The sequence below is a fragment of the Hylobates moloch genome, unplaced genomic scaffold (assembly GCF_009828535.3).
Source record: "Hylobates moloch isolate HMO894 unplaced genomic scaffold, HMol_V3 SCAFFOLD_1, whole genome shotgun sequence".
NCBI lineage: Eukaryota > Metazoa > Chordata > Mammalia > Primates > Hylobatidae > Hylobates > Hylobates moloch.
This window is the reverse complement of record NW_026652276.1, coordinates 224,685,829-224,757,917: the sequence shown is the minus strand read 5'-3', so window position 1 is coordinate 224,757,917 and position 72,089 is coordinate 224,685,829. Positions and strand designations below refer to the sequence as shown.

General features: G+C 40.0%; 2 protein-coding genes, 1 non-coding gene and 2 pseudogenes across 5 annotated transcripts in view; all 5 read left to right on the top strand.

Moving 5' to 3' along the window:
- The window catches only part of TCAF2 (TRPM8 channel associated factor 2), a 39,810-nt gene extending 35,667 nt beyond the window's left edge, over positions 1-4,143 (top strand). For 2 of the 3 annotated variants that reach the window (XM_058427575.1, XM_058427574.1), the window contains exon 8: positions 1,175-4,112. In XM_058427575.1, the coding sequence (XP_058283558.1) occupies positions 1,175-1,429 (255 nt within the window). In that variant the 3' untranslated portion in view covers positions 1,430-4,112. Of the gene's footprint in view, positions 1-1,174 lie in introns of all 3 variants that reach the window. The other variant, XM_032762032.2, reaches the window with a different exon arrangement.
- An 18,787-nt stretch (positions 4,144-22,930) lies between these two features.
- LOC116814474 (cTAGE family member 9) lies at positions 22,931-25,533 on the top strand. The gene has a single exon (XM_032762029.2). The coding sequence runs from the start codon at positions 22,969-22,971 to the stop codon at positions 25,294-25,296; it is 2,328 nt and encodes a 775-aa protein (XP_032617920.1). The 5' UTR covers positions 22,931-22,968; the 3' UTR covers positions 25,297-25,533.
- A 360-nt stretch (positions 25,534-25,893) lies between these two features.
- On the top strand, positions 25,894-25,996 carry LOC116809853 (U6 spliceosomal RNA). Its single transcript, XR_004370025.1, has one exon. It is a non-coding gene; the product is annotated as a U6 spliceosomal RNA (small nuclear RNA).
- Positions 25,997-34,206: 8,210 nt separating this feature from the next.
- On the top strand, positions 34,207-59,677 carry LOC116812916 (bifunctional phosphoribosylaminoimidazole carboxylase/phosphoribosylaminoimidazole succinocarboxamide synthetase-like; annotated as a pseudogene).
- A 6,270-nt stretch (positions 59,678-65,947) lies between these two features.
- Positions 65,948-66,680, top strand: LOC116812861 (large ribosomal subunit protein uL24-like; annotated as a pseudogene).
- Positions 66,681-72,089: the final 5,409 nt, after the last annotated feature.

Genomic DNA, 72,089 nt, shown 5'->3' with positions numbered 1-72,089 from the left:
CTGCTTATGGTTATGGACACATCTTGCTGTTTTGGCTTCTGTGCCTCCCCTTGTTTGCTTCCTGCTGCTGAATCATGCTGGAACATCTTGTCCATTGGCTGTCAAGTCACTTGTCCAAATTCAGCTCTGTTGTCCCCTTCTCTCCTGGACATCGCCTCCTTGATAAACCAACAGTTTTAGCAATGTGTTTATTTACGTGTGTTTCTCCCTTTGGCCAGTGTTCTCTAGAAGGACAAGAGCTCTTAATGATGTTTGCCTAGCACAGTAGCTGGCAGTGTGTGGATGTCTAATACATGTTAAATGTTTAATAAATGCTTAACTTATTGATGTATTGATTAATAAGTGTCAAAGAGCAAGTCAGTGAGAACAGATGAGCAATAATAAGGGTACAACAGTGAGACTCTGAGGGAGGCCTGGTTTCGGTGGTGTTATCTGTCCTTGGGCTTTTACGAGCTAGAGTCAGAGAATGCCCATCTATTAAAGGGAGAGTGGGGATGTGAAACCCCAGATCCCGGCTAACTGGAAATTTGTATAATCTTAGTGAACAAGGGCCTTCTGCCAAGGACTTTCCGGAGGGCTGCCCCTTATGAAGTATGAGCCACTCTCATTTTTAGCCCCTCAAGACAGGCTGGATTTTTTTCTTTTTCTGCCCTAAATGCAGTGTTCTACGCAACAATTTTGTATCATTGCAGATAGTCACAGGTCTGAGATGGCTATTAAAAAATAAGGATTATTATGATGTCTGGAAAGTATAGTATTGGAGGTTCGCAGCTTTTAGAATCTCAATAGGCCAAATATGTAGGAAGTGAGGGTTTCTCATCTCAGTCAGGCCCAAACCTGTCCTGATGCTGAGGAAAACACTTGAGATCTGGGAAGACAATTTTTTGAAGATACGAATAGTGGACATTTATTATTTACCTCTATTCAGACATTAGGTTTCCCCTGAGCACCCCCACTAGATTCAGGGGGTGTTGTTTTGTGGCCAAGAGGTGGAATGAGCCAATGAGATTGCATTATTATGCAGGGGCAGAGTGGGGAGATAGGGGCACATACCCAGGATGAAGGTAACGATTGAGGGGAGGTGATCATGTGAATGAAATGTATTTAAGAATGCATATGTCACGTCACTTTTGCAAACTTGACACCTCATTCTGTTCCTTCTTTCCCTTTTCAGCTCCAAGAGGCCTTCGGGTGGGAGCCATTCACCCAGCTCTTTGCTGAGTACCAGACCCTCTCTCACCTCCCCAAAGACAACACCGGCAGGATGAATCTATGGGTGAAGAAGTTCTCTGAAAAAGTGAAGAAGAATCTGGTTCCCTTTTTTGAGGCCTGGGGCTGGCCTATCCAGAAGGAGGTGGCTGACAGCCTGGCCTCCCTACCAGAGTGGCAGGAAAACCCCATGCAAGTGTACCTCCGTGCCAGGGAGTAAAGGATGCCCCGCAAGGCGGGAGAGAAAAGGCAGCGTCATGCCGGCAACTCCACCACGGGGCCTTGGCCATGTGTGCTCAGTATCTGGAGCCTGACTAGATGGTGGCCAAGGTCATAAGAAAAAATGGAACCCCTTTCTGAAAAAGGTGCCTTGTGCTTCTTTTTATTGTTTTTCTGCTTACACTATTGCTTTCCCCAAGAGACTTCACCTCTTAGTCTCCCAGAGAGGATCTTTCATCCCGCCATCCTGAGGCTTTTATTTTTGACCAATAGCTCTAAAGACCACGGGCTCCTATAACAACCTGATATCCCTTTCTCATCCCTGCCATCCCTGAACAAGGCTTCTAATTTATTATGCTTTAAGAAGTTTTCAAATAGCAAGCGAGACACGCTGGAATAGTGGAGAGAGCCCCAGGCCAGCTTTGGTTCTATGGAAAATCACTTCACCTCTCTGTGTTTCTGTCTTCACATCCATGACATGAGGATACAAATCTTTTCCTCGAAAAGCTGTTGTTTGATTTCTCCTGGTCCCATAGTGGACTGTTACGGTGTCCAGTCTAGCATGCACATCCTGGGCGCTGAATCTCACTTCAGTGTTGACCCCCTTGGCGTTAGCATTCAGTCCTTGTATATTTAGAGAATGTCAATGTTTTCCCAGACATGGTATCAATAATGGTAGTTGTCAGCAGTATCCTAGCCCTTTCTACATTTTCTCTCCGACTTCTGGAAGGATTCTTGGGTATAACCTAACCCAAAGAAAAATGGCATGTTCTCAAACTGAGTGTCACAGAGCTGTGAGGTTGGGTCTTTGGGGTTAGCTCCATCTTCCAGGGTTTGCCCTTTGCCCTTCAACCAAAGGACAAAGTCACGTTAACAGCTGCTACTAAGTCTATATGCCCATTCGTTCATACCACAAAACAGGCATCTGACTCCTCTGGTCACCATGGAATAAAGGCACTGTCAGTGGTGGGGGGTCCACAGGCACAGTGGGCTTCACTCTGGAATCACAGGACTACTGGGTGCAGGAGACGCAATCCTCACTTAATCAACCCACACCCCAGCATCCCCTGAGCTTTCTCTTAATCTCATTCTAGCCCATCTTGACTCTTCGGTTAGGGGGAGTTCTCATTGGAAATTTGTCTCTGGGATTAACGAGTGTATGCCTAGCTACTTTCTCTGTTTACTTTTAGACCATATTGTTGTTTGTTTTGAATATCATTCCTTAGGCTTCGTTGAGAGTAGAGTGGCTTCCCATTAGGAGAACTAATTTAGGGCATGTCTTTTGCTAAATCCTGTCAGCATATCCTTCCCAATTCTAGATAATTTCCTTTTATTTCTCTAGTACCCTTTTCCAGGGGCTTTACACATGAAAGGTGTTCATGAAATATTTGTCAAAGGAAAGAACAGTAATGACACCTAACACATAATGAGTGATTAGTATGTTCCAGGCATTGTGTGAGCTATTTACTGTGAGTGATTTAATGTTATCTTCCCAGCAGACCTCTGAGGTAGGTACTAGTATCATCCCCATTTCATAGATGAGGAAACTGACACTAAGGGACATAAAATAAGTTTTTTGAAGTCATGAAGTGAGTAAGAGGAAGAGCCAGGGCTTAACTGAAGCCCACAGCAATGAAAACATTGTGGAACTTATTCTTCCTGAATGGCTTACAATTTAAACAAAATGTCACCTAGAAAATAGATGAAAATATGTTCAACAGAGTCTGGATTTTTCCAATGTTTACTACTGAATTTTCATTCAATAACAAATTTAACTTCCAAAAAGGTGTTGGTATCTGATTTTCTGCCTGCCTCAGAATGTGATTTGTCTGCCTTTGGGTAATCCAGCCTTGGGTAGAAAAGGAATTTGAACCCAAGAAATTTGACTCCAGAGCTGGTGTTCTTTTTTAAACCCCCCTTTAAGTTCTGGGATACATGTGCAGAACGTGCAGGTTTGTTACATAGGTATACTTGTGCCATGGTGGTTTGCTGCACCGATCAATCCGTCATCTAGATTTTAAGCTCTGCATGCATTAGATATTTGTCCTAATGCTCTCCTTCCCATTGCCCCCAACCTGCAACAGGCCCCAGTGTGATGTTTCCCTCCCTGTGTCCATGTGTTCTCATTTTTCATCTCCCACTTATGAGTGAGAACATGTGGTGTTTGGTTTTTTGTTCATGTGTTAGTTTGCTGAGAATTATGGCTTCCAGCTTCATTCATGTCCCTGCAAAGGACATGAACTCATTCTTTTTCGTGGCTGCATAGTATTCAATGGTATATATGTGCCATATTTTCTTTATCCAGTCTATCATTGGTGGGCATTTGGGTTGGTTCCAAGTCTTTGCTATTGTAAATAATGCTGCAATAAATGTATGTGTGCATATGTCTTTATAGTAGAATGGTTTATAGTCCTTTGGGTATATACCCAGTAATGGGATTGCTGGGTCAAATGGTATTTCTGGTTCTAGATCCCTGAAGAATCACCACGTTGTCTTCCACAATGGTTGAACTAATTTACACTCCCAACAACAGTGTAAAAGCATTCCTGTTTCTCCACAGCCTCACCAACATCTGTTGTTTCCTAACTTTTTAATGATCGCCATTCTAACTGGCATGAGATGGTACCTCATTGTGGTTTTGATTTACATTTCCCTAATGACCAGTAATGATGAGCTTTTTTTCATGTTTGTTCGCCACATAAATGTCTTCTTTTGCCCACTTTTTGATTTTTTTTGTTGTTGTTGTAAATTTGTTTAAGTTCCTTGCAGATTCTGGATATTAGACCTTGTCAGATGGTAGCTTGCAAAAATTTTCTCCCATTCTGTAGGTTGCAGAACCGGTGTTCTTAACAGTGATGTTAGGGTAAAATGATGGATATCACTGGGTTTAATAGATTGCCCTAGAGACAGAGACAATGTCTGGCTTCTTACACACACACACACACACACACACACACACACACACACACACACTGGTAGCAGTTGGCCGGAGCCTGTAGCTCCTTGTCTCTCATACAGAGAGACTGTGACTTTGCCTCTTGTTTTTAAGTTTATAGTTAATTGTAACTGCAATACTCTCAGATCATTTTGTCTATTCATAGAAACTAATTTGCTGCCAGTGATAGGGATAATCCATGATTTCTGAGACATTTACTTCCATAGTTTCACAGTTCTAAGTCTAGAAAAATTATTAGAAGAAAATTATTGGATGGTCTTGGAACCAACCCAAAGAAAACAACATGTCCTGTGAACAGTAGGATAGAGACTGAATCTAGCTTGTCTCACTTTGGAACTAGTTCTTATAATTTCCCTTGGACTGTATATTTTTGTCCAATCACTACTGTACAGGACATGGGTTTGGTTTGCTTTTCCCTCCCATGAGCCACTCAATTGCTTTGCTAAAAGCCTCATCAGTTTTCCTTTGGTTTCCTTTGGTACACCAACCTCAACACAGAGTCCACTTGGTTTGGAAGGGGTTGGCCCACACTGGTGGCAGGAGTGGGCACAGAATCCATGCCTGGCTCCTCTAATTGTCCATACCTTCCAACAAGGATTGGTTCAAGTGATGGGAAGGTGGCCCTTGCCAAGGTGATGAAGTGCATACCACAGACTTTTACTGGCTGTACTGGGAAGCATACATTTTCTTTGGTACTGGAGAATTGGTAATGACAGTGCCAAATGTTGTTTGTTATGAAGCTAAGTGAAGGGGCTCTTGAAGGATCCTTATTCAACTTTTGCATATGTTTAGAAATTTTGTAGTAAAATTGTAATGGTGTAAGTCTACTATTTATACCTATAGAAGTAAAAGACTTCCGCCAGGTGCAGTAGTTCACGCCTGTAATCCCAGCACTTTGGCAGGCTGAGGCAGATAGATCATGAGGTCAGGAGTTCGAGACCAGCCTGGCCAATATGGTGAAACCACATCTCTACTAGAAAAATGCAAAATTAACCGGGTGCAGTGGCTCGTGCCTGTAGTCCCAGCTACTCGGGAGGCTGAGGCAGGAGAATCGCTGGAATCCTGCAGACAGAGGTTGCAGTGAGCTGAGATCACGTCACTGCACTGTAGCCTGGGCAATAGAGTGAGATTCCATCCAAAAAAAAAGAAAAACAAAAGAAAAAAAAAGAAAGAAAAGTAAAAGATTTGTTTTTGTTTTTTAAGTTTTGAAATAGTTTCTTAGGGAGAGTAGGATTGAAAGAGTAGAGAAACAGGGGAGATAAAGAGGGAGTAGGGTTTGGGCAGATTCCTGTTGTTTTTCTTATAAGCTCTTTGTTAGTAATTTAGTATTGTATTTCTACCACACATGTTTTCTACCCTATGCAAGCATGACACCTTTTAAACAAGATAGATATAAACTGTATTAAAATTTACAACACAGCTTGCATGCCAACATAGTCTTCCATGATTTGGTCTCTGCGAGTGTTTCCAGATTTGCCTCCCACCTCTATCCCTTGCTTTCTTTATTCCAGCTGTGATACACACATTTCAGCTGTGCAAACGCGGCCCTCCTTCTCGTCTCTACAGATTGTTCTGTGCTCCTGGGTCATTCCTTGCTTCCACCTGTCCTTCCCTCCACAACAGAGTAGAGAAGTTTCTGATGTTTGGGCTTCCTTTTGGGTGGAACAACAATAAAAGTCACTAGAAAATGTCCCTTTTAGAGTTATATTTTCAGAGTGAGGAATCATATATCATTTATATTTATCACAAGAAATGGAAACATTTTCACTTTTTCTTTTTTCCTGTTAAGTCTTTAATTATCTTTAACCAGGACTTAATTAAACTTGAATGGTCTGCAATCTTTTTGAAATGTGAATAATTTCAACCTATGTTTTCTCCATTAGCTAAATTCGGTAAAATAGTGCTTAGTGTTGTATTTTTAATAAAACAAAACCTGCCCTGTGGAGAAGTGACACACTTTGTGGATGTGCCATTTGGGTCACACACAAAGGTCGGCCACTGGGGTGCGTTACTGAGCCAGCCAGGATAGCAAGAGCGACATTCCCTAATTCACACAGCGGCATTTTATGAGCTAGTGGTGGCCTCGGAGAAGAGATGGCACTTCTCTATATTACTTCGGATTGGGGTATCAGCATTTTTTAAGGTTTTCTTTTTTTCTTCAGCTCTTAACCCAGAGGTCATTTCCTCGAGCCATGCCTCTAAGCCTCATGCTCCCATAAAACCTGTAACTTCCTTTATATATTGGTCATCACATCTGTAATTATTTGTTTAAAATCTCTCTTTCCCACTACATGGAAACCTCACAGGGGCAGGGACTAGACCTGCCCTATTCACAGCTGTATCGACAGCCCCAAGGGCAGGGCCTGTCACATATCAGTTTTGGTGTAGGGGTCTATTGTATTAATACATTACTAACAAGAATGTATGACAATGGGAGAAGACTAGATGAGGATTTCCACCTACTATATGTTTGCTATCTTTAGGCAGATCACCTGAGGTCTGGTGTTCGACACCAGCCTGGCCAACATGGCAAAACCCCGTCTCTACTGAAAATACAAAAATTAGCCGGGTGTGATGGCACATGCCTGTAATCCCAGCTACTTGGGAATCTGAGGCAGGAGAATCACTTGAACCCAGGAGGCGGAGGTTGCCCTGAGCTGAGATCGTGCCACTACACTCCATCCTGGGCAAAAGAGTGAGACTCCGTCTCAAAAAAAAAAAAAGAAGAAGGAAAAAAAAAAGACCTCTGTTATTTATCCCTATTCAAGAAAATGGTTTCACTATTCCAGAAAGAAGCTTTAGTGTGATTAGAACCATTCTCCTATTTTTAGCTTCTGAATACAGGCTGTATTGTGAGAGTGAATTTTCCATTAATTCTTATTTCTCCTTTTCCTAGGGACTTACGTCAGAGAATAGTATAAGCTCTTTTCAGGAGTTTCTGTATTTTGGGGAAACAATTATTTATCTGACATTTCTTGGGCCCTATTTCTACTATATTTCTATGTCAATTCCTCTCCTCTGCTAAGTAACTTTCTAGCCAAAGTTAACTACAGTGTAGATACTTTAATTTTGAATTAACATTTTTCCTATTCTGCCATGTTATTAGGTTCTGGAACAGGGATATATCCCACAATAACAATAATGAAAAGTTAAGAACCCCCCCAAAAAATTCAAATTATTTTATATGGCCTCCCAACTCCAAAACAAGACAGCTGAGATGCCTATACATGGCACCTTCATACAGGTACATCTCATCTGTTAGTGTCCATTTCTATAGAAGAAAACAAAAAGATGCTATTAGCTTACTTCAAATCGTTGTCCCACTTATTGAATCTAAGCTAGTTTCCTATGATAAGTTATTTCTTCAGCCCCCTAGGCTGTCTTCACCAGGAACTTTAAAATAGAAACTGGACCTTTCTGCGTATTGCTCAGATACATCTCTGATACACTGATTCATCTAAGATCAAAAGCGCCTCCCACTAATAGTTCCTCAGCAGCACGTAGCTAGCACATGAACAGCAGGTCAGCCAAGACGTTAGACGTGGTCAAAGTTTCCAAAGAAGGAGAGCTACTTTTCAGTTGATGCTATCTCCTTATAGGCATGGCATGATTGCACTTCTCAGGATATTATTTTCATGAACTTGTTCCTGCTACAAGGTCTTTAGTACCATGCCTGGCTTCCATTTTGAAAAGCCTTCTTGTGCAAGATTGGTGCACTTCCCAGTTCTGATAGGAGAATAGTTTGGTCCCGTACTCAGCTTGCAGAAGTTCCTACATTTTCTACACACAACTCTTTGTACTAATTCACTTTTCATTTGGGAAAGCCATGAGAAACTTTTTTCATAAAAAAAAAATAACCATCATCTCTATAAATTCTTCAAGCTGATAAAGGGAGAGAGCATCATTTTGAAATGTTAAGCATAGGTTGGGAAAAATAATGTTGAGAAAAAATTAAGATAGAAATTGTAAACTATCTCTCAAGCTGGAGATCTAGAGAACAAAGAAGTTGAATAACAGATGGAGAGAAAAAGTCCTCACCCTGAGGAGTAACCAAGAGCCTACCTGAGGAGCAGCTTCCCAGACACCACTTCAAATATCATATTACCTCATATCAAGGGGATAAACCCAAAGGCAGCCCAATGGAGCAGTTTGATGAACCATTTCTGTTTTAAAATTCAATAAGAACGATCCCTTTGTTTCTTTTTCCTAGGCTACCAACAAATTTATAAAATGTTCTTGAATGTATTGTCCCTTTCATCAAGAATAATCTGAAAAAAAGCCAATCATCTTTATTGTGCAGTACAGATGGAAAGGGAGAATTAACAACAGCAAAGCTACTGCTTTTTATTCCTAGGCCCTTAATAGCCCTAAAACAACTAACTCTCTGTATTAGTTCATTTTCACATTGCTATGAAGAAATACCCAAGACTGAGTAATTTATAAAGGAAAGACAGTTAATTGACTCACAATTTTGCAAGCCTAGGGCAGTCTCAGGAAACTTACAGTCATCGCGAAAGGGAAAGTAAGCATGTCTTACATGGTGGCAGGCGAGAGATGAGAGAGGAAGAGAGAAACTACCAAACACTTAATAAAACATCAGATCTCTTCAGATCTCACTCACTATCACAAGAACAGCATGGGGGGAACTGCCCCCATGATCCAATCACCTCCAACCAGCTCTCTCCATCAACACCTAGGTATTATGATTCAAGATGAGATTTGGGTGGGGACACAAAGCCTGGCCATATCACTTTCTGTTGCTAAAAAAGCAAAACTTAAGTGGAGATTTGGAAATTAAAGTCCAGTGTAATTGGCCTCACTACAGAGAACCATGCCATGCATGGACACTTACAATGATGAAAAACAAATTCTCAGCACTTAGGTAAGGCACTCAGTTGAAACAATGCCTTCCTGGGTCTGCAGACTGGAACCTAAGCAGCTGTGTGCTTCACTTAGATAAATACATATTCAATGCATGAGACTGATTCACCCTCACAAATGATACTTCTTTTAATAGGATCATGCAGTCTACTCCCAGCCACATAGTTTTTGTCTTAAATAACCAATCATTAGAACAGGTAGTTAGAATGTGTGGCCTTTGAGGACCACTCAGGTTTGAATTAGTAAAGTTACATATGGGAAGATTCAGTGAAATATTGTAGCAGACAGGGGAGTTATAACAAAAAATATATTGTGCATTTATATAATTATATAATCCCATTCAAGCAATGATCCTAAAAATCTATTTTCCAGACCACATTTACTCCCAAGGATATTAACGTAAGTTAGGTGAATCATCAATAAACCACTGCTTTTCAGAAACTGTTTTAAGTGCTTTTATATTTATTTATGCTCACAACATTCCTACAAAGTAAGCACAATTACTCTCTTCATTTTGCCAAGAACTAGTAAGCAGTGAAGCCACATTTCCAACCCTAGAAGTTGGAGCCCACACTCTCAGCCAACATACTGTCCTATACAGTTACTGGATCTGCCATCGCCTGTAACTCTGCCTGCATTAGACTATGCGTCTGAATACTGAATCACAGAGCAAGCAGAGTCCAACTGCCAAAACCAATCAGGTTATTCCTAGTTACACAAAAGGCAGTTACTTTACAGTAAAGGTCATTCATCCAAGGAACACTTCACTCAGGATATATAATTGATTTTTTTTCCAATACCAAGACCGTGTCCAACCTAGACTGGAGGGTTTTAAAGATTCTGTGCTTCACAGACAAACAGAGAGCCAAATCATGAGTGAACTCCCATTCACAATTGCTTCAAAGAGAATAAAATACCTAGGAATCCAACTTACAAGGGATGTGAAGGACCTCTTCAAGGAGAATTACAAACCACTGCTTAATGAAATAAAAGAGGATACAAACAAATGGAAGAACATTCCATGCTCATGGGTTGGAAGAATCAATATCGTGAAAATGGCCATACTGCCCAAGGTAATTTATAGATTCAATGCCATCCCCATCAAGCTACCAATGACTTTCTTCACAGAATTGGAAAAAACTACTTTAAAGTTCATATGGAACCAAAAAAGAGCCTGCATCGCCAAGTCAATCCTAAGCCAAAAGAACAAAGCTGGAGGCTTCACGCTACCTGACTTCAAACTATACTACAAAGCTACAGTAACCAAAACAGCATGGTACTGGTACCACAACAGAGACATAGATCAATGGAACAGAACAGAGCCCTCAGAAATGATGCCGCATAGCTACAACTATCTGATCTTTGACAAACCTGACAAAAACAAGAAATGGGGAAAGGATTCCCTATTTAATAAATGGTGCTGGGAAAACTGGCTAGCCATATGTAGAAAGCTGCAACTGGATCCCTTCCTTACACCTTATACAAAAATTAATTCAAGATGGATTAAAGACTTAAATGTTAGACCTAAAACCATTAAAATCCTACAAGAAAACCTAGGCAATACCATTCAGGACATAGGCGTGGGCAAGGACTTCATGTCTAAAACACCAAAAGCAATGGCAACAAAAGCCAAAATTGACAAATAGTATCTAATTAAACTAAAGAGCTTCTGCACAGCAAAAGAAACTACCATCAGAGTGAACAGGCAACCTACAGAATGGGAGAAAATTTTTGCAACCTACACATTCTGACAAAGGGCTAATATCCAGAATCTACAATGAACTCAAACAAATTTACAAGAAAAAAACAAACAACCCCATCAAAAAGTGGGCAAAGGACATGAACAGACACTTCTCAAAAGAAGACATTTATGCAGCCAAAAAACACATGAAGAAATGCTCATCATCACTGGCCATCAGAGAAATGCAAATCAAAACCACAGTGAGATACCATCTCACACCAGTTAGAATGGCCATCATTTAAAAAAGCAGGAAACAACAGGTGCTGGAGAGGATGTGGAGAAATAGGAACACTTTTACACTGTTGGTGGGACTGTAAACTAGTTCAACCATTGTGGAAGTCAGTGTGGCGATTCCTCAGGGATCTAGAACTAGAAATACCATTTGACCCAGCCATCCCATTACTGGGTATATACCCAAAGGACTATAAATCATGCTGCTATAAAGACACATGCACACGTATGTTTATTGTGGCACTATTCACAATAGCAAAGACTTGGAACCATCCCAAATGTCCAACAACGATAGACTGGATTAAGAAAATGTGGCACATATACCCCATGGAATACTATGCAGCCATAAAAAATGATGAGTTCATGTCCTTTGTAGGGACATGGATGAAACTGGAAAACATCATTCTCAGTAAACTATCGCAAGGACAAAAAACCAAACACCGCATGTTCTCACTCATAGGTGGGAATTGAACAATGAGAACTCATGGACACAGGAAGGGGAACATCACACTCCGGGGACTGTTGTGGGGTGGGGGGAGGGGGGAGGGACAGCATTAGGAGATATACCTAATGCTAAATGACGAGTTAATGGGTGCAGGAAATCAACATGGCACATGGATACATATGTAACAAACCTGCACATTGTGCACATGTACCCTAAAACCTAAAGTATAAAAAAAAAAAAAAAGATTCTGTGCTTCAAAATAAGAGCTTGATGGAGTCTTAGAGGAAGCGGGTCTTACACTCAAGGTTTTTATCATTTTTAAGGATGCCCCAACTCCCCTCATTATGTCTAAAAGCATTGGATAAGGGACCACATACGTTCCTATAGGTTATTAGCTCCAATAGCTGTAAAATCTAAATTCCCAACAAACTGGAGACATTTCAAGAGAAGAAATCACCCTAGAATACTTTAGGGAAGTAATAATGGTCACTTTTAAGTTTTAAAGAAGTGGGTTTTTATTGGTGGTGGGGGTGGTTTTGTTTGTTTTGAGATGGAGTCTCACTCTGTTGCCCAGATGCAATCTCAACGCACTGCAATCTCTGCCTTCTGCGTTCAAGTGATTCTCCTGCCTGAGCCTCCCAAATAGGTGGGTCTACAAGCGTTTGCCACCATGCCCAGCTAATTTTTGTATTTTTAGTAGAGACAGGGTTTGGCCATGATGGTCTGGAACTCCTGGCCTCATGTGATCCACCTGCCTCGACCTCCCAAAGTGCTGGGATTACAGGCATTAGCCACAGCGACCAGCCTTAAAGATGACCCTATCTTAAGCCAGGTGCAGTGGCTCACGCCTGTAATCCCAGCACTTTGGGAGGCCGAGGTGGGCAGATCAAGAGGTCAGGAGATCGAGACCATCCTGGCTAACACAGTGAAACCCCATCTCTACTAAAAAATACAAAAAATTAGCTGGGCGCGGTGGCGGGCGCCTGTAGCCCCAGCTACTCGGGAGGCTGAGGCAGCAGAATGGCGTGAACCCAGGAGGGGAGCTTGCAGTGAGCCGAGATCACACCACTGCATTCCAGCCTGGGCGACAGAGCGAGACTCTGTCTCAAAAAAAAAAAAAAAAAAAAAAAAAGATGACCCTATCTTTATTTAAAATGACCCTGCCTATATTTCCTCCCCTGAGTGCCTTAAAGTCCCTGACTTATTTCAAAAATTAGTATTTTGAAACAGTTTCAGAAAAAATTAAAGCCTTAGTTGGTCACACTAAACGGGACCATCAAAGCTCCTACTGCTCACAAATACTGTTAAAATGGAATAACAGCCACTGCTAAAGGGAATTAAAGTCACTCGTATCTTGAATGAACCCTAGACATTTTAAGTTCTGTGTCCTCTGCATAGAATCTTTGTTCTTTGTCTCTCCATTGTGGCCATTTAGAAAACCTTTCGGCTCCTGATCACCAACTGAAACAGTGAAATTGTTCTCATTGTGGCAAACACAGTCTCTTGCCCTGGTTTTAATTTAAAAGAGATATTTATGTTACCCTTCCCATGAAGCAATTGACTGGTCAATATACTCTCTACTTGTGTTATCCATAAAAATTTCCCAAACCAATTTACTTTTAGTGTCAGAAGATGCAACCCAACAATATTCTTTTTTTAATGAAATACATTGTGCTCACAAAAAATGTATCTAAAAGCATATGTACAATTTAAATAATAATTATAAAGGGAACAATCAGATCAGCAACAGATTAAGAAATAGAATGTTGCCAATAATTGAAGTCCTCCATATGCTCCTCCAAGTTCATTGTCTCTCTCCTACCACCAGGTGGAACACTAATCTGACTTCTGTGATCATTCCTTTTGCTCCTTTAGTTTTACTACCTATGTGCACAAACTTAAACTACATAGTTTAGTTTTAACTTGTTTTAAACTGTGTAAGAATGCAAGAAAGTTATATTTTTTGTGATCTTTTATGACTTGCTTCTTTAGTGCAATACTGTGACATCATCTGTGTTGATTTGTGTAGCTCTACTTCATTTTTCTTTCTGCCTAATACTCAATTATATAAATATAATACAATCAGTTAATCTATTTTGCTGCTGATCGGTATTTGATTGTTTTTATTTGGGGCCTATCTGATACTACAGACATCCTTTACATGTATATCTGTGCAAGAGTTTCTCTGGCATACCCTAGGAAAGGAATTGCTGTATCATAGAATGTGCATAGCTTCAACTTTGTTAGATAAAACCAAGCTGTAGATAAAGACAAGTCAAAGATATATCATATCACTTTGAGTACATGAGTTTCCATTGCTCTAGACCCTTAGGAACACTTGATATTATGAGATAACTTTTTTTTTCCAAAGTGATGAGTACATAGTAATATATTGTTGTGGTTTTAATTTGCGTTTTCCTCATTACTAATGATGTTAAGCAGCTTTGCATTGTATTAATTAAATATTTGATTTTTGCTTTTATTTTGAAGAGCTCATTTCATTTTCTTGTGCATTTTTCTATCGGATTTTCTGTATGTCACAATGTTTTAGATCTATAAACTTGGTCAGTTACATGTGTGGCCAACAGCTTTTCCCACTCTGTGAGCCACCTTTTCACCCTTCTTATGGTGTATTTTAATAAACACAACTTCTTAATTTTAAAGTAGTCAAAGTTATTAATCTTTTTTATGATTAATAGTATTTGTACCATGAGTAAAAAAAAAATTATTTACCCAAATTCCACAAAGAGATTTTTCTATATTATCTTCAAAGAACTGTATACATTTTTAAGTTTAAATGAGTTTTGGGCATAGTGAACTAGGAATACAACTTTAGTTTTTTAAAATATGGATTCCTAATTATAGCACTGTTCATTGAAAAGTTCACTCTTTCTACCTCATCTACAGGGCCAAAAGTGTGGATCTGTGTGGATCTCTTTGCAGGCTCTCTATTCTTTTCTATTTTTTTCCTCCATCTCTATGCCAATGCTATACTATTATAATAGCTTCATAATAAATCTTGCTAATTATTCTACCTTAGTTCTCTTCAAGAATACACAATTATTCTTTGTTGTTTGTGCTTCCATTTAAATTTTTAAACCAGCTTGTTGCATTCCACTAAAACAAGTGAGTAAACAACTACAATAATGACAAACCCTGTTGAGATTTTGATTCTAAGTAATTTTTAAAGAATATACATCAATTAGTGGAGACTTGAATTTTTTTTTTTTTTTTTTTTTTTTTTTTTTGAGGCAGAGTCTCACTCTGTAGCCCAGGCGGGAGTGCAGTGGCACGATCTTGGCTCACTGCAACCTCCACCTCCTGGGTTCAAGTGATTCACCTGCCTCAGCCTCCCGAGTAGCTGGGACTACAGCTACCCACCACCACGCCCGGCTAATTTTTGTATTTTTAGTATAGACAAGGTTTCACCATATTGGCCAGGCTGGTCTTCAACTCCTGACCTTGTGATCCACCCACCTCGGCCTCCCAAAGTGTTGGGATTACAGACATGAGCCACTGCGCCCGGCCGAGAATTTATTTTTTAAAAATTAGTTTTCCAGAGGGGAGGAGGCAAAGCAAGATAGCGGAATAGAAGGCTCCACTGATAGTCTGCCCCGCCACCACAAGGACACCAGGTTAACAACTATCTACACAGAAAAAATACCTTCATACGAACCAAAAATCCGGTGAGCCCTCATAGTACCTGGTTTTAACTTTACATGGCTGAAACAAGCACTGAAGAGATAGAAAAAAAACAGTCCTAAATCAAGTATGCCACCCCTCCTGCACCCTTCAGCAATCGTGGCATGGTGCAGAGAGCGTCTCTAGGTGCTGGGGAAGCAAGAACACAGCAATTGTGAGGCATTGAACTCAGTGCTATCTTGTTAGAGCAGAAAGGAAAACTGGACCAAACTCAGCTGACACCCACCCACAGAGGGAGCATTTAAACCAGCCCTAGCCAGAGGAGAATCACTGATCCCAACAGTTGGAACTTGAGTGCCTGCAAACTTCACCATCAAGGGCTATAATCACTCTGTTTCTCCAAGTAAACTTGAAAGGCAGTCTGGGCCATAAAGACTGAAACTCTTAGGAGAGTCCTGGTGCTGAACTAGGCCCAAAGACAGTGAACTGGGACTGCATGTGGCATACAGAAACACTAGCTGGGGCAGCTAACGGAGTGCTGGCTTCAACCCTCCCATAAACCCAGGCTGCACAACTTATGGCTCAAAAAGACCCCTCTTTCTTCCATTTGAGGAGAGGAAAAGGGAGAGTGGGAAAGACTTTGTGATGCATCTAGGATACCAGCTCAGCTATAACAAAACAGGGCAACGGTCAGAGTCATGAGGTCCCCATTGCAGGCCCTAGCTACCAGATGACATTTCTACACACACCCTGGGCCAGAAGGGAACCTGCTGCCTTGAAAGAAAGGACCCAGTCCTGGCAGCATTTATTGTCTGCTAACTGAAGAGCCCTTGGGCCCTGAATAACCAGCAGCAATACCCAAGTACTACATTGAGGGCCTTGGGTGGGCCTTTGAGGCTTGCTGGCTTCAGGTGAGACTCAGGATATTACCAGCTGTGGTGGCTCTGGGGCAAAACTCCTGCTTGAGAAAAGCAGAGGAAAAAGTAAAGGGAACTTTGTTTTGCACCTTAGGTACCAGCATGGCCACAGTAGGGTAAAGAACCAATCAGGCTCTTGGGGTCCCCAGTTCTAGGACTTGACTCTTGGACAGCATTTCTGGACCTGTCCTGGGCCAGAGGGTGCCCACTGCCCTGACATGGGAGTTCCAGGACAGGTAGCATTTATGACAAGCTGACTTAAGAGATCTTGGGCTTTAAGGGAACTTCGGTGGTAGTCTGACAGTACTCCTTGTGGCCTGGGTGGTGGTGGCTATGGGGTGGGGCTCCTCTGCCTTTGGAAAGGGAAGAGTGGGAAGGACTGCATCTAGTGGTTGGAGTGCCAGTTCAGCTGCAATACAATAGAGCACCAGGTAGACATCTAAGGGTTTTTACTCTAGTCCCTGACTCCCAGATGGCACTTCTGGACCCACTTCTGGGGCTTAGGGGAGCTTGCTGCCCTGAAGGGAAGGGCATAGGCCTGGTTGGCTTTGCCACTTACTGATTGTAGAGTCCCAAGGCCTTGAGGTAATGTAGGCAGTAGCCAGGGAGTGTTTACAGCAGGCCTTGGGTGAGACCCAGTAAGCACTGTGCTGGCTTCGGGTCTAACCCAGCACAGTCATAGTGGTAGTGGCCAAAAGGGTGCTGGTGTCATTCCACTCTCAGCTTTAGGTGGCACAGAACAGAGAGAGAGAAATTCTGTACGTTTGGGAGAAAGTAAAAAAAGAGAATAAGAATTTCTGCCTGGTAATCCGGAGAATTCTCCAGGGTCTTTGATGTTGGGACCTTCGGATGAGGTCTCTGAGTGGACATCCTTTTGTTGATGTTGATTCTATTTTTTTCAGTCTGTTAGTTTTCCTTCTAACAATCAGGCCTCTCTGCTGCAGGTCTGCTGGAGTTTGCTGGAGGACCCTGTTTGCCTGGGTATCACCAGCGGAGGCTGCAGAACAGCAAAGATTGCCGCCTGTTCCTTCCTCTGGAAGCTTTGTCACAGAAAGGCACCTGCCAGATGCCAGCCAGAGCTCTCTTGTATGAGGTATTTGTTGGCCCCTACTGTAAGGTGTCTCCCAATCAGGAGACATAGAGGTCAGGGACCCACTTGAGAAGGCAGTTTCATCCTTAGCAGAGCGTGAATGCTGTGCTGGGAGGTCTGCTGCTCTCTTCAGAGCCATCAAGCAGGGATGTTTAAGTCTGCTGATGCTGCGCCCACAGCCGCCCCTCCTTCCAGGTGCTCTATCCCAGGGAGATGGGGGTTTTATCTATAAGCCCCTGGCTGGGACTGCTGCCTTTTATTTTATTTTATTTTATTTTATTTTCAGAGATGCCCTGCCCAGAAAGGAGGCAGTCTGGCCACAGTCGCGTTGTTGAGCTGTGGCAGTCTGGCCACAGTGGCGTTACTGAGCTGTGATGGGCTCCACCCGGTTCAATCTTCAGAGTGGCTCTGTTTACACTGTGAGGGTAAAACCACCTACTCAAGCCTCAGCAATGGCGGATGACCCTCCTGCGACTAAGCTTGAGCGTCCCAGGTAGAGCTCAGGCTGCTGTGCTGGCAGCGAGAATTTCAAGCCAGTGGATCTTAGCTTGCTGGGCTCTGTGGGGGTGAGACCCACTGAGCCAGACCACTTGACTCCCTGGCTTCAGCTCCCTTTCCAGGGGAGTGAACGGTTCTGTCTCACTGGTGTTCTAGATTCCACTGAGTTATGGGAAAAAAAAAAATTCCTGCAGCGAGTTTGGTGTCTGCCCAAATGGCTGCCCAGTTTTGTGCTTGAAACCCAGGGCCTTGGTGGCATAGGCACTGGAGGGAATCTCCCAATCTGTGGGTTGTGAAGACCATGGGAAAAGTGCAGTATCTGGGCCAGAGTGCACCATTTGTCACAGTGCAGTCCCTAATGGCTTCCTTTGGCTAGGAGAGGGAGTTCCCCAACTGCTTGCACTTCCCGGGTGAGGCGACTCCCCACCCTGCTTTGGCTCACCATCTGTGGGCTGCACCCACTGTCCAACCAGTCCCTATGAGATGAACCGGGTACCTCTGTTTGAAATGCAGAAATTGCTCACCTTCTGCGTTGATCTCACTGGGAGCTGCAGACGGGAGCTCTTCCTATTCGGCCATCTTGCCAGCCGAAGCTTGGATTTTTTATTTTCCTTCCTTTCCCTATATATTTTTTTTCTGTTTCTTTCCCTTTCCCTTTCCTCCTCTCCCTAGAGGGTGTGACTGAGGATAATGCTGGGTAGGGTCTTTTGGCTTTGCTTCCATAACCCTACACACTTCTGTCTGCATGTTTTATATTGGGCTGGGTACTTTGACCTACAAGCCAGTAGATGGGGCATATGGGTAATAGCAGGTTGCAGCCAATGGGGCTGGGTATATACTTGATCCTTGTTTACTGGAAAAACACTGAGTAGGGCTGGACCTGGCAAGTCCATGTACAGGTCCCCCAACAATAAGCACTAGCACCAGCTCTGAGGGAGAGTCCAGTGGGCAGCCACCAAGTGTCCAGAGGCATGCCCCAGCATGGAGGTAGGAAACCTCCCTGGCCCCAAGTTCTCTGCATAGGAGTGTCAGAGGCAGCCTAATCTCTTAATCCAGGAGAGTGGCTGCTCCAAATGCCTGGAGATCTGCCTGGTTGTGGAGTGGAGAGGGTCTCCTTGCACCACTATCACTGCACAGGAAGGATGGGGTGTCTCAGGCTACTTACTGCTCCAGGCAAGCAGGTACTCCAAATACCTGGAAATCAGTGGAGCAGAGAGGGTCCCACTGCACCGCAATCTCTGCACCAGAAGAATGGAGCAGCTCAGACTGCTGATTTGCACTAATGGGCACTCTGAATCCCTGGATATCTGCCTGGGCAAGAAGTGGAGATGGCCCCCTTGCACAAGGATCTCTGGACAGGAAGGAAGGGGCAACCCAGGCTGCTAGCCCATGAGAGCGAGTGCTTTAAATGCTTGGAGATCTGCTTATGTGTAGAATGGAGAAGGCCCTGCTACACCACAGTCTCAGGAAAGTAGTCTGGGACACCTAGTAATAACACACACAGACCAGTTCTAGTTCATCAAGCTGGCCCTGGCTGAAAGTCTCATTGCCCAGGAGAAACCACAGCTATAGCAGCTCTCCTCTTGCCCAAGGCCTGTGACTGGGGAAAACACAATTCCAGTGCCTACTGTTGAGATGTTTTCCATGGTCCTGGCTGTGGAGGACCCTACCCTGATCCAGAGCAGGTGCTCCAATCTCTGTCCCAATATTAAAATGCCTGCATGGCCATGCTGCTGGGTTGCCAAAGAATGGCTGACTTTAGATGCACCCAAATTAAAAATGGTATCCTGTTCTTTGTCCCGGGGCTGGGAAAATGCCTGTAGCTTTTTCCAGTGTCTGTCCCCATCAGCATCTCCAAGCCTCTCCTGAAGTTAGCTCCAGGATTTGGGAGAAACAAAGTGCTATCTCTCAGCCTGGATTGCTCTGATCCTCAGTGGAAACGTGAGTCACAGAGGGAAGCTTCTACCTCTCATGTACTGGGACTTCATTCACTTTTCTCAGCTGGACAGCATTATGGTGGCTGTTTGCCAGCATTCTCTTTCTCAGGATCTGGAGTGTTCTTCACAATTCCAGTGGATCTCCATTTTCCTTCTCGAATTAAAGCTCACAGTATTTATCTTTATGCACTGCCTTGCTATCTCCAAGTGGCTGTGGCATGGTAAAAGCCTCTAATTGCCATCTTGAAAAAAAAAAAAATCTATCAACAATGTTTGATATGAGTTGGCCAATACTCAACTGAAAATAAGAAAAAAATTTATGTGCAAGTGTAGTCTCTGAGGTTGAGCATTTTTGTTCAGTGATGAGGCATTTGAATTATCAACATAGTTAATGCTATGGAAATCTACAGAACCCATTTCTTTAAGAAATGGATTCAAATCTTAATAAAGAACATCTTTTTTATTGTTTAATTGCTGAAACAAGATGTCAGCCTATTACCCTAAGTAACCAGTTCAATCACAGCCATTCACATCATCTAGTACCAAGTGATATTTTTCAGAGAAATGAATATGAGGAGGAAAACTCCTTGACTGGAAAAAAATTGATACATACAATCATTACAGAGCTGTATATTTATATAAGACTAACCGTGAGATGAATGGAGAAAGCTCTGAGATTCACTGTTGAGTAACATAATTTCCAAGTCCTCTGCTAGACATGAAAACTATTTAGAGTTGAACAAAAACAAGATACTATATCTCACAACTCCTATATAAATGTTTCCATTCCTACTTTATTTCTGCTTTCATTTTCACCGCGCATCTAGTCCCTCTTCCAGCCTCCCATTTGTATTTTACAACATGCGTAATTACAGATTTATTCTTTAATTATCTCATTTTCATACGATTTTTATATCTCTTGAAAGATTTCTTGGAAACTTCTGTCTTTTTTATTTTCCAGAGAAGCAGAGTATTTTTAGGCAGTAATATTTTACCTTATGATGCCTTTCAACTATTAAGAAAAAGGGAAAGTAGTAAAATAAATAAACAAATACAGACAGTCACCAACTTACAATGGTTTCACTTAAGATTTTCAACTGTACAATGGTGGGAAAGTGATATGCATTCAGTAGAAACCATATTTCAAGTACCCATGCTACCATTATGTTTTTCCTTTTCAGTACAGTGCTCAATAAATTACATGAAATATTCAACAGTTTACTATAATATAGGCTTTGTGTAAGATGATTTTGCCCAACTGTAGGCTAATGTTAGTGTTCTAAACATGGTTAAGGTGGGCTAGGCTAAGCTATGAAGTTTGGTAGGTTAGGTTTATTAAACATATCTTCAAGCCAGGTATAGTGGTGTGTGCCTATAGTCCCAGCTGCTCAGGAAGCTGAGGCAGGAGGATTGTTTGAGCTCAAGGAATTTGAGACTATAGTGCACTATGAGCACACCTGAGAATAGCCACTGCACTCCAGCCTGGGCAACATTGCAAGAGTCTACATTTTGTTTAAAAAAACAGCATCTTCAACGTAGAAAGAACCCTAGAAATGGGTGTGTAAATGCCACTTTGGTCCTTCTGTGACTCTTTAGCTATGTGACAGTTGGCTAAGAAGAGGGGAGACCTAGTAGAAAGCAACTGCTGGGAAAGCAGAAGAGATCATCAGGCACTGAAAATTTCCTGGAAAGCTACTGGGGTTCAGATCCAGCCAGATGGGGAAATGTTGGTAAACAACTGAGAAACCCAGTTGGGACCCTAAAGATTCTAAGGAGAGGCACAGTATCCTAGGAGTAAGGCATATGTCCTAAGAGGAAAATAAAATATCATTACCATAGCACAGCTTAAAACTAGGTCTTGAGAGCAGCAAGGTGATCTACAAGTAATATAACATCTGTCCAGAAAAAAATTCAAAATTTTTGGGTATTTCTGTATCATATTATCCAGAAACTCAGCATACTTTAAAAAAATTACCACATATACAAAAAAGCAAGAAATGCAGACTGATAAAAAATAAATCAATTATTAAAAACAAATGCACAGATAATTCCAGATATTGGAGTTAATAGACAGGGCATCATAATATCTATGATCAATATAAAGGAAAGAAAGAACAAATGAAAGACAAAACAGGTTGTGTCCGATTTCCTTCTGGCAGCTCTAAAATGCTCACTTATTTGCATAGATTTCGATTTCCTAAATTATGTTTGATGTTTCAAGCAAAAATCATAGCATTGTCTAGTGTTATTCTAAATGGATGTAAGACAATTATACTATAAATTTGGGAGGGTAAAGAGACATAAAATGACATAAGTTTCTATACTTCACTCAAACTGGAATACAGATGACACCAATTGACTGTGATAACGTACATATAAAGGAATATCTAGAACAACCACTAAGCTATAAAAAGCAACCAGAAAACTATAAAAAAGAAGATACACCATAAACACTATGAATAACAAAATGGAATTCTAAAATAAATGTTCAAATAACCCACAGGAAGTCAGAAAAACAAGCAGAGAAACAAGAGTTGATAGAGAAAACAAAAAATGTCAGGCTTATGCACTAAAGTATCAACAATTAGTTTAATTATGAATGGTTTACCAAGAGACAGATAATAGAAGAGTGTATTTAAAAGTATGACAATTTCTTATATGTTTTTTGTATGCTGTGTACAAGAAACTCACTTGAAATTTACCAATACAGGGCCGGACAAATTAAAAGGATGAAAAAAGATATATTACACAAACATTAATGAAAGGAAAGCAAGAGTGCCTGTACGTATATCAGATAAAGCAAAGAAAATTACCAGAAACAGAGAGACCATATAACGATCAAAGGTTTAATCTATGAAGAAGACAGCAATTTTAAAAGTGTATTAACAAAACAACAGAGCTTCAAAATACGTGATGTGAAAACTGCCAGAACTAAGGCGGGTCGGGCTCAGACCAGCGAGCGCTGCCTCATAACGTAAAGTGTAACAAGGAGGCCGGGGGTGGGTGGGGGGGTGGGGGCAGCATGGGCCTGTGAGGCCTGTGGGTGCCCGCGATCCCCAGCTCCTCCCGCAGCCGGCTCCGCAGTGGTCCGCTCGGGTTGTTTGCCGCGTGCGGATTCGGTTTCCAGACCCGAGGCTGCGTGTTCTCCACCGCTTGTTGTGGCCAGTGTTATTGCGGTGACCGCCAGAGCAGCATTGCCGCTATGGAGGAGCCCGGTGCTACCCTTCAGCCCTACTTGGGGCTGGTCCTGGAGGAGCTACGCAGAGTTGTGGCAGCACTGCCTGACAGTATGAGACCAGATTCGAATCCTTACGGTTTTCCATCGGAACTGGTGGTATGTGCAGCTGTTGTTGGATTTTTTGTTGTTCTCCTTTTTCTGTGGAGAAGTTTTAGATCGGTTAGGAGTCGGCTTTATGTGGGAAGAGAGCAAAAACTTGGTGCAACGCTTTCTGGACTAATTGAAGAAACATGTAAACTACTTGAAAAATTTAGCCTTATTCAAAAAGAGTATGAAGGCTATGAAGTAGAGTCATCTTTAGAGGATGCCAGCTTTGAGAAGGTGGCAGCAGAAGCACGAAGTTTGGAGGCAACCTGTGAAAAGTTGAAAAGGTCCAACTCTGAACTTGAGGATGAAATCCTCTGTCTAGAAAAAGAGTTAAAAGAAGAGAAATCTAAACATTCTCAACAAGATGAATTGATGGCGGATATTTCAAAAAGGATACAGTCTCTAGAAGATGAGTCAAAATCCCTCAAATCACAAATAGCTGAAGCCAAAATCATCTGCAAGATATTTAAAATGACTGAAGAACGATGGGCGATAGCAATAAAAGATGCTTTGAATGAAAATTCTCAACTTCAGAAAAGCCAGAAACAGCTTTTGCAAGAAGCTGAAGTATGGAAAGAACAAGTGAGTGAACTTAATAAACAGAAAATAACATTTGACGACTCCAAAGTACACGCAGAACAAGTTCTGAATGATAAAGAAAATCACATCAAGACTCTGACTGGACACTTGCTAAAGATGAAAGATCAGGTTGCTGTGTTTGAAGAAGACACAACGGATGATGATAACTTGGAATTAGAAGTGAACAGTCAATCGGAAAATGGTGCTTACTTAGATGATCCTCCAAAAGGAGCTTTGAAGAAACTGATTCATGCTGCTAAGTTAAATGTTTCTTTCAAAACCTTAGAAGGAGAAAGAAACCGCATTATTATTCAGTTATCTGAAGTGGACAAAACAAAGGAAGAGCTTACAGAGTATATGAAAAATATTCAGACTCAACAAGCATCTTTGCAGTCAGAAAACCTACATTTTGAAAGTGAGAATCAGAAGCTTCAACAGAAACTTAAAATAATGACTGAATTATATCAAGAAAATGAAATGAAACTCCACAGGAAATTGACAATAGAGGAAAATTACCGGATAGAGGAAGAAGAGAAACTTTCTAAAGTGGAAAAAAAGATCAGCCATGCCACTGAAGAGCTGGAGACCTATAGAAAGCTCGCCAAAGACCTTGAAGAAGAATTGGAGAGAACTGTTCATTTTTATCAAAAGCAGGTTATTTCCTACGAGAAAAAAGGACATGATAATTGGTTGTCAGCTCGGACTGCTGAAAGAAACCTCAATGATTTAAGGAAAGAAAATGCTCACAACAGACAAAAGTTAAGTGAAACAGAGTTGAAATTTGAACTTTTAGAAAAAGATCCTAATGCACTCGATGTTTCAAATACAGCATTTGGCAGAGAGCATTCCCCATATGGTCCCATACCATTGGGTCAGCCTTCATCTGAAACGAGAGCTTGTCCCTCTCCTCAAACTTTGTTGGAGGATCCACTCAGACTCTCACCTGTGCTTCCAGCGGGAGGAGGAAGAGGCCCAAGAGGCCCAGGGAATCCCCTGGACCATCAGATTACCAATGAAAGAGGAGAACCAAGCTGTGATAGGTTAACTGACCCTCACAGGGCTCCTTCTGACACTGGGTCCCTGTCGTCTCCATGGGAACAGGACCGTAAGATGATGTTTCCTCCACCAGGGCAATCATATCCTGATTCAGCTCTTCCTCCACAAAGGGAAGACAGATTTCATTCTAATTCTGATAGACTGTCTGGACCAGCAGAGCCCAGAAGTTTTAATACGCCTTCTTTGGATAAAATGGATGGGTCAATGTCTTCAGAAATGGAATCCAGGAGAAATGATGCCAAAGATGATCCTGGTAATTCAAATGTGCCTGATTCATCTCTCCCTGCTGAAAATGAAGCATCTGGCCCCAGCTTTATTCCTCCACCTCTTGCTCCAATCAGCGGTCCATTGTTTCCAGTGGATACAAGGGGCCCGTTCATGAGAAGAGGACCTCCTTTCCCCCGACTTCCTCCAGGAACCATGTTTGGAGCTTCTCGAGGTTATCTTCCACCAAGGGATTTCCCAGGTCCACCACATGCTCCATTTGCAATGAGAAACATCTATCCACCGAGGGGTTTACCTCCTTACCTTCATCCGAGACCTGGATTTTACCCCAACCCCACATTCTGAAGGTAGAAGCGAGTTCCCTTCAGGATTGATTCCGCCTTCACTGCTACTGAACATCCGGAACCACAGCAAGAAACCTGACAATATTTTTGCTTTCTTCAAAAGTAATTTTGACTGATCTCATTTTCGGTTTAAGTAACTGCTATTACTTAAGTGATTGCACTTTTGCTCAAATTGAAGTTTAATGGAATTATAATTCTCAGGATAGTATTTTGTAAATAAAGATCGTTTAAATATGAATCTTATGAGTAAATCGTTCCATTTTCCTATATTCTAGATAGTATAACTATTTTAATTTGGTGAACTAATCCACTCTTAGAGAAACAATAGTGGGAGTTTTATATATGTAATCTTGCAGGTGGGGAGGCTTTAAATTCTAAAGGTGATGGTGTCTTCATGCCAAGAACTGTATTCACTGTGGTTGTAGATAAATGTGAAAGTAACTTTATGCTTAATTAAATAAACTTTAGTTGATTTTTTTTAAAAAAAGAAAACTGCCAGAACTGAAAGGAGATATAGATGAATCCACAATTATAGTTGGAAATTTTCTCATGCCTTTTTCAATAATTGATAGAACTAGACAGAAAGTCAGCAAGGAGTGTTGGCTTTGGCAGCACTTTCTAAAATCAGAATGATGCAGATAAGATTAACACGGCTCCTGCATATAAATTACACAAAATTTTATGAAGCATTTCATACTTTTAAAAAGAGGGAAAAAAAAGAAAATCAACAGGAATATAAGACAGCTCAAAATGCCACTAACCAAAAGAATCTGTTTGGCATTTACAGAATATTCCACACAATAACAGCAGAATACACATATTTTTTTGAGTGCTGATGAAACACATGGCAAAATAGAGCTGTCCTAGGCCCTAAAACTCGCCCCAACAAATTTAAAAGCGATAGTAATCATCCAGAGCAGGTGAAAACCAGAAATCATTGTAGGGAATCCAATTGGAAATCAGCATAAGAAAGATATGAAAATCGCTAAACGTTTGGAAATTTAAAAACACACTTCAAAATTATCTATCAGTCAAAGAAGAAGTCTCAAGGAAAAATTTAAAAATACATTGAACTGGATAAACATGAAACTGTGACATATCAAAGTACTGAGAAGAAAACTTATAGCAATAAATGTAAGCATTAGTAAAGAGGGAAGGTCTCGAGTGAGCAACAGATTCCCACCTCAGGAACCTAGAAAAAGAAGAGCAGAATAAACTCAAAGCAAGTAGAGGGTGGGGATTACTGAAGATAAGAACAGAAAACGCTTACATTTAAAAGAGGAAAACAATAGTTAAATCAATGAAACAAAGAGATAGTTCTGTTAAAAGATTAATAAAATTTAGCAAACTCAAGCAGAAATTAAAAGGAAAAGACATAAATTTTAAATATCATAATGAAACAGGTGATATCACTACAGACACCACATATAACAAAGGACAATCAAGGAATATTACAAACCACTCCACACACATAAATTAGACAACTTAGACAAAATGGACAAAATGCAGTGTTCCTCCTGCAACACAAACTAACTCAACTCACCATGCATGAATAGATCATTTGAATAACTCTATAACCATTAAGAAAATTGAATTCATAATTTTAAAACTACCAAAAAAGAAATCTCTAGGTTTAGATGGTTTCACTGGAGAATTCTACCATGTTTAAAAAAAAAAAAAAACACCAATTCTACACAATCTTTTCCAGAAAACAGAAAAGGAGAGAACACTCTCCAATTTATTTTTTGAAGCTATTATTACACTGATACCAAAACCAGGAGAGAGAGTGGGTGTGTGTGTGTATATATGTAAAGATATGTATAACTTCATATTAACAAATAGAGTTCTACAGTATATTAAAAAAAATGTACCCCATGTCCAAAGGGGGTTGTTTCCAGAAATACAAGCCTGATTAAATCTCAAAAAGTCAATCAAAATAATCCACCATGTTAACAAACAAAAGAAGAAAAGTTACATTATATCAGTTGATGCATAATAAACATTTAACAAATTTAACACATTTCAATATTCATTCATGATAAAAGCTCTCTATAAAGCAGGAACGGAGGAAACTATCCACCTGATAAAAAGCATGTACAAAAAGCTAACATTACACAGTCATGTGTCGTTTAACAATGCAGATACGTTCTGAGAAATGTGCTTTCAAGTGAATTTGTCATTATGCAAATGTCGTAGAGTGTACTTACAGAAACCTAGATGGTATATATAGTAGCTAATACACACCTAGGCTATATGGAATAGCTCATCACTCCTAGGTGACAAACCTGTGCAGCATATTAGTGTACTGAATACGATAGGCAATTGTAACACAGTAAGTGTTACATTTATGGTAACAATTTGGTAATAGTCACCAACTACAGTTTTTATGTACGTAAGTATATATAAATACATAAAATATACAGTAAAAAATATAAAAGATTTTTAAGATGGTACACCTGTATAGGGCACTTACAATAAATGGAGCTTGCAGGACTGGAAGTTGCCTGGGCGAGTTAGTGAGTGAGTGGTGAGTGAGTATGAAGGCCTAGGACATTACTGGCTGTGGGTTTGTCATAAATAGCTCTTATTATTTTAAGATATGTTCCATCAATACCTAGTTTATTGAGAGTTTTTAGCATGAAAGGCTGTTGAATTTTGTCAAAGGCCTTTTCTGCATCTATTGAGATAACTGTGTGGGTTTTGTCATTGGTTGTGCTTATGTGATGGATTATGTTTATTGATTTGTGTATCTTGAACCTGCCTTGCATCCCAGGGATAAAGCCAACTTGATCGTGGTGGATAAGCTTTTTGGTGTGCTGCTGGATTCTGTTTGCCAGTATTATATTGAGGATTTTTGCATCGATGTTCATCAGGGATATTGGCCTGAAATTTTATTGTTTTTTGTTGTGTCTCTGCCAGGTTTTGTTATCAAGATGATGCTGGCCTCATAAAATGAGTTATGGAGGAGTCCTCTTTTTCTATTGATTAGAATAGTTTCTGAAGGAATGATATCAGCTCCTCTTTGTACCTCTGGTAGAATTCAGCTGTGAATCCATCTGGTCCTGGGTTTTTGTTTTTTTTTTTGGTTGGTTGGCTTTTAATTACTGCCTCAGTTTCAGAACTTGTTATTGGTCTATTCAGGGATTTGAATTCTTCCTGGTTTAGTCTTGGGAGGGTGTATGTGTCTGATAATGTATCGATTTCTTCTAGATTTTCTAGTTTATTTGCATAGAGGTGTTTATACTATTCTCTGATGGTGGTTTGCATTTCTGTGGCATCAGTAGTGATATCTCCTTTATCATTTTTATTGTGTCTATTTGATTCTACTCTCTTTTCTTCTTTATTAGTCCAGCTAGCAGTCTGTCTATTTTATTAATCTTTTCAAAAAACAAACAATAAAACATTGTTTCATGATTCATTTATTTTTTTAAAGGGTTTTTTGTGTCTCTATCTCCTTCAGTTCTGCTCTGATCTTAGTTATTTCTTGTCTTCTGCTAGCTTTTGAATTTGTTTGCTCCTGCTTCTCTAGTTCTTTGAATTGTGATGTTAGGGTGTCAGTTTTAGCTCTTTCCCACTTTCTCCTGTGGGCATTTAGTGCTATAAATTTCCCTCAAAACACTGCTTTAGCTGTGTCCCAGAGATTCTGGTACATTGTGTCTTTGTTCTCATTGGTTTCAAAGAACTTATTTATCTCTTCTTTAATTTTTTTATTTACTTAATAGTCGTTCAGGAGGAGGTTCTTCCGTTTCCATTCAGTTGTGCAGTTTTGAGTGAGTTTCTTAATCCTGAGTTCTAACTTGATTGCACTGTGGTCTGAGAGACTCTTTGTTATGATTTCCATTGTTTTGCATTTGCTGAGGAGTGTTTTACTTCCAATTATGTGGTCAATTTTAAAATAAGTGTGATGTGGTGCTGAGAAGAATGTATATTCTATTGATTTGGGGTGGAGAGTTCTGTAGATGTCTATTAGGTCCCCTTGGTCCAGAGGTCAGTTCAAGTCCTGAATATCCTTGTTAATTTTCTGTCTTGTTGATCAGTTTAACACCAACAGTAGGGTGTTAAAGTCTCCCAATATTATTGTGTGGGAGTCTAAGTCTCTTTGTAGGTCCCTAAGAACTTGCTTTATGAATCTGGGTGCTCCTGTATTGGGTGCATGTATATTTAGGATAGGTAGCTCTTCTTGTTGCATTGATCCTTCTACCATTTGTAATGTCCTTCATTGTCTTTTTTGATCTTTGTTGGTTTAAAGTCTGTTTTATCAGAGACTAGCATTGCAACCCCCGCTTTTTTTTTTTTTTTTTTTTTTGCTTTCCATTTTCTTGGTAAATCTTCCTCTATCCCTTTATTTTGAGCCTGTGTGTGTCTTTGCATGTGAGATGGGTCTCCTGAATACAGCACACCGATGGGTCTGGACTCTTTATCCAGTTTGCCAGTCTGTCTTTTAATTGGGACATTTAGCTCATTTACATTTAAGGTTAATATTATTATGTGTGAATTTGATTGGGTCATTATGAGGTTAGCTGGTTATTCTGCCTATTAGTTGATGCAGTTTCTTCACAGTGTTGATGGTCTTTACAATTTGGTACATTTTTGCAGTGGCTGGTACCAGTTGTTCCTTTCCACATTTAGTGCTTCCTTCAGAGGCTTTTGTAAGGCACGCCTGGTGGTGACAAAATCATTCAGCATTTGCTGGTCTGTAAAGGATTTTACTTCTTCTTCACTTATGAAGTTTAGTTAGGCTAGATATGAAATTTTGGGTTGAAAATTCTTTAAGAATGTTGAATATTGGCCCCCACTCTCTTCTTGCTTGTGGGGTTCCTGCCAAGATCTGCTGTTAGTCTGATGGGCTTCCCTTTGTGAGTAACCTATCCTTTCTCTCTGGCTGCCCTGAACAGTTTTTCCTTCATTTCAACCTTGGTGAATCTGATGATTATGTGTCTTGGGGTTTTTCTTCTCGAGGAGTCTCTTTGTGGTGTTCTCTGTATTTCCTGAACTTGAATGTTGGCCTGTCTTGCTAGGTTGGGGAAGTTCTCCTGGATAATATCCTGAAGAGTGTTTTCCAACTTGGTTTCATTCTCCCCATCACTTTCAGGTACACTAATCAAATGTAGGTTTGGTCTTTTCAGGTAGTCCCATATTTCTTGGAGGCTTTGTTCATTCCTTTTCATTCTTTTTTCTCTAATCTTGTCTTCACACTTTATTTCAGTCAGTTGATCTTCAATCTGTGATATCCTTTCTTCCATTTGATTGATTCAGCTATTGATACTTGTGTATGCTTCACAAAGTTATCGTGTTGTGTTTTTCAGCTCCATCAGGTCATTTATGTTCTTCTCTAAACTGGTTATTCTAGTTGGCAATTCCTGTAATGTGTTTTCAAGGTTCTTAGCTTCCTTGCATTGGGTTACAACATGCACCTTTAGCTCGGAGGAGTTTATTTTTACCCACTTTCTGAAGCCTGCTTCTGTCAATTTGTCACTCATTCTCCACACAGTTTTGTTCCCTTGCTGGCGAGGAGTTGTGATCCTTTGGAGGAGAAGAGGCATTCTGGGTTGTGGCATTTTCAGCGTTTTTGCACTGGTTTTTCCTTATCTTCGTGGATTTATCTAACTTTGGTCTTTGATGTTGGTGACCTACAGATGGGGTTTCAGTGTGGATGTCCTTTTTGTTGATGTTGATGCTATTCCTTTCTGTTTGTTAGTTTTTCTTCTAACAATCAGGCCCCTCTGCTGCAGGTCTGCTGGAGTTTGCTGGAGGTCCACTCCAGACCTTGTTTGTCTGGGTATCACCAGCGAGGGCTGAAGAACAACAAAGATTGCTGCCTGTTCCTTCCTCTAGAAGCTTCGTCCCAGAGGGCCACCCATCAGATGTTAGCCAGAGCTCTCCTGTAGGAGGTGTCTGTCAACCCCTAATGGGAGGTGTCTCCTAGTCAGGATGCACTGGGGTCAGGAACCCACTTGAGGAAGCAGTCTCTCCCTTAGCAGAGCTTGAGTGCTGTGCTGGGAGATTCACTGCTCTATTCAGAGCCAGCAGGCAGGGACGTTTAAGTTTGCTGAAGCTGTGCCCACAGCCGCCCCTTTCCCCAGCTGCTCTGTCCCAGGGAGATGGGAGTTTTATCTCTAAGCCACTGACTGGGGCTGCTGCCTTTATTTCAGAGATGCCCTGCCCAGAGAGGAGGAATCTAGAGGGGCAGACTGGCTACAGTGGCTTTGGCAAGCTGCTAGCCATGGTGGGCTCTACCCCGTTTGAACTTCCCAACAGCTTTGTTTACATTGTGAGGGGAAAACCACCTATTCAAGACTGAGTAATGGCGGACGCCCCTCCTCTCACCAAGCTCCAGCGTCCCAGGTCAACTTCAGACTGCTGTGCTGGCAGAAAGAATTTCAAGCCAGTGGATCTTAGCTTGCTGGGCTCTGTGGGGGTGGGATCCACTGGGCTGGACCACTTGGCTTCCTGGCTTCAGCCCCCTTTCCAGGGGAGTGAACGGTTCTGTCTCGCTGGCATTACAGGCACCACTGGGGTATGAAAAAAACTCCTGCAGCTAGCTTGGTGTCTGCCCAAACAGCCGCCCAGTTTTGTGCTCGAAACCCAGGGCCCTGGTGGCATAGGCACCCAGGGAATCTCATGGTCTGCGGGTTGTGAAGAACGTGGGAAAAGCACAGTATCTGGGCCAGAGTGCATCATTCCTCATGGCACAGTCCTTGGAGGCTTCTCTTGGCTAGGGAAGGGAGATCCTTGACCCCTTGTGCTTCCTGGGTGAGGCGACGCCACATCCTGCTTCAGCTCACCCTCCATGGGCTGCACCCACTGTCTAACCAGTCCCAATGAGATGAGCCAGGTACCTCAGTTGGAAATGCAGAAATTACCCACCTTCTGCATTGATCTCTGGGAGCTGCAGACCAGAGCTGTTCCTATTCAGCCATCTTGCCAGCCGCACCTTTATTTCTCATTTCTAAAAGATTGTATTGAATAAACTCTGAGTATAATAAAAAGTATTTTTTCAAATACTGAAATAATCCTTTTTTTCCCTTTTTCATCTGCTAACATGAGTGGATTCGTTAATTAATTTTCTAATGTTAAACCAATATTGAGTCCTAGTATTATGTGCATTATGATATGTGTAAGTTATTGTTTATAGTTTAATATTGACCCAAACACCTACCATTACTCCCTACTTCCAACATTGGGGATTATAATTTAACATTAGATTTGGTGGGGACGTATCTAAACTATATCACTCTGCTTCAAGTTGGAGAGTCTTCCTGAAAATTAAAGCTTTAATGTAGGCCGGGCATGGTGGCTCACACCTGTAATCCCAGCACTTTGGGAGGGCGAGGCGGGCAGATCACCTGAGGTTGGGAGTTCGAGACCAGCCTGACCAACTTGGAGAAACCCCATCTCTACTAAAAATTCAAAATTAGCCAGGTGTGGTGGCAGGTACCTGTAATCCCAGCTACTCAGGAGGCTGAGACAGGAGGATCACTTGAACCCAGGAGGCAGAGGCTGCAGTGAGCCAGGATCGCATCATTGCACTCTAGCCTGGGCAACAAGATCGAAACACTGTCAAAGAAAAAAAAGCTTTAATGTAATAGGCAGACTTCATGAAGATACATTTCATGAAGGTATTGAGTTGGGGGAGTGTACTGATTTATATATTTACCTTCAAAGCATTCTTTTGAATTATTCTCTCAGCATAGAAGACTACGTACATCCACCTCACCTCTACAGATGGGAGCAGCCACACAGCCAACTGAACACCCCATGTTTTCTCTTTGAGAAACAAACTACTTCCTGAGAGTAAGAAGTCTTCTATCCTAGAAAATTTGGTGTTAATATCAGAAAGATAGACCAAGGCAAGAAAATGCAATAAATATTGGCGTGTGCCCCACAAATGGCTGCTTTTTGGTCAGGAACATGTGCTAGGATATTCTGCGCTGAAAGATCAATGCCACTGCAAATCCATGATGAATGCGCATTACTAAGCCATATACTCATAATTAATCCTCAGCGACATGTGAAGAAAACTAAATTTCAAAATGAAAAACGAATAAGTGGTAGAGCAAGAATGTGAAACAGATCATTGAATTCCAGAACCAGTGTCCTTAACTGAGAGAACATAGCATCATAGCTATTCTTTTCCTAATTGCAAGAGCCCAAGATATGCTTAAAGTGAAAACATATATATATAAATTCACTTTTCTTTAGTGGCCTTTTTTTGCTTTTTCATCTGTTCTATGAATCTTTATTCTGAGAGCTGCCTTTACTTTCTCTCTGATTGAAATGGGGCTGACAACCAAGGGACCCCAGCATTCTCATCATCAGAGTAGGTGTGACTACAGATGGGCATTCCATGCCCTGGACCTCGTGACTTGACCATGAATGTTCAAACGACCTAAGTATAGCCAGTCAGTGTCCAGATGAGTGATAAAGGCATTAATGGAGAAATAATTTCTTTCTTTCTGAGATAATGATTTCTACAAACCATTTAAGCCTGGAATTGCCTTGTAATATTATCTTCACACAAAGAGAGCTTGATGGACAATGAGCACCATCACCACCCACCCCCACCCCCACCATACACACGCACATAAATGACAAATCAAAGGCAAAGAGCGATACCCCTAGGGATATTGTTAAAGAATCTAGATATAGTACTGATTAAAGCTCCAGGTCAACACCTAGACATTTTTGTTCCCTTAATCAATAAAGTGCTTTTTTTTTTTTTTTTTTTTTGCTTCTACTTGTTTCAGTTTAGTTTCTATTACCTGTCATCAGGAAATTCCAACTAAAACATTTTCCCTTCCTCAAGTCCTTTCCAGCTTGCTGTTAGAGCAGTGTGACACCTGTCTTTTCTCACAGAGGATTGGCCCTGGAACAGACTCTCCTGGTTTTATATCTCTTTCATCTACTCATGATGGGTGTCCACAGCTCAACAGGAGTTAGGACAGTGATGATGCAACCCAGTTACCAGTTTACTGCTGATGGTAAAGATGGCCAATGGTTACCAAGGCCCGGGGCCCTAGAATTCAATGATTCAGAAACCACGCACTCTCTTAATTTTAAAGGTGTCTTTGGAAACGTAAGTTAGACCAAAAAAATCCAGGTTTTATTTCCAGCTTTCAGAAGACAGGAGCTTGGTTGGAAAGACTGACTAATGGTTCTTTGCCTCCTCAATTTAAAGATAGTTTCTTCAAGAAAACTCTATACCCCGCTGTATCATGACTATGCACACTGTTTACCTGCAGTCAGACCACCCATGCTTCGTTTAATACTTCTCAACACATTTACGGTTAATGTTTATTTGGTATTCTCTTACCCCACCAGGCAATATGTTTCATGTTGGCTGATGTCTATATTTCTCAGAGATGTATCCCCAATACCTGTCACAGTACCCGACACATCAAAAGCTTTCCACCGGTATTCATGGACTGAATAAAATTTTACAAGACTGAGCAAGGATTTCTAGCTCCTGTCCCTGTTTAATATCTTACAGAGGCCTATGATATTTACTGAAATCAAAGAAATCCTTTTATTATTCTATAAAGATGTTGCAATATGGCTTTAATATCTCCCCAATTTTTTTCTGTCTTGTAACTGGCTATAAAACTTTGCGTAATACTAGGCATCAGATTGAATAAGAGGAAACTTTGCAATGGTCCCCTTTTCCCCTTTTATAGATGCAAGAATCAGAACTTATGGGAATATCTTTAGCAATATTTTTGTGGGGGATGATGATGAAAACTCTCGAAGGAAATAATTAACTTTTAATTAAATTTCTTGGCCCTTGACATTGTATGGTCCTTGTCTTCACCTCTTACCATGCCTGTTTCTTCTCTCTCCTCACTTGAACGTCAGCCAATATTAATTTTGGAGGCACTCTTCTCTGAATTATCATCTCACCTTGTCCTGCTTTGTGTCACTACATTCTGGATCAAGGGCATTCCTCTAAATTGGAAGATCCCCAACTGTCTTTATATAACTCGAGTCTTTTCCTGACTCTCCTCAAGATGGCACCCTAAGTACAGGCTCCAGCCTCTTCAACTTCGCCATCCGTTAGTAGAAAGACAGATCTTTTCTAAAACTCTAACACAGCATTAAAAAAACAGAAGGCAGGCTCCCCCTAAAAGATCCAGAGAGATGGTATCACATGGTAAAAGAAAACCAAGAACTCGCCCAGAACAAAGTGCTGCAAAGAACAAGAATGGCCACAAGAGGTCTTGCAAGTCCAGAAGGAGCAGATGGGGGAAACAGATAAGTCTCAGGAATGCAAGGATAATGTATTCCTAATACTTCTATTTGTTCTCTGAATTCACAGATTACAAGAAAAAAAAACATTTATGCTCATGCCAAAAAATAATTTGAAAAAATCCAAGTCCCGATGATGGTTAAATATTAGCAGCACAGTAAAGTAGAAAGAAACTTCCTATAAGAAGTAGTATATCTACCAGAAACCTTCAGCAAGCATTATACTCAGTTGTAAAAAGTCAGATGCATTCACATTAAACAAAAGAAGAATGTTCACTCTCAGTCTTACCTTCAACATACTCATAGAGGTCCTTATCAGTGCATTAAGACAAGAAAAATAAACTGGACAGAAATAAATAAAAGTCATAATATTTGGAAAATATGATCCTTTATAATTTGAGGGTGGATCTAATAGACTTAGTTGATAAATTGGATGTGATAGGGACAGGTAAAGAAAGATCAAGGATGACACCTAGGCTTTTGGCTTGAACCATCAGTGTTTTTCAGAACTTTAACTGAAATAATGGAAAATGAGGGTATGGGATGAAGAGAAAATATCAGCTAGATGGTTTGAGATGTGAGTCTAGACTTTAGAGGTTTGGGGTACAGAATGAAGAGAAGATATTAGATAGGCAGTTTAATAGATGAGTCTAGACTTCAGAGCAGAGGTCAGGTCTGCACATATAAATTTAGAAGTCATCAAAAAATAGATGGTATTCAAAGCTTTAGGCCAAATTGAATTCTTAGGAGAAGAACATTGAGAATGCTGCAAACCAACATTTTGAGGCAAAAAAAAAAGAGAGAGAGAGAGAGAGAGATTTGGAAAGACTAGCCCCATGAGATAAGAGGAGAGCCCAAGTTTATTATAGGATCACAGAACAGTGGGAGAGAAGGGTTTTTGTTTTGTTTTGTTTTTGTTTTTTTAAGGGGAAGAGGAGCGAAATGTCAACAGTCATACGTTGTTGAATGCTGATAGGAAAATCATATAAATAAAGATGGAAAAGTAACCTTGAGATCTATCCATATGGGAAACTTGACAAAGTACGTGGCAGATGAGTTAGAAAGCCAGCTAGGGTGGGTTGAGGAAATCAGGGAAATGAGGAACTTGAGAAATCTCATATTCAAAATGCTTTTGATACATTGTTCTTGATAAGGAAGCAGAGAAATCAAGGGATAATTGGAAGGATAAAGGACCCAGAGAAGAGCTTATTTTTTAAGGTGATGAGATACTGAAGAGTATTTTTACATCGATGTAAATAATCCAGTATGGGGAGAGAGATTATGACTTATGTGTTGGAAAGGGGGGGAAGTAAACTAAATTTAATATTATATAAAATTATAAAGTAGTTTACAAGGGAAACCAGTCGGATAGAACATGATCCATAAGTCAGCCTGGCAAACTAATTTTCTATCAACTCATTTGGATTTGAAGTTCATTCTATGCTTGACTTTTAAGAAACTTATGTGTAAAAAAAATACATATTTTTCTTTTAAAGAAATTTGATTAGCTCAGAGTATTTTGGTGTTTTTGTTTTGTTTTGAGACAGAGTCTTACTCTGTCACCAAGGCTGGAGTGCAGTGGTGTAACCACAGATCACTGCAGCCTTGGCTTCCCAGGCTTCAGTGACCCTCCTACCTCAGCCTCCTGAGCAGCTGGGACCACAGGCACGTGCCACCATGACTGGCTAATTTTCCTGTTTTTGGTAGAGACAGGGTTTCACCATGTTGCCCAGGCTGGTCTCAAACTCCTGAACTCAAGCAAGGAACCTGCCTTGGCCTCCCAAAGTGCTGGGATCACAGGCATGAATCGCCACACCCAGCCCGAGGTTGTTTTTAAATAGCAAAATATCTGGGATTTTCCCCCAGTAATGGCACCTTTCTTCCGAATATATCTTTGGTATCTGGGATGCACCTATATTAACAAAAGGCTTATTATTAATAATTCATACTTCAAAACTTTCTACGGACGAAAAAGTGCAGATTTGACTGGAATAATACAGACTGCCTATCTGCGCTCAACTCACTTGATTCAGTTTAATTTTAACCAGAAAAGGGGGCATTTTTAGTTTTCTTTTTCTTTTTTGGCTGCTCAGCATTTGGATCCTAATTCTGTTTGGGGGCCTCCTAAAACAGTCAGATTCTTAACGGAGGATAGGCCCTTCCTATTTTTAGCCAGTGCATTAGCTAAAAATGCCAAATACGTATATTCTTTCCCTCAATTCGTGTAGCTAGACTGTAGTCAGTTCAAGTCCATGAGGCCATCGAATCTTCTGCAGATGACACTAGGAAGATGTGAGTGTATGGAATTAACTCTCTTAGTGGCATTCAGTGGCCAGTGGCCACAGCGATATCATTATAACCAATTCTGGTGGCATAATTTTGACTATTTCTGAACATCCACATCCTAGTTCCTGGTGGAGTCAGGCTTGGTTCTCCACATACCCTACCAATTATGAGAGCAATCCAAATCACGTCTAATAAATTCCTACCTTGCAGAGTTAACCGAGGCTTTCTTTTTTGTTGATTGCCAACAAGATCCCTGAGTGATACACCAGATAAAACACACCTGCGGTATCCTCAGGACCACCTGAGAGCATTTTTCTCCAAGAATGCCACCCAATTCTTGAAATTTCTGGAAGTCCAAATAGTACCTACATTTTCCCCTTTGTATTGGGTCCTACTTGGCTCACAATGGTCTAAATTATTTTTCAAAGTTCAGTATCCGTTTATTGTGAAGATAAAGGTGCCTGTGTTGTGATCCCTGCATGCTATGAAAAAGTGCCCTGTTAGTATGAAAAAATTCACCAAGAGGAGGCAGAAACTCATGAAATATTAATTGTTGAAATCAAGAGTGAGAATCAGTTTTAGATTCTCATGTTTTTGGAACATTTCAAAAGACTTAATATTCTGGTAAAAAAAGAAATTTATATATTCTGGGATAATGATAAATATATCACTTTGCTACAATTCATCTCGGATTTTTCTCTCCTTTCTTACTGTTTTAGCTTTCCGATTTTGCTTTTGTCTTCATGCTGCACCTCATCTTCCTTCTAAGCTTTCAGACTATCCATTCCATTCCTTTAGCTATAGAAAAAAAAATGTGGTTGTGGATGTGTTCCTTTTATAGTAAGTGCTGAAAAACTATAAACTTTAAGCCAAAAGGACAATACTTATTTCAAAACCTTTCCTTTAACAAATCATTTTGCAGAGCGTTAAAAAGACCGTAAAGAGACAGTATGTTTTCCCCAGCCGTTGAAGGTATGATGAATGGCATATCCTGAGAGTAAATGGAAGAGCCACTTTATAAAGTTTAAAGAACAAATACTTGGGCTTAGTTATGGACTTCATACTAACCAGAGATACAAGGCATTTTAGCTGAATGACAGTAGACCGAACTAATCCTATAAAGTGACAAGGGGAAACAGTGGGACCCTCCACTGTGAAATATCTTGGAGTGAAGACTTGGCAGGAAGTCAGTCTTGCATAAACATAAAAGCCAAACTCTTTAAGAAAACATATTATCACAGATGATTTATTTTTATGTGAGAATAGTTCTTTTAAAAAATATTTTAGATCTTTTTCTTGAATATAAATATTGATTTACTAATATGACCTGTCTTTTTTCATTCTCTAGACAACAATGATTTCTTAAGAAGAGACAAATGGAACTCAGAATAAGCAATCATAGACAACAAGCATAGAATAATTTCAATTATTTTTGCATTTGAACACAAAAAATGAATTACTAAAAGCATAGCCCCCTTCAAGTTGTAATTCAAACATGTAAAATAATTTGACTTCAGTAGGCAAAGAAAATGACACTTACTTGGAAATTTCTAAGGTACTTACAGAAAGTCAAGGAGAGGACTTAAAGTGAAGAAAAAATATGTCTGACTAATAGTGAATAAAATTATTATTGATGCAAAAAGCATTGTTAAATTAAACCTTTTCAACATCTTAAATATATAATGGTCTAAACCTTGACCACCTCAAGTTCTTTTTAGAAACAGGCAAAGAGAGAAAGAAAGAATATAAGAACATTTATATCCAGAGTATACAACTCCAGAAGATAGAATTTATTCCTGTTTCATCTTTATGTGCACTTTTCCCCATGGTTAACCAGTGCATTGCACTAGAAGGCTCAGTGTTTGTAGTGAAGAGAGAGCTTAAATAGAGATCAGGAAAGATAAAGCATCTTCTTCCTTTCTTTACTATGTTGAGATACTCTCTGAGCATTATTTTCCTTATTTGAAAAATGAAGAGTCAAAATGCCTTAAGTACCTTTCAGTTTAGAAATTCTTTGCTTTGAGAGTAAATATACTTAAGATTGAGTACTAGAATTCAGAATTTTGCTGTGCAAGTTAAAAAATAATTCTCTCTTTGGGAAGAAAAAATGGGGTTATATTTTATTTATTTTTTATACTCTGTCAGTAGAATAAAGGGGGTCTTTAATTAGTAAAATTGTACATTTCAATATGTTCATGTTTGCACACAGAAAGGTGCTGAGTACCTGCCATGGCTGTACTGCAATGTCTATTGTAAATGTCAGCTCTTCAGGGGGCAAGCATACCCACATTCATATGGCATTTCCTAAGCCTGTTTTCCTTCTCAGGGTTAAACTCACTGATGCAAATTGCCCAGCTGGGTTTTAATTAAACTTCTTGTCCCACTTTCCTTTGGGCTTTTCAATCATATACACTTCTCTTTCCCCTCTTTTCCCCATAGTCTTCTACCTCTTTTCCCTAAACTCCCGCCACATAGGCCTGTGGTGAGGAGAGCTGACAATAATGAGGTCCCAGGAACTGGTTCAAAGCCTGCTATAAAACTTTTTTAATTAAACCCTTGAGATTTTAAGAGTTTGTAATTAGAATGCGTGGTTTGAAATGAACTAACATAACCTGCCATCTAGCTGGCATAACCCAGTGCCCATGGGTCTGCTGATCTCTGGGTGCTTAAGCCCTGGCAGAGCAGACTCTTTCTAACCATTGACCATCCTGTCCCAAAAGTGGGCAATGTCTTCTTTGAACCTTTTGGGAAGTGTCCCAAATTCTCCTCCTATTGAACTGTTAGAATGTGTTTAATTTTCCACTACAAGAATACTTTGCTTTGATGAATATCTATCGGGATAAGTTTTTGCCTTTGTGAAATTTCTTCAAAATAGATTACCAGAAGTAGGATTAGAGTGGGAAAGGTAGAAATATATTAAGGGCTCATCATAGATGCCAAATCCCTTTCTTTTCACTTATCCATACAAACAAATATTTATTGAGCACCTGCTGTGTACCAAGTACTCTTCTAGGTGCTGAAATTTTGTTGTGAACGAGATAGGTGAGGTTTCTGATATCGTGGAATACCTACTCTACTGGTTAAGGAAGACAATCAATAAGTGGGCAAAAAATACATAATATAATTATAAATGGTAACAAAAGCTATAAAAACATATAAAATGGAATGATAGAGAATAGGGGTTGGCTTCTGTCCTTCTTTTGTAGTCCATACAATTTATCAGGAAAATTGGTCAACTTTACCTTCTAAGTACGTAGAGAACTTAATATCTTCTCTACATCTGTATTGTTAGCTCCCTAATCCAGGTCACCATCATCCTGTGCCTGGACTTTTGCAAGAGTTTCCTAATTGATCTTCCTGCTACCATATTAGTCTGTTCTCCTCACAGCAGTCAGAATGATTCTTTTAAAGTGTAAGCCAAGTCGTATAACTCAGCTGCAGAACACTTCCAATAGCTCCCTTCTCTCTCAGTGTAAAATCTGTCATTTCCATGGCTTGTAGAAGAATCTGTGGCCTGGACACTGCTACTTCTCTAAACCCATCTCTACCACTCCCCTCCCCGGCTGCAATCCTTTCAAATTTCAAGCATGACCCTTCCTCAGTGACTTTGCACTTGCTGTATCCTCTGTTTGGAATATAGTTTCCCCATATATATCTCACTCTTTCAGTTCTTTGCTCAAATATTACCTTTTCATAGAAATAGTCACTAACCATCCCAAATAAAATAGTATGGCATTCCCATGTCTCTCTTTATCCTACTTTCTTTCTCTTCATGGCACTTACCGTCACTTGACATATTTATTTGTGTATTTTGTTTATTGATTTTTACCCACTAAAATAGAAATTTCATAGATCAAAAACTTTATCTGTGCTGTTCACTGCCATATCCACAATGTCTAAATTGATACCTGGCACATAGGTAATGGCTCAATATTTGCTGAATTAATGAAGAAATTAATGACTTTGTTTGAACCTGGTGAGAGATTTCTTGGAATATGCTGTGAGTCTAGACCATGTGTCCTATCCAACTTGTTTCTAATTTTTATCAATGTCATGGATCAAGAAATAGTAGAGGTTCAACAAACTGTATGCTGTCTTGGAGTCCAGCAGTGCTGGAGCTGGGGCTCAAGAGAAGTGCAGGCTGCGTCTCCAAGATATAGGCGTGAGTGACCCTGGGCTATCACACCTGGGGCTAAGGTGCAGTGCTGCTGGGACTGAGGTGCAAGTGGTGCACACATTCCCCATCCATTGGCCTATGCTGTTGCCAATGAAGGCAGCACTACCCTCCCCAGTGGCAGGATAACAGCACAGTTGTTGCTTCCCCCATGCAAGCATTCCACCAGTGGCCTGCAGATCACCCAACCCCTTTGTACCATGGGTGGCTCCTCCACACGCCATTGGAGGCCTGAGGACAAGCCCACCTGGCCCAGATTTACCCCCTCTCCATACAAGAGCACATAGTCTAGGGGCCAGGGGATTTCCCAACTCAGTTCACCACCATCGGAACCTAAACACTCCTCCCAGGAGCCTACTCACCAAAATGAGAATACCACAACTGGCACTTATCTGCATGTGCCGCCTGCAAGCCTAAAGACTGGCCCACACAGCCCATTGCAGCCACCACCAACACGAGCACATACTTCTCAAGACCCAGAGGATTGTTCTGCCACTGACTCTACCATTGTCCATGCCATGCTGGTTGCCCAAAGGTCCAAGAACCTGCCACCCACCTTGCCCAAAGTTGCCACTACCAGCATGTGAGTAAGCTACCAGAAGGCCCAAGGGTTAGCCTGCCTGGACCCACTAATACTAGTGCCAGTTTATACTGCCCCCCTGGTGCCCAAGAACAGGCATGCTCAGCCCAACACTTGTACCAATGGTGCTGGAAAACTGGCCTACTTAGCTTCCCAGTCCCCAGCAGAAATTCACTACAGTTTCCAGCTGTACCCTAAGCCACCAAGGAAATCACAGATACTACTGATGCTGTTTAAAGCTACACTACTGCATGCACCCAGAATCAAAGCCAAAACGTTCTACCCAACAAAAACCATAGATACATCTTTAAGAAAGTCTTCCTCTATAAAAGCAAATTCAACAAGTTGGAAGAAGCTAATATTATTTCAGATATGTCAATATCAATGTAAGAACACAAGAAACATGAAAAAGCAAGGAAATACATATCTCCAAAGGAACACAATAACTCTTGAGCAACAGATTCCAATAAAAAAACGAATGAAATCATGGGAAAAGAATTCAAAATTTGAATATTAAAGAAGCTCAGTGAAATATAAGAAATTTCTGAAAAATTACAAAGAAATCAGAAAAACAATTCAGGATATGAATGAGTAATTTGCCAAAGATAGAGATAATAAAAAAATAGCCAAGCAAAATTCTGAAACTGAAGAATTCATTTAATGAAATACAAAATATATTCAAAAGCTTCAACAAAAATAGACTAGATCAAGCAGAAGAAAGAATCTCAGAACTTGAAAACAAGTCTATTGAAATAACACAGCCCAACAAAAATAAAGAAAAAAGAATAAGCAAATTCTTCATAGTATATGAAACACCATAAAGTGGCCAAATATTTGAATTACTGAGGTCTCAGAAGGCAGAGAGAGAACAAAAGGATTAGAAAACGTATTCAACATAACAATACATAACAACTTCCCAAGTCTAGCAAGAGATTTAGGCATCTAGATAAAACAGGCTCTGAGATCCCCATAAACAATGCAAAAAAGTTTTCATGAAACATTATGGTCAAAATGTCTACAGTAAAATACACAGAAAGAATTCTAAAAACAGCAAGAGAAAACATACAGTCACCTTTAAAGGAATCCCCATCAGACTAACAGTGAATTTCTCAGTAGAAGCCTTTCTGCCAGGAAAGAAAGAGATGATATGTTCAAAGGGCTAAGAAAAAAAATATATTGCCAGCAAAGGATCTATTTCCAGCAAATTATTCTTCATAAATGAAGGAGAAATAAAAAAGTCTTTCCCAAAGAAGAAAAAGCTGAGAAAATTCTTCACCACTCAACTGGTCCTCCAAGAAATGCTCAAGGCAGTCCTAAACCTGGAAGAAAAAGACAGCATTTACCATCACAACAACACAACAAAGTATAAAACTCACTGGTAAAACAAACACACAAATGAGGAAGAGAAAGAACTCACACGGTACCACCATAGAAAACTACCAAACCACAATGACAAACAATAAAAGAAAAAGAAAGGAATGAAGAATATACAAAACAACCAGAAAACAATGAACAATATGACAGAAATAAAACTTCACATACGGCCAGGCATGGTGGCTCACGCGTGTAATCCCAGCACTTTGGGAGGACGAGGCAGGCAGATCACCTGAGGTCAGGAGTTTGAGACCAGTCTGGCCAACATGGTGAAACCCTATCTCTAGTAAAAAAAAAATACAAAAATTAACCAGGCGTGGTGGCACATGCCTGTAATCCCAGCTACTTCGGTGGCTGAGGCAGGAAAATCACTTGAACCTGGGAGGAGAAGGTTGCAGTGAGCTGATATCATGCTACTTCACTCCAGGCTGGGCAATAGAGTGAGACTCTTGTCAAAAAAAAAAAAAAAAAAATTCACATATCAATAATAATCTTAAATGTAAATTGATTAAATTCTCCACTTAAAAGATACAGACTGGCTTAATTCATTAAAAGAAGTATATATGATCCAACTATGTGCTGCCTACAAGAAACACATCTTACTTGTAAAGACACACATAGACTGAAAGAAAAAGGATTAAAAAAGATATACCATGCAAACATAAACCAAATATGAGCAGAAGTTGATTTACTTGTATCAGATAAAAGAGACTTTAAGTCAAAAATAGTAAGAAAAGGCAAAGAAGGTCATTATATAATGATAAACAGATCAATTCAGCAAGAAGATATAATAATTGTAAATATACATGCACCTAGTACTGCAGTACCCAGATTCATAAAGCAAATATTACTAGATCTAAAGTGTTGTGGGAAGTCAGGGACCCGAATGGAGGGACTGACTGAAGCCATGGCAGAAGAACATAAATTGTGAAGATTTCATGGACAATTATTAGTTCCCCAAATTAATACTTATATAATTTCTTATGCCTGTCTTTACTGCAGTCTCTGAACATAAATTGTGAAGATTTCAAGGACATTTATCACTTCCCCAGTCAATACTCTTGTGATTTCCTATGCCTGTCTTTACTTTAATCTCTTAATCCCATCATCTTAGTAAGCTGAGTATGTATGTCAACTCAGGACCCTGTGATGATTGCATTAACTGCACAAATTGTTTGTAGAGCACATGTGTTTGAACAATATGCAATCTGGGCACCTTAAGAACAGGATAACAGCGATTTTCAGGGAACGAGGGAGATAACCTTAAAGTCTGGCTGCCTGTGGGCTGGACAGGACAGAGCCATATTTCTCTTATTACCAAAAACGGGTAAGAGAAATATCACTGAATTCTTTCCCTAATAAGGAATATTAATAATTAACAGCCCTGGGAAAAGAATGCATTTCCAGGGGGGCCTCTAAAATGGCTGTTCTGGGGGTGTCTGCCTTATGCAGCTGTAGATAGGGATGAAACATGGCTTAGTCTCCTGCAACGCCCCCAGGCTTGTTAGGATTAGGAAATTCCAGTCTGGCGAATTCTAGTCAGACCAGTTCTCTGCTCTTGAACCCTGTTAAGATGTTTATCAATGACAATGCGTGCACAGCGGGACATGGAAGTTCATTAGTGATTCTAGTTTTGCCCTGAACTTGTGATCTTGCTCTGCTCATCTGCCTTGTGATCTTTTGTTGCCCTTAAAGCATGTGATCTCTGTGACCCACACCCTATTTGTACACTCCCTCCCCTTTGAAAATTGCTAATAAAAACTTGCTGGTTTTACCAGTCAGGGGGCATCATGGAACCTGCCGACATGTGATGTCTCCCCCGGACACCCAGCTTTAAAATTTCTCTCTTTTGTACTCTTTCCCTTTATTTCTCAGACCGGCTGACACTTAGGGAAAATAGAAAAGAACCTACAATGAATTATCAGGGGTTGGTTTCCCCAATACTAAAGAGAGAGATAAATTCCAGTACAACAACAGTGAGGGACTTCAACACCCCACTCTAAGCATTAGACAAATCATCCAGATGTAAAATCAACTAAAAAATATTGAATTTAACTGGACTATAGACCAAAATGGACCTAACAGACACACCTACAGAACATATTATTCAACAACTGCAGAATACGCATTTTTTTCTACTCAGCATGTGGAACATTTTTCAGTATAGATCATATTTTCAGCCACAAAAGAAGAAGTCTCAACAAATTCTTAAAACTTGACATTATATTAAGTATTTTCCCACACAACAGTGGAATAAAACCACAAATTAATACAAAGAACAACTTTGGAAGCTATACAAATACATAAAAATAAAACAACATGGTCCTGATTGAAGAAATAAAAATGGAAATAAAAACATTCATTGAAACAAATAAAAATGGAAACACATGATGCCAAAATCTGTGGAATACAACTAAAGCAGTACTAAGAGGGAAATTTACACCAAAAAACATCTGCATCAAAAGAAGTAGAAAGTTTTTAAATAAACAATGTAATGATGTACCTCAAAGAATTATTATAGAAAATTTCATGTGCATCCATGTGAAGAGACCACCAAACAGGCTTTGTGTGAGCAACATGACTGTTTATTTCACCTGGGTGCAGGTGGGCTGAGTCCAAAAAGAGAGTCAGCAAAGGGTGGTGGATTATCATTAGTTGTTATAGGTTTTGGGATAGGCGGTGAAGTTAAGAGCAATGTTTTGTGGGCAGGGGTGGATCTCACAAAGTACATTCTCAAGGGTGAGGAGAATCACAAAGAAACTTCTTAAGGGTGGGGGAGATTACAAAGTACATTGATCAGTTAGGGTGGGGCAGAAACAAATCACAATGGTGGAATGTCATCAGTTAAGGCTATTTTTACTTCTTTTGTGTATCTTCAGTTACTTCAGGCCATCTGGATGTATACGTGCAAGTCACAGGGGATGCAATAGCTTGGCTTGGGCTCAGAGGCCTGACATTCCTGCCTTCTTATATTAATAAGAAAAATAAAACAAAATAGTGTTGAAGTGTTGGGGCAGTGAAAATTTTTGGGGGATGGTATGGAGAGAGAATGGGTGATGTTTCTCAGGGCTGCTTCAAGCGGTATTAGGGGTGGCATGGGAACCTACAGTGGGAGAGATTAAGCTGAAGGGAGGTCTTGTGGTAAGGGGTGATATTGTGGGGATGTTAGAAGAAACGTTTGTCATTTAGAATTATTGGTCATGGCCTGGATATGGTTTTGGATGAATTGAGAAACTAAATGGAATAAGAGAAGGAGAAAAACAGGTATAAAAGGTCTAAGAATTGGGAGGACCTAGGACATCTGATTAGAGAGTGCCTAAGGAGATTCAGCATAGTCCTGCCAGCAAAGATTATTTATTTACTTCAAGAGTTTAGAGTGGTAGTTTGGGGATGGCACCGGGAGATATCAGCTGTAATGGCTTGGATAAACAGTATAAACCAGCAGTGTAAACAAGAGCAGGGCATGTATGAGTAGTTGAGAACGGAGAATAGGAGTATGACTAGACAGAAAATAGTAGGGATGACAAGTTTTTTTGGGGGGCACAGTCTAAGTTGGTCCGGTGTCTGGAATGAGACTGGGGCCTAATAAAAAGGAGCTCAAATGGGCTGTACCTTGTAGCATTCCAAGGACAGGCCTGAATTCTGAGAAGCAAAAGTGGTAAAAGTATTGTCCAGTCCTTTTTAAGTTGGTGGCTGAGCTTGGTGAGGTGTGTTTTTAAAAGACCTTTAGTCGGTTCTACTTTTCCTGAAGATGGAGGACTGTAAGGGATATAAAGGTTTCACGAATACTAAGAGCCTAAAAAATTGCTTGGCTGATTGGACTAATAAAGGCTGGTCTGTTATCAGACTGTCTAGAGGTGGGAAGGCTAAACTGAGGAATTATGTCTGACAGAAGGGAAGAAATGACTGCGGTGGCCTTCTCAGACCCTGTAGGAAAGGCCTCTACCTATCCAGTGAAAGTGTCTACCTAGACTAAGAGGTATTTTAGTTACCTGACTCGGGGCGTGTTGAGTAAAGCTAATTTGCCAGTCCTGGGTGGGTGCAAATCCTCAAGCTTGATGTGTAGGGAAGGGAGGGGGCCTGAACAATCCCTGAGGAGTAGTAGAATAGCAGATGGAACACTGAGAAGTTACTTCCTTGAGGATAGATTTCCACGATGGAAAGGAAATGAGAGGTTCTAAAAGGCGGGCTAGTGGCTTCTACTATAGCATAGCCTGCCTTTGCTGGTGTGTGGCGATCAGGCCTGGTGGAACTGCCATCAACAAATCAAGCGTGATCAGGGTGAGGAACATGAAAGAAGGAAATATGGGGAAATGGGGTGAATGCCAGGTGGATCAGAGAGATACAGTCATGGGGGTCAGGTGCGGTATCAGGAATAATGTGAGAGGCCAGATTGAAGTCCGGGCCAGAAACAATGGTAATTGTGGGACTTAACAAAGAGTGAGTACAGCTGAAGGAGCCAGGGAGCAGAAAGTATATGTGTCAGGTATAACGGAAAAAAAATAGATTTTGGAAGTTATGAGAAATGTAGAGAGTGAGTTGAGCATAGTTTGTGATTTTTAGGGCCTCTAAAAGTATTAAAGCAGCAGCAGCTGCTGCACGCAGACATGAGGGCTAGGCTGAAAGAGTAAGGTCAAGTTGTTTGGACAGAAAGGCTACAGGGCATGGTCCTGGCTCTTGTGTAAGAATTCTGACCGCACTAACCATGTCTAGGAAGGAAAGGAGTTTTTGTTTTGTAAGGGATTGAGGTTTGGGAGATTAATCGGATATGATCAGCAGGGAGAGCATGTGTGTTTTTAAGAGAATTATGCCGAGATAGGTAACAGATGAGGATGAAATTTGGGCTTGACTGAAGTAATGGGGGCTGTCTGTGAAGCCTTGCGGCAGTACAGCCCAGGTAATTTGCTGAGCCTAATAGGTGTCAGGGTCAGTCTAAGTGAAAGCAAAGAGAGGCTGGGATGAAGGGTGCAAAGGAACAGTAAAGAAAGCATATTTGAGATCTAGAACAGAATAATGGATTGTGGAGGGAGGTATTGAGGATAGGAGAGTATATGGGTTTGGCACCATGGGGTGGATAGGCAAAACAATTTGGTTGATAAGGCATAGATCCTGAACTAACTTGTAAGGCTTGTCTGGTTTTAGGACAGGTAAAATAGGGGAATTGTAAGGAGAGTTTATAGGCTTTAAAAGGCCATGCTTTAGCAGGCAAGTGATAACAGGCTTTAATCCTTTCAAAGCATGCTGTGGGATGGGATATTGGCATTGAGTGGGGTAAGGGTGATTAGGTTCTAATGAGATGGTAAGGGGTGCATGATTGGTCACCAAGGAGGGAGTAGAGGTATTTTATACTTGTGGGTTAAGGTGGGGGAATATGAGAGGAAGACACGAAGGAGGCTTTGGGGTGGGGAGAAGGGCGGCAATGAGATGTGGCTGTAGTCCAGGAATAGTCAGGGAAGCAGATAATTTAGTTAAAATGTCTCGGCCTAATAAGGGAACTGGGCAGGTGGGGATAACTAAAATGGAGTGCTTAAAAGAGTATTGTCTAAGTTGGCACCGGAGTTGGGGAGTTTTAAGAGGTTTAGAAGCCTGGCTGTCAATATCCACAACAGTTATGGAGGCAAGGGAAACAGGCCCTTGAAAGGAAGGTAATGTGGAGTGGGTAGCCTCCGTATTGATTAAGAAGAGGACGGACTTACCCTCCACTGTGAGAGTTACCTAAAGCTCGGCGTCCGTGATGGTCTACCGGGCTTCTGAGGCAATCAGGCAGCGTCAGTCTTCAGCCACTAAGCCGAGAAGATCTGGGAAGGAGTCAGTCAGAGAGCCTTGGGTGAGAGTTGAAGGAGCTCTGGGAGTGGCTTCCAGGGGAGTTGAACAGTCGGATTTCCAGTGGGGTCCTACACAGATGGGATGCAGCTTAGGAGGAATCCTGGGCTGCGGGCATTCCTTGGCCCATTGGCCAGATTCCCTGCACGTGTAGCAAGCTCCTGGGGCAGGAGGTTCTGGAGGAACACCTGGCTGCTGCGGTTCAGGCGTTTGGAAGTTCTTGTGTGCTGGAGATGTGGCTGGGGTTTGTCTCACAGTGGAGGCAAGGAATTAAAACTTTTTTCTATTATTGTACACCTTGAAGGTGAGGTTAATTAAGTCCTGTTGTGGGGTTTGAGGGCCAGATTCTAATTTTTGGAGTTTTATTTAATGTCAGGAGCAGATTGGGTAATAAAGTGTATATTGAGAATAAGACGGCCTTTTGACCTTTTAGGGCCTACGGCTGTAAAGTATCTCAGGGTTGCTGCCAAACGAGCCAGGAACTGGGCTGGATTTTTATATTTGATGAAAAGAGCCTAAACGCTATCTGATTTGGAATAAAGAAAAAGGAGCATTAACCTTGACTATGCCTTTAGCTCCAGCCACCTTTTTAAGAATAAATTGCTGGGCAGGTGGGGGAGGGCTAGTCATGGAACGAAACTGTAAGCCAGACCAGGTGTGAGGAGTGGAGGTGATAAAAGGATTATAGGGTGGAGGAGTGGAGGCTGAGGAAGAATTGGGACCTAGCTCGGCCTGGAGAGGAGGGGAGAGGTCAGATGGGTCTGTAGAAAAGGAAGATTAGAAAGACTCAGCGACGCTTGGGGTTGGGATTGAGGGGACAGGCGGGAGGGAAAGAAGGAAGATTTGGGATGAGTTGCATCAGGCACAGAGACTAGAAAGGGACTGATGGGTAAAAGAATGCCTGGATGTCAGGCACCTCAGACCATTTGCCCATTTTACGACAAGAATTATTTAGATCTTGCAGGATAGAAAAATTGAAAGTGCCGTTTTCTGGCTATTTGGAACTACTGTCGAGTTTGTATTGGGGTCAAGCGGCATTGCAGAAGAAAATAAGACACTTAGATTTTAGGTCAGGTGAGAGCTGAAGAGGTTTTAAGTTCTTAAGAACACAGGCTAAGGGAGAAGAAGGAGGAATGGAGGGTGGAAGGTTGGCTATAGTGAAGGAGGCAAACCTAGAGAGAAGAGAGCATAGAGACACGGAGGGAAGGGGTTCGGGGGTTCTTACCCTCTAGAAAAGCGGGAAAGGGGTCAGGGTGCAGAAATAAGGGATTGGGGCACAGAGATATAAGAGGTTGGGGTGTGGAAATAAGGGATCGGGGCACAGAGATAAGAAGTCGGGGTGTGGAAATAAGCGATTGGGGGTTTCTTGCCCCTTAGAAAAGCGGGACTTGCCACTAAGGGTAAAGGAGAAGGGGTTGAGGGGTACTTGCCCCTGCTCCAGGAAAGTGGGACTTGCTGCTAAGGGTGAAGGAGAAGGGGTTGGGGGTACTTGCCCCTGCCACAGAAAAGCGGGACTTGCCACTAAGCATGAAGGAGAAGGGGTTGAGGGGTACTTGCCCCTGCCCCAGGAAAGCAGGACTTGCCGCTAAGGGTGAAGTACCAAGGCAGGTGTCCCTGCATGGTCTGACACCTCTGAAACGTGGGTGAATAATCAGAGAGGCATCCCTGCAATGATTAAACACCAAGGGAAGGCTGCCTTCCCAGTCCGTGACCGGCGCCGGAGTTTTGGGTCCATGGATAAAACGTGTCTCCATTGTCTCTACCAGAAAATGAAAGGAACTGAAATTAAGAGAAGGGAGAGAATGAAGTGTGGCGCCAAGATTGAAAGGAGAAAGAGGTTGAGGGATAGTGAGGGAAGTTGGAGAACAGAGTAAAAACAGGCCACTTACCAGATTTGAAATTGGTGAGATGTTTCTTGGGCTGGTCAGTCTGAGGACCTGAGGTCGTAGGTGGATCTTTTTCACGGAGCAAAGAGCAGGAGGACAGGGGATTGATCTCCCAAGGGAGGTCCCCCGATCCCAGTCACGGCACCAAATTTATGAGTGTCCGTGTGAAGAGACCACCAAACAGGCTTTGTGTGAGCAACATGGCTGTTTATTTCACCTGGGTGCAGGTGGGCTGAGTCCGAAAAGAGAGTCAGCAAAGGGTGGTGGATTATCATTAGTTCTTATAGGTTTTGGGATAGGCAGTGAAGTTAAGAGCAATGTTTTGCGGGCAGGGGTGGATCTCACAAAGTACATTCTCAAGGGTGAGGAGAATCACAAAGAAATTTCTTAAGGGTAGGGGAGATTACAAAGTACATTGATCAGTTAGGGTGGGGCAGAAACAAATCACAATGGTGGAATGTCATCAGTTAAGGCTATTTTTACTTCTTTTGTGTATCTTCAGTTACTTCAGGCCATCTGGATGTATACATGCAAGTCAAAGGGGATGCAATGGCTTGGCTTGGGCTCAGAGGCCTGACAGAAAAGGAAGAACAAACCAAACCCAAAATTAGCAGAAGAAAAGAAGCAATAAAGATAAGATGAGAACTAAATAAAATAGAGACTAAAAGACAAGGATCATTAAAACAAAAAGTTAGTTCTTCAGAAAGATAAACACAACTGACAAACCTGTAGCTAGAGTAACCAAGAAAATAAGAGAGAAGTACTAAATAACAAAATTAGAAATAAAAAAGGAGACATTACAGCTGATACCAAAGAAACATAAAAGATCATCAGAGATTATTATGAATAACTATACACTAATAAACTGGAAAGCCTAGATAAAATAGATACATTCCTGGAAACATACAAACCACCAAGATTGAATCAGGAAAAGATAGAAAACTTGAACAAACCGATAATGAGTAGTGACATTAAATCAGCAATAAAAAGACTCCCAAAAAAGAAAAGCGCAGGACAAGATGGACTCACTTTCAAATTCTATAAAGAACTAATATCAATCCTCCTCAAACTATTCCAAAAAATCAAACAACAGGGAATTCTCCCTAACTTACTCTAGGAGGTCAGCATTGCCCTGATACCAAAACCGGACAAGTACACACACACAAAAAGAAAACTACAGACCAATACCCCAATGAACATAAACACATAAATTCTCCACAAAATACTAGTAAAATGAATTTAACAGCACATCAAAAAGATAGTACCCCATGAGCAAGTGGGTTTCATCCCAGGGATACAAGGATGGTTTAACACATGCACATCACATGAACAGAATGAAGGGCAAGAACTATATGATCATTTCAATAGATGCAGAAAAGGCATTGATAAAATTCAACATCACTTCATTATAAAAACTCTCAACAAACTAGGCATAGAGGGAACCTACCTCAAAATAATAAAGGCCATATATATGACAAACCCACAGCCAACATCATACTGAATGGGGAAAAGTTGAAAACCTTTTCTCTAAGAACTAGAACAAGACAAGGATGCTCACTTTCACTACTCCTATTCAACATAATGCTAAAAATACTATTTCCCCTAGACAGAGCAATCAGGCAAGAGTAAAAAATAAAAGGCATTCAAATTGGAAAAGAGGGAGTCAAATTGTCTCTCTTTGCACATGAAATAATCTTATATTTAGAAAAAAAGATTCCACCTAAAAATGATATGCAAATTCAATAAAGTTGAAAAATATAAAATTAACATATAAAAATCAGTAGCATTTATATAACCAATAATAAAACAGCCAAAAGAGAAATCAAGAAGACAATCCCATTTACAATTGCTACCAAAAAAAATACCTAGGAATAAATTTAACCAAGGAGGTAAAAGGTCTCTACAAAAAAACTATAAAATACTGATAAAATGAATTAAAGAAGACATAAATAGAGGGCTGGGCGTGGTGGCTCACGCCTGTAATCCCAGCACTTTGGGAGGCCGAGGCGGGCAGATTATGAGGTCAGGAGATCAAGACCATGGTGAAACCCCGTGTCTACTAAAAATACAAAAAATTAGCTGGGTGCAGTGGCGGGCGCCTGTAGTCCCAGCTACTCGGGAGGCTGAGGCGGGAGAATGGCATGAACCTGGGAGGCAGAGCTTGCAGTGAGCCGAGACTGAGCCACTGCATTCCAGCCTGGGCAACAGAGCGAGACTCCGTCTCAAAAAAAAAAAAAAATAGACATCCCATGCTCATGGATCAGAACAATCAATATTGTCAAAATGACCAAAGAAATATCTAGATTCAATAAAGTCCTTATCAAAATACCAACGTCATTTTTTACAGAAATAGAAAACAAAATTCTAAAATTCATATGGAATAAAAAAAGAGCCAGTATAAACAAAACAATCCTGAGCAAAAAGTACAAAGCAGGAGGCATCACACTACTTGACTTCAAAATATAGTACAAGGTTATAGTAACCAAAAAGCATGGCATTGATATAGAAATAGATACAGAAACCGGTGGAAGAGAATAGAAAACCCAAAAATAAATCTACATATTTACAGCCAACAGACTTTCAACAAAAGTGCCCAGAACATACACTGAGGAAAGGATACCTTCTTTAATAAATAGTGCTGAAAAAATTGGGATATTCACATGCAGAAGAATGAAACTGGACCCCTATCTTCCATCTTATATAAAAATCAATTCAAAATGGATCAAAAACTTAAAAGTAAGACCTGAAACTATAAAACCACTAGAAGAAAACAAAGGGAAAACACTCCAGGATATTTGTTTAGGCAAAGATTTTATGGCTGAGACCTCAAAAACAGAGAAAACTAAAACAAAAATAGACAAATGGGACTATAGTAAACTAAAAAAGTTTTTGCACAGTGAAAGAAACAATTAACAAAGTGAAGAGACAAACTGTTGAATGGGAGGAAGTAGTTGCAAACTATTCATCCAACCAGGGACTAATATCCAGAATATGCAAGGAATACAAACAACTCAACAATAAAAAAAACAAATAATTCAATTAAAAAGTGGGCAAATGACATGAATAGATAATTTTCAAAGGAAGACACACAAAAGCCAACAAGCATATTAAAAAATGCTCAACATCTCTAATCATCAGAGAAATGCAAATCAAAACTGTGATGAGATATTATCTCATCCTAATTAGAATGGTTAGTCCTAAAAAGACAAAAATAAATAAATAAAAACAGATGCTGGCAAGAATGTATAGAAAAGGGAATACTTAACAATAGCAAAGGTATGGATTCAATCTAAGTGTTCATCAGTGGGTGAATGGATAAAGAAAATGTGTTATATATACACAATGAAATACTATTTGTTCATAAGGAAGAATGAAATCATGTCATCTGCAGCAACGTGGATGGAAATAAAGGTCATTATGTTAGGTGAAATAATCCAGGCACAGAAAGACAAATATCACATGTTCTCACTCATATTTAGGAACTAAAAACCTTGATCTCCTGGAGATAGACAATAGAAGGGTAGATATGATACCAGAGTTTGGGAGGGTGTGAGAGTGGGCGGAGGGAGAAATGAAAAGAGGTTCATGAAGAAGCACAAACTTACAGTTAGATAGAGGAAATAAGTTCTAATTTTCAATAGCAGACTAGGGTGACTATAGTTAAAAACAATATATTGTATATTTCAAAGTAGCTAGAAGAAAGAACTTGAAATGTTACCAACACGTAGAAATGACAAATACTCCATATGATGGATACCCCAAATACCCTGACTTGATCTTACACGTTTGATGCACATTAAAAATGCTCACATGTACCCCCATAAATGTGCAAAACACTATGTATCAATAAAAGGAAAAAAGAAATAGTAGAGGGTCTCACAAGCATTGTATACATGATTTGTTATCAGAATCATATTCAGCAATGCTTTTCAAACCGCAGGTCACTAACAATTAGTAGTCTGTGGAGGTAGTTTAGCAGGTTGTAAACAGCTTGTTAACAAAAGAGAATTCATCCAGGCTGGAACAGAATAGAATTGAATTGATAAAAAAAAAATACTTTATCACATGTAATATGGCTGACTGTTGTTTTGTGAAAGTTCGTTTTAATTATATGTAAATGGGCTTTTTGAGCACATAATGAAATATGATATAAAAAGTATTTGTTATTGTAGGTCACGGTGTTTTTTAAAAAAACAATGGCCTACAATATTGATTCTCAGGAATCCACCCAAAATTTCCGGGAAATAAAAATACCAGAAGAAAACAATGAACTAGAAAAACAATGAAAAAGAAGCAAAGAGAGAACCAATGACCAAAGAGTTGTTCCTTTGAAAAAAGTCCGTAAATTAATAGTGACTAGCTATATCAGCCAAGATAAAAAGAGAGAAGACACAAATTATCAATTTTCGGAATGAAGTTTAGAAAATTATTTCAGATCCTTCTTAGTCATTTATAAACATAAAAATAAATCATACATGTGTCATACGTGACACAGCAGCAAAACTCGCTGAAGAAGAAATAGGTATCTTGAACAAGCTAGAATATATTAAAGAAATTGAATTTGTGGTTTAAAATTGTCAAAGAAAAATCTTCAAGTCCAGATGGCTGTACTAACACGTTTTTCCTAACATTGCAGAAAAAGGTAATATAATTATACACAATTTTTTCCATAAGATAAAAGGGGAGGGAATGACACCCAGCTCATTTTATAAACTCAGCATTACCTGATATTAAAAACACAGACATTATAAGAAAACTACAGATGAAATATCCCTCACAGCATAGATATGAAAATACTCAATCGAATGCTAGCACTTACAATCCAACAATATGTAAAAAAAGATAATATAGCATTACCAAGTGAGGTTTATTTCACCTTGAAAAGATAGTTAAGCATTCAAAAGTTAATTAAATTAGTTCACCACATCAGTAGAGAAAAGAAGAAAAACATTGCTCATCTCAAGAGATGCAGAAAATCATTGGACAAAATTTGAAATCCAACCATAACAAAAATTCTCAGCAATTAATAATAGAAAGGAACTTCCTCAAACTGAGAGAGAGTATCTACAAAATGGGCTACTAACATCCGGGTTAATGCTAAAAGACCAAATTCTTTGCCCCTAAGATCAGGAATAAGGCTGAGAAGTCCATTCTTACTACTCTTTTTAGACACACTGAAAATTCTAAGTGCAATAAGGGAAGGAATTTAAAAAAAAAAAAGACCTACAGATTAGAATAGAAGAAGTAAAAATGTTTCTCTTTGCAGATGATATGATTGTATATTTAGAAAATTGTAAGAATCTACAAGAAAAGTATTAGAACTAATTAGTAAATTTAGCAAGGTCAATAGTTAGAAAGCCAATGTAAATTTAATACACAAAATCACATTTCTGTCTACATTCTATATACTACCAAGAGAAACTGAAAATTTTCCAGCAGTGCTATTATAATAATAACAAAAATAAGAAACAATTTGGTATAAATTTAACAAAATATGTTTATACAGGTGTACAATCTGCATATTGAAAACTCCAAAACGCCAGTGAAAGAAATCAAAGACCTAAACAAATATGAGATGTTCCTTATTCAAGATTTGCAAGTCTTAACATTGTTATATTAATTTATTAATGTTAATCATAAATTAACCTTCTATAGATTCCATGCAATCTTACAAAAAATCCCAGAAATATTCTTTTTGGAGAAATCGACAAGCTAATTCTAAAATTTATATGGAAAAAAATCAAAGGAAGTACAAGAGCTGATATAATTTTGAAAAGAACAAAGCCCGAGGACTTAATTATTTCATTTCAGGACACATTAATCAAGATGTATAGATCAAGATTAAAGTATAAAGCTACATTAATCAAAACAATGTAGTATTGGTGAAAGGACAGACACATAAATCACTGTAACAAAACAAAGTCCAGATAGAGACTCACATATAAATTATCAATTAATATTTGATAAAGGTACAAAGAAAACTCAGTGCAGAAAAGAGAATTTTTTCAACAAATGGTCTGAAAAACTTGAACATCCATTTGCAAAATTTTTTAAATCTTGACCCATACCTCACACCATATGTAAAAATAAAAATGAATTATAAACTGAAGTGTAAGAAAAGATAAAAATTCAGAAGAAATCATAAGACCACAAATTGATACCTTGGATTAAACAAAGACTTAATAGATATGAAGTCTAATCTCAATCATGAAGATAAAATTGATAGTGATTCATCAAAGAACTTCTGCTCTTTGTAAGACACTGTTCAGAACCTTAGAAGACAAGCTATACACCAGGAGAAAATATCTGCAAAAGGCATTTCTGATGAAGAATCTGTATCCGAGATTTCTGCCTCTCTTCCCAGTGGGGTCACAACCTTCAGCCCACTCAGGATATTGGCAACAGCTGAGGTACTAAGTATTGGTAAAAAACTGAATGAGGGTAAAACAAAATCCATAAATTATTAGATAGTCCAGAAAAAATCCTCCTGCAGTTCAAGCATCAGATAACAGCAAGAAATGCAGTTAGAAAGAATCACCTAGGCCAGGCGTGGTGGCTCACGCCTGTAATCCCAACACTTTGGGAGGCTGAGGGGGGAGGATTATGAGGTCAGGAGAGACCATCCTGGCTAACACAGTGAAACCCTGTCTCTACTAAAAATACAAAAAATTAGCTGGGCATGGTGGCGGCCACCTGTAGTCCCAGCTACTCGGGAGGCTGAGCCAGGAGAATGGAGTTAACCCGGCAGGCGGGGCTTGCAGTCAGCCGAGATCATGCTACTGCACTCATGCCACTACGCTCGTGCCACTGCACTCCAGCCTGGGCAACAGAGCGAGACTCTGTCTCAAAAAAAAAAAAAAGAGAGAAAGAAAGAATCACCCAGAAGTAAAAGGTAAAAGCTGCAATCTCAAATAAAATTACCAGTTGTATTTTACAGTTGTTACAGGAAGCAACTGTCAAAACTGCTTTCACCAGAAAATGTGGGGAAACAGACAGCTTTTGCTGCTCCCGAGTGTGAAATGATTCCCACTGAATGGGTTTGCAGAAGAATAGCAACTGATTCTTTTCTCAAAAGAAATCCTGATGACAAGGAAGGATCTAAGTTTTACCCACCTAAAGTGAAGATGTTTTTCAAGGATGATGCCAGTAATGACCCACAGTCATCTCAGGGACAGCTAATTGCTACAAAATTTTGCTTTGGTGAACTTCTCATAGGCCAAACTGAAGTGGATATCATGTCATACTACATAGGCTGTTTTCTGAAATACTGGAGAAATCTTGGTTGCCCCAGAACTGTACACTGGTTGATATGAAGATCAAATTTGGTGTTGATGTAACCCCCAAAGAAATTGTTCTTGCTGATGTTATTGATAATGATTCCTGGAGACTCTGGCCTTCAGTAGATGGAAGCCAACATAAAGACAAACAGCCTCATCAGGACCTCAAAGAAGTAATTCCTGAAGGGCTCAAGATGGTAAAGAAAGAGTTAGAGTGGGTTGCAGGGAGAGAAGAGTTGCTTTTGAAATTAGAAAGTCCATGCAGGATGGCAGTATTGGTAGGCTCTACTTCTGATCTTGGCCCCTGTGAAAAAATCAAGAAGGCCTGTGGAAATCTTGGCATTCCATGAGAACTTCAAATAACATCTGTGCATAAAGGACCAGATAAAACTGAGGATTAAAGCTGAGTGTGAAGGGGATGGCATTCCCACTGTGTTTGTGGCAGTGGCAGGCAGAAGAAATGGTTTGGGACCAGTGACATCTGGGAATACTGCATATCCAGTTATCAGCTGTCCTCCGCTCAAGCAGACTGGGGAGCTCACGATGTGTGGTCTTCTCCTCGACTACCCAGCGGTCTCGGCTGCTCAACCACCCTTTCTCCAGAAGGATCAGCTCAGTTTGCTGCTCAGATATTTGGGTTAAACAACCATTTGCTGTGGGGCAGACCGCAAGCAAGTGTTCTGAACACATGGATTTTCTTGAAGCAGGTTGACAAGGAAATCAGAGAATGTAATTTATAAGAAAGATTGTCATTGCTTTTTGTAGGGGGGAAACTACAAATGTTTAGCTGCAGGAAAATCAAGCAAGATGAAAAGATGATGCTAAATTAGAGAACACAAATACAATGTATTAGTGAATAAATGCTTTTCCAGATCCATAGGTAGGTAGAATATCTGTTCCTATTTATTACTATCTCCTTATAGGCAGAGAAGTTTCTATAAGGACCTTTTCAAATTACTCTCTTATCCACTGTATGGTCATTGTTAGGTGATAATATAATTAAATAAATATATTTTATAAATGCCAATAATGTTCTATTATAAAGCTCTAGAGTTTTTACCTGACCTATATGTCAATCCATAAGTTTTAGAAAGTAAAACTGGCTATATTTTGGGTGATAAGAGCAATATAGTTCTCATTCACTCTATGGTCTAAGGGTATAGTTCTAAATTTTCAATTAGTATTTCAGAAAGTGATTTCTGTTTATATGTACATCTATAGATAAGTTTTGATTTTCTTTTAAAGAAAAGTTGAGATTGGGTAGAAAACAAGGTAGAGGAACACTGTTGGACCCACAGAAAGGGGACATTTCTGAGACCTTCTCTGTTGGTTTTTAGAGCAATTTTCCATGGAAACAGTAGAGTTACCTTTGCCATGCCAAATGAAGATTTAGTGAATCTTACTTGGCTATGTAACAACAACAACAGCACTCAATCATAAAATGAACAATTTGATTTTTAAGATGTTCAAAATATTTTATTAGACATTGCACCAAAGAAGATATGCAGATGGCAAATAAACACAGGCAGAAATACTGAATATCATTTGTGGTAAAAAGCTGTCTTCTTTAAACTTTACCGTATTTATTTTTTTTCTACTATTAGTAATATTGTATATTACTTCTATCAGAAAAAAATAATTTTAGAATTAGTATGTTCGATTTTATAATCATGCTTGCATTTTTTAAATCATGGAGAGCAAACATTGCTGAGAAAATACACCTATTTTTATGGATGATGGGGTTTTTTTTCATTTTTTCACATTTTCAACTTTCATTTAGTGAACATATGTTACTTTTTATGCTAAAAAATGTTAAAAAATCAATTTTACAAGCATGGGATAGGAAAACTCTGTCTTGTTAATAAATGAAGTGAAAAATCTCTGTACCTTTAGTTGTTCATAAGTTGAAAATGAGTAATGTGATATATCTTTAAACACAAACTTCCATGTTAGCTACATTAATAATGCTTCTTTCCCAGGAACTAATAATCCCCAAGCATATTCCCTTTTCATATCGTCTCTGAAATAATCCATGCTATTCTGGGCACCATTTCAACAAGCATGTTGACCAGTTCAAGCTCACCCAGAGGAAAAGACCCAAGGTGAATACTCAGGAAAGAATGTGATATCAGAAACTCTAAGGCATCAAAGTCTAAGGAAAAATATGAAGATATTCTCTAAATACTTTTGAGGCTGGCATTTAAAAGAAAGAGAATGTCTTCTCTGAATTATCAGAAAACGGACTTCTATCAATTGTTAAGAATATCGTTGCCAAATATACATTCAAGAACCAGGAGAATGACAACCATATGGGTTCAGGGAAATGTTTGACCTATTTTGAGGCAAACTGGACAGGACCCAATTTGTTTCTTGAGTCTCAGGAGCCCTTCCTCTGATAGGGGGAAGCAGTGGTAATTAGTATTCCTCGGGAAATAGTATTTTCTCAGAGCCAGCATCCAGTAGTTCCCGAAAGTCTAGGGCATTTTTTCACAGCTGTTTAAACCAAGTAAGTAGTACTAGAACCCTTTGGCGAAGGCTTGGAAGAAGGTTCACATACCTCATTTGTGGTTATTATAGCAGCATTTATCCTTGAAGTAACCTAGTCTTCATTGGAGGGATCTGGGTCTGATGGAGCCGTTTCTGGGAATTACGTAAAGGGCCATAATTCTCTGTCTTTGTGGCTCAACAGACCTGTGTTCATTGGGACTCATGTGTGTTCTAAAAATATAGCAAGGCTGTAATGGTATGCCTATTTTTTTTTTTTTTTTGAGATGGAGTCTCACTCTATCACCCAGGCTGGAGTGCAGTGGCACAATCTCAGCTCACTGCAACCTCTGCTTCCCAGGTTCAAGCGATTCTCCTGCCTCAGCCTACCAAGTAGTTGGGACTACAGGCATGTGCCACCATGCCCAGCTAATTTTTGTATTTTTAGTAGAGACAGGGTTTCACCATGTTGGCCTGGCTGGTCTTGAACTCCTGATCTCAGGTGATTTGCCCACCGTGGCCTCCCAAAGTGCTGGTATTACAGGCATGAGCCATGGCACCCAGCCTATTTCATTTTTTTAAGACCCAGAATTGTGGTGTGTTTTTGGCACATGGAGTTAAATGGAATCAAATACATAGAAAACACATAATGTTTCTGAGAGAATTATATTGGCAAAAGTGTCAGCAGCCTGGGCTTTAAAAAGCTGAGGCTGCACATGTATACATATGTAACAAACCTGCACGTTGTGCACATGTACCCTAAAACTTAAAGTATAATAATAATAATAATAAAAAACACCTCTGAGTCTTCAGTCTTCCAGAATTAAGAAGCTGGGTAAGGATGGAAAAGTAAAGGACTTCCAGTATGCAGAACCAAGAGCTTGAAGAATAATAGATTAAGATGCCACTCCTAAAGAAAATAACTAAAACTTAATCATGAAACATTCCTTGCCCCAGGATAGAAGGACCCAGAAATATTTGTACAGCAGGCTTTGGAACAAATATTGAGCAGTAACCGCTATATGCCTACCACTCTTTCTCTTTCTAATGAAAGTGTTTATTTCTGTTATTGTGCTCTCACGTCACAATTGTATGTTAGGTGTAAACAGTAAAATTGTCTTTATTATTCGTAGGTCTCTGATTCAAAGAAAAGCACATCTAGATTTGCTTTATATCACAAGATCCTGGACTTTCTGGCCTGATATCAGGATTAGATGAAGTTGGAAGGAATATAAGCGTGTAGATAATCATGATTAATAGGGAAGACTGGTAGATTGAAGTAGTTGTCAAAATTCTTCACTTCCCTGAAATGGTATCTCACATCACACATCACATGGCCTCATGGTAGGTGGAGTTCCCTGTCTTCTCACTGTGAGTTTGGCTAGGTGACTTGCTTTGGCCAATGCGATATTTGATGAGACATGAGCAAAGGCTTGAAATTAACATATGCAGTTGGGCTTTCCGTACATCATTTTTTTGCCATTATTTTAATAAGAATATAACCTGAATAGCTTCTGCCCTTGTGGCTTGGCCCCAGCATTAAATGCATTGAACAGAACAGCTCCAGCCAAACTGAAAATCTGCAGCTTGAAGAAGAGCCACTTCAGTCATCCACAGATACATTAGCAAGAAATAAATGCTTATCACTTGCCACTGATATATTGTGACTTTTTGTCACAATAGCTTTTTGCAGCAATAGTTTACTAATATTGGGATCCTAGTCTTCTAATTCTTTCACAAAAGTTATTTCCTGAAAATATGAATTCATATCATGAAGTAATCCATTACTTTGGCAGAAAAAGAAAACACCTAAATTTGTTTTTTTCTGTTGTTGTTTCTCAGCCTTGAAACTACAAAACATAAGAAATTGTTTCAAAATCAAATAAACTACTGAGTTTCTGCATCAGTTGTGGTTCTTTGGTTATACACAATTACAGCTAACTTAAACAAAAGAGACATTCATTGAAACATTATCAGAAGTTAATGGAATTGACTGGAAGCCTGAAGAACCACACTAGAAATCAATAGGAACCAAGATAGTTTCTGGAGCCTAGAAGGCAAGAAAACCAGGAATGGTCTAATAGAAGACGGAATCTGGTTAGGATGCCGTGGATGGGAGGTGGATAAATTCCAAATACTTTCACACTTGTTTTTACTTCTTCTGAAGATTCAAATCTCAAGAAGAAAGAATCAAATTGATTCTTTAGCATAAGAGAGAAAAGGACCTGAATAGGAGAGAGCAGGACTCCTGGTTAGTTTCGTCCAGCTAAAAAAAAAGAGTTAAATCCCGGAAAAAAAAGTCTGGCTGCTGTCAGGAAGGAAAATGTATGTAAAGAAGAAAAGAACTGTCTTCTGTGCTTGGTAAACCTACACATGCCCCTCAGAGAAGGGTGACAAAGTGTCTCCCAAAGAACTGCCGTCTACCCGTGAGCTTTATCATATGAGTTTACACCTGCTTCTTCCCAAGCCTCACTAAAATGATAATTAAGAAATTGCAAAAGACATAACCTTCAATAATGAAAAAGGGACTGGAGATGACAGCAACAAAATGCTGTTTTGCAAAACAGATGGATGGGTAACCAACTTAGCAGACCAAGGAAAACAGAAACCTAAACTGGAAGTGCAGTAGCCCTAATGCCCAAATTTATAGTACAGATTATTGGGAAGCCTCAGGAACTCAAAAAGAGTCGAGATTAGAAGGCTAAAGGCTGATTAAAATGTCTGCACAGAAGCCATTAGATCCCTGAAGTCAATGAGCTGCCGTTACTCTATCTTCAACGGGAACCAGGAAAAGTTGAACCTAGAGCACTCTATACTCAGGGGTGACACATGTATCCAAGACCAAAAGTCCCATGAAAACAGGGGCATTGACTAAGACTCCTTCCACATCCCCCCCTCCAGGCCCCATCCTCTCCGAGTTTCCCAGGATGTTGGCAGCCAGCTTACACCTGACAGGCTAGGGACTAGGAGGTCTCTTTCTGAGTATACTGACACATCAGTAGAAGAGACTTACGGGTCCTGATATTCAGAGATGGCACAGTGAAGTAGCTGAGGCCTCACCCAAATGTTGAAGCCCACCAATCAAAGCTTCGTCTGGGAATGCTGTGCTTCTAAATAATTTTTCTTGATTCATTTATGAATGTGAACAAAGAGCTAAGAAGCACCAGTCATTTTAGAAACCTCTAATATTAGAAAAATAAACACACAAAAAGAAATCTCAGGGGAAAGAAAGATATTGCAAAATACACATAATGCATTACCTCAGAGAAATTAGAAAAGATATTGCACCTATAAAATAAGAACAAATAGAACATCACATCATACAAGAAAAAGGAACATCAGAGAATAAAATGTTCTTTAAAATAAGACATTTGAGAGTAGAAATGAAAATTTTAATGAAAATATTGAGAGATAGAGTATATCTCCCATGAGTAACACAAAAAGAGAAGAAAAACTACAGAAACTACACACTTAAAAAAACATAGAGGAGTGGCTGGGCGCTGTGGCTCACACCTGTAATCCTAGCCTTTTTGGAGGCCGAGGCAGGCGGATCAGGAGGTCAGGAGTTCAAGACCAGCCTGACCAACATGGTGAAACCTTGTCTCTACTAAAAGTACAAAAATCAGCTGGGCATGGTGGCACGCACCTGTAATTCCAGCTACTCGGGAGGCTGAGGCAGGAGAATCGTTTGAACCCAGTGAGCCAAGATCACACCACTGCACTCCAGCCTGGGCAACAGAGCAAGACTCCGTCTCCAGAAAAAAAAAAAAAAAAAAAGAAAGGAAACATAATAATTGGAGATAACAGAATAATCTATGACTCAGCCATGATTAATGTTAACATAGTTATAATCATGTGCATAGTGAATATTGCTCTATGCCAAAATTATGATGTAATTATTATATGGAGAAAGGAAATACATATGTGTTTGTCTTGTATGCATTTATGTTGAAGATAAGAGGTCTAAAAAAGCCAAATTCTCCTCTTCCACAGTAAAACCTCAATAAATAATACATGTATAAAACTGAAAAAAATAAGCTAGTAATAGATTGACTGGTTTTTAAATAAAATGCAGAGATACAGCTCAAACAGTTAAATTGAGAAGTCAGAAGTGGGGAATGGCAGGATAGGGCTGATGACTTTTTTCAATCTTTCCGAATTATTTTTTAATTTTGATAAAAATGTAACAGTCAACTAGAAAAGAAGTGTATTTTCTTGCCCAGAGCTTGAGGATGAAGTAGGGTATATAGTAATATTCAGGAGAGGGGATTACAAAGAATCACCCAGCTAGCAGCAAGGAGAGGTGTCCTCCTCAAGCTCTTCCTGCGGAATGAGGCCAGCTGTGGAAATCCTCATGGAGTGCAAAGGGCAGAGAAATTCCTCAGATGAGAAAACAGAAACGAATGAACAGATGCTGCCCTGCAGCCAATAGCTCTATTAGGAAACTTTCTGTAAGTATCTTGGAATCAGTAACAAGATTGAATTTTAGATTCAAGCATACATAGCAGTCTTTTAATTTAAGAGACATGACCCTGAGGATTGATCCTGAGGATGGATGCAGAGGATCGGCTGTCGGGGGGAAGAATGCAGACCGCAGACTGCTGTCGCTCTGTGCGTCAAGATAAATAAGAAGATAATAGGCCGGGCACGGTGGCTCACGCCTGTAGTCTCAACACTCTGGGAGGTCAAGGCAGGAGGATCACTTGAGCCCAGGAGTTCAAGACCAGCCTGGGCAACATAGGGAGACCCTTGTCTCTACATAAAAATAAAAAATGAAGAATAAAAAAATGGCTCTTCCCTTTTGTGTCCATCACCAAAGCAGCAGTGGCCAAAGTGAAGTTCAATCCCTTTGTGACTTGTGATCAAAGCAAGTACCGCAAAAGGCATTTCAATGCCCTTTCCCACATTCTCAGGAATATTAGGTCTTCCTCTCTTTGCAAAGAGCTGAGACAGAAGTACAATGTTTAATCCATGACCATCCGAAAGGATGATGAAGTTCAGGTTGTACACAGGCACTAAAAAGGTCAGCAAACTGGCAAAGTAGTCCTGGTTTACAAGAAGAAATAGGTCACCTACATTGAACAGGTGCAGCAGGAAAAGGCTAATGGCACAACTGTCCACATAGGCATTCACCCCAGCAAGGTGGTTAGCACTAGGCTAAAACTGGACAAGGACTGCAAAGAGATTCTTGAACGGAAAGCCGAATCTTACCAAGTAGGAAGAGAAAGGGGCAAATACAAGGAAGAAACAATTGGATAAAGAATAAAGGAATCTTGTATACAAGCTTTCATTGAAACTTGAAATGAAAAAAAAGTAGCCAGGCATGGTGACATGCGTGTAGGCCCAGCTACTGGGGAGACTGAGGCGGGAGGACTGCTTGAGGCTGGGACATTGAAGCTACAGTGAGCTGTGATCATGCCACTGCACTGCACAGCCTGGGTGACAGAGTGAGACCATGTCTCAAAAAAAAAAAAAAAAAAACAAACAAACAAAAAAGAAAATCAAGAAGAAGATAATAATAACACATGGTGTTTAGTGTAGACCTGTTCTGTGCCTTGCATTGTACTCACCACTACACAGAATTATTACTTTGCATCCTCACTATAGCCCTGTATAAACTGTGTTATAAATTCATAACCCTATAAAAATAAATTGTAGAGAAGATTGGTTGAGCACTCACCATGTCTCAAGCATTGTGCCAATATTCCATTAAATCTTCACAACAACTGTCTGGTGGAGGTATAATTGCTATTATCCTATTTTATAGATGGGGATACTGAAAAACAGAAAAGTTCAAATTTGCCCAAACTCCCATAGCTAATAAATGGCCAAGCCAGGACTCAAAGTGTCTAGTTCCAAAGCCTGTGCATAGACTCCTCATGTACAACACTAGCTTATAGCAACAGATGACAGAACTTAGGCTTAGAGTATTGAAGTAACAAAGCCAAGGGTACACAGCCACCAGGAAGTAGAATCAGTACTCAAATCCAACCTTCTCTGAACCCGAAGTACACCCTACATTTGTCTATCATACTGCCTCCATAATAGAGGAAAAGTCTAATTCCAATAGAATAAGAAAAGTAAGTCATCCTTTGTGTTAGGAGTAATACTCAGTGATAACGAATACACTGATCAATGGCATAAAAGGGTATCAGGAGTATAGAGATACAGAGAACAGAGATTAACAAATAACCACCCCCAAACCATGGGAGTGTGGATGATGGAATGGGTGACCTGCATTTTCTAGCCCCTTCTCAATGCTGGCAACTGCAGCATAGCAGTACAGGCGCTGGACTCTGAGGCCAATGACACTGCCTGCAAATCCTGGCTCTGCTGCTTACTAGTTATGTAAGCTTGGGAAAATTACTTTGCTTTTCTGGGTTTCAGTTTCTTCATCTGAAAAATGCTAATGATAATGGGGTTATTAGAGGATTAAGTGATTTAGTCATTGTAAGTTGCTGTAAGAAGAGCTTGTATTAAATAATTCCTGACACACACTAAGTGCTAGCACTGGTTATAAAATAATTGTGTTTTATATTAATTAAGGACTTCCTGAAGTATGCTCTGCTCCCAATTCTGTGGCTAATTCTTGCTATGTGTTCACCTGCTTGGCCTTGACAGGAGGCTTGCTTTTGTTTCTGTTCTGCTCTTGGCATTCTAAACTTCAGGAATTTATGTGTTTATCTTCTGCCCCAGACCTGCTGATTTGGATTTCTTACCTCATTTTGAGCAACCTGTGGCCCATGGCCTCATGCCTTAGATTCCCAATGAGTAGGTCCCTAATAATTGCTCTCAGAAGTCCTTGTTACAAACCACTTACCACTTTGACCCTTCCTTCCCTCCTCCATAGTAGTTCAGCTCCATGGATCCTGGCATGTCTGTTGGCATGAACTAGAGTGATTTTTTACTCACTGCCTACTTACTCTGGGTCTAAACTCTGGATCTGACATTTATGTTTTAGGTTTGCACCTCTATTGACCTATCCCTCATAGTAGAACTAAAACTGGTACAGCCCTTTACAATTTACAAAGCAACTCCACAGACATTACAAAATTCAACCTTGACAACAATTCTTTGAGGCAGGCATTTTTATTGTTCCTAAATATATAAGGAGGTTCAGGCAAGATAAATAATTTGACCACAACTGCAAAGAATTACTGACAGAGATAAAACTAGAAATCAAATCTTCTGACTACACACACTGTATTCTTTTGAAACTCCAATCTGCCTATAAGGTTTGCACACTCTTCATACCAGCCCTCCACCACCCAAAGCCCAGCTATAAAAATTCCCAAGCTGATATGCCCAGCCTTGACTCTCACCTCAACTTTCATACCTACATCAGCAGCTGTTGTACATAATCACCTGCACAGCCACGTGAAGCTCAGCATCCTTTATAGCTCACTAGCACTGCCTATGGGTATGGGTCCATTTCCATCAATGGTCTCAAGTGTTTCCTTGACTCAACACCTCAGAGTAACATTTGACTCCTGCCTCACCCTCACGCATCACATTCAGTTATCTATTGAAGCCTTTGTGTTGCCTCCCATATGTTTCTTCTTTCCAGTCACACACCCACTGCTCCAATTCAGGTCCTCATCACTTCACCCTTGAACTATTACCATAGTCTTCTCCTTGTATTATTTTCTCCCTTTTCGTTTCATCTGAAATCTACACCAAATTAATCTTGGTAACATGCCACTTCATCTCTCACTGAAAAGCTTTCTATGGTTCTGCACATCCTTTAGGATAAGCTCTCAATTTCTTAACATGCTGTTTCCTAAACCATGTGCTGAGAAACACTAGACTCCCTGAATATTAATAGATGCTTCATTTAAAAAAAAAAGGAAATAAAGAAATGCTACCTGCTATCACCACTTCTCCATGTACATGCACATTCACTAAGAAACTGAATATATTATCAAGACATCAGAAGTTTTCTTAAGCCAACATTTTCAAAATGTGTTGGACCACAGAACACTTTCTTCAGTGAAAACTTAGGAATATTCGCTTGGCATTAACATTCCACAAAACGGTTTAAGATATTCACCTCTTCACCTCCTCATCCCTTTTGAAACTTAGCTTCTGCTACTACCTTACACAAATCCTTCCTGTCTTTAAATTGGTTGCTGAGCAAATTGAACTAAGTCCTACCTTTAAGTTTGACACCACCCTTCTCTGACCACCCGAGGGATAAAGTGTCCCAAATTCAACTCACTGCAGTGTGGACCACATGTCCCAGGTTTTCTACATGGTCCTCGTTTTATGTAATTTGCCCTTCTTAATAAAAATGATTAAAATATAGCATGAAATGAACTTTTTATTTTGAGAGATTTATTTTTATTTAAAAATTTTTTATTGAGTTACAATTGACAAAAAAATTGTATATGTTTAAGGTGTACAATGTGACAATTTTATATACATATAAAGTGAAGTAATTACCACAATTAAGCTAATTAGCGCATCCATCACTGATTGTAATAAGTTGTACATTAGAAAAGGAATCTTTTCCTGAATTACATATCCCACTTTCCAATTTATATAGTTGGCTTGTTGTCATTGAGCGCACCTATTTTTTGTATTGCTGATTTGAGGCACTCTATGTAGTACTACATTGTTAATTCTGTTTTATGTCTTTTCATATCTCTCCTAGTAGGTTAGTCTATTTTTCTCTAGTACTTATTTATCTCTCAGAGTTAGAATTTACATTGATTGTAATAATGGTTCTGTGGCTACCTATCACAGACATTCAAATGGCAAAGTCCTTTTTACCCAAAATAAAAATTTCAGTTTTAAAGAGCAAGCTGACTGCCTAAGAAATGAAAACCCTGCTGTAATTTAAGGAATAAGGTCTAGTCCTTGGGCATCTCAAAGCCTCAAAACTTAAAGGAAACCAAAAGCACTAGGATCAAAGTCCCTATTCTATCTGCTTCCAGAGCCCTCTGGGCTTTCAGCTACTGCTTCTTTTAAAAACATACAGATGCTTCAATATAAAACAAGTGTGGGTAACAAATTATTTGTGGGTGAAATAATGGGATACTTTGGATTTGCCTTAAAACATTGCAGCAAAAATAAAAACACCAAAGGGTGGTGGAGCAAACACAGATTAAACATAATTGAAAAAATGTTGATAGGTATTGAATTGGATAATAAATACATGAGGGCTCAGCTCAGTATACTATGTTTGTGTATGTTTGAAAATTTCTATAATAAAAAGCTCTAAAAATGTATAGGTGACTGATGCTTATTGAACAGGCAGGATGATGATGGCCCAAGTGCTTTTCCCATCAGATCTGTACCCCTATGAGGTTCTACTTATTTCACTGCCAATGGCCAGCTCAACCCAGCTCCTCACTTAATCCCACAGTCACCCAGCCTGCTGTCACTACCCCCAGGCCTCTGAGAAAAAACAACCAAGGAGTAACTTCCATCAAGAGAAGGTAAGTAAATGGAGCTAGGTCTCTTTTGCTTTATCTTTTTTCCTGTTTTTGTTTGTTTGTTTGTTTGTTTTTTATTTTTGTTTTGAGACAGAGTCTTGCTCTGTCACCCTGGCTGGTGTGCAGTGGTACAATCTTGGCTCACTGCAATGTCTGCCTTCCAGATTCAAGCGATTCTCATGCCTCAGCCTCCTGAGTAGCTGAGACTACAGGCACATGCCACCATGCCCAGCTAATCTTTGTATCTTTAGTAGAAACGGGGTTTAACCATGTTGGCCAAGCTGGTCTCAAACTCCTGACTTCATGTGATCCACCCACCACAGCATCCCAAAATGCTGGGATTACAGGCATGAGCCACCATGCCTGGCCTTTTTTTCCTGTTTTCTATCTGTTCTTCTGTCCACCAACCTATCTCCCCCACTGTCAGCCTACCCAACTGCCCACCTGCACATCTGCTGCCCTTCCTTGCTCCAGCTCCATCAGTTTTTGAACTAGGCAAAACTCTTTGGCCAACTCTGCCCAGACCTTCATAATATTTCACCTAAAACTACTGCAGGTATCTCAGGTGTCCATCAGTTTTTGTCAGCTCTTTGACTAATATTAATAATATTTCTCCTGAAACCTTTGTTATTAATTGATGCCAGGAAAATAAATCTGCTTTTCTCTGCCTTCTTGTGTCCTTTTGACTCTTTCTGACAATGTAAATCCTGACTCCACTGCTGCCCCATTCCCAACCTTCTGTGCATGGTCTACTTCCAAGATCCTTCAGATGGTGCCTCATGATACACACCGTCTGGCCTTAAAGAGGCAGGGGAGCATGTAATAGAAATGAACTTGTACTATCATAAAAGCCAAAGAAGAAAGAATCAAGGATAGATGATCAAAGGGGCAAAATGCATTAGAAAAACCTATAGCGATTAAGTAGTTAGAAAACTTTGGTAACTAGGATATCATTACCAATGATTAGTTCAGAAAGAATAGAAATGGATTCCAAGTGCACATAATTCACTCAAGAAGAAGGCATAGTAAAGACTGATAACATGCCTAACGAGATACACAATGATAGGCAGGAGAAAAATATGAAAGAATCTTTTACAGAAAAACATTCAGACCTGGGAGTTTTCAAGACAAGTTAGACCTAGGCATATTGAAAGGCCAAAAAAGGAGTCACTGGAAGAGACTGAAGAATCTAGAAGTCAGAAGGCAACAAAGCAGGGTATTGGAAGTGGTA

What these genes read in the sequence shown, in the direction of transcription:
- LOC116814474 (XM_032762029.2), top strand. Translation starts at nt 22,969, where the DNA reads ATGGAGGAGCCCGGTGCTACCCTTCAGCCCTACTTGGGGCTGGTCCTG.